We start from the raw sequence: 72,089 nt of genomic DNA on the forward strand, positions 1-72,089 counted from the left end.
CAGACCTGATATCTGCTATCTGTCACCCCACTGTTATTCTCCTTCTTGAGCAAGTCCTATCTGTGCTCCATTTCTCAGCAACTGGCTCCTTCCAAGTGACAGTGGGCTTGGCAGCCGGAATATCTCAGCCAAAGTTCTCAGTAGTGCTGACCAGAGTGTTGACTGCCCTGATTAAACACATGCACAGCTACATTGTTTTCCCCCAGGTGGAGGATTTGGCCATAGTGAAAGCTAACTTCTATGCAATGGGACACATCCCCAACATTATTGTGGCTATTGATGGTACACATATTGCATTGCCCCCCCCCCCCCGGAGGAATGAACAGGTGTTCAGAAATCGAAAGAGCTTTCACTATGAATGTGCAGATAGTGTGCTTGGCGGACCAGTTCATCTCCCATGTCAATGCTAAGCATCCTGGGTCTGTGCATGATGCCTATATCCTGAGGAATAGCAGCATCCCATATGTGATGGCTCAACTGCAGAGGCACCGGGTGTGGCTAATAGGTGAGCCCAGGGTTCCCACCCAGTTGGTGTTGGTGTATAGGTATGGTGTTGGCCATAACGGTTAGTGTTTGGCTAATAGGTATCCCTCGATATTTGCAGGGGATTCTGGTTACCCCAACCTCTCATGGCTAATGACCCCTGTGAGGAATCCCAGGACAAGGACAGAGGAACATTACAATGAGGCACATGGGCGAACAAGAACAATCATAGAAAGGACATTTGGCCTCCTGAAGGACAGGGTTTGTTGCCTCCATCTAACTGGTGGATCCCTGTACTACTCACCCGAGAAGGTCTGTCAGGTAATCGTGGCATGCTGCATGTTGCATAACCTTGCCTTGAGAAGCCAGGTGCTTTTTGTGCAGGAGGATGAGACTGGAGATGGGCGTGTGGCAGCAGTGGACCCTGTGGACAGTGAAGATGAGGAGGCAGAGGATGAGAATGAGGACAACAGAACAGCTATTACACAACAGTACTTCCAGTGACACACAGGTAAGACACTGTAACTTCACTTTGCATTGACAGTTTTGTATTTGACATTGTACATGGCAGGCAGATTCTCCCAATTCTATGGCCACTTACTGTACCCTTTGGTATCTCTATTTTCAGATATCTGTGCCCCACTCTGGCACCTAGTGCATTGACTGCAGGCAACTACAGGGCATTCCTATGTATTCACTACTGTACAGTTGTATTGCAGTGATTAAACCTTGTTAAACTAACACATAGTTAAATCGTTTGACATACTCCATACTTGTATTTTTTCAAATGGTGTTTATTTAAGTGCTAATAAGTAGAGGGGTATGTGGAATGGGCTGGGGTGATGGCGGAGGAAAGTCCAGGATAGAGTCCAGTCTATTTGTATCACAGTTGCATTGTCCAAGGGGGCATAGGAAGGGGAGCAATGGCAGTTCAAGGTGGACAGGGTGACATAAGGGTGAGAATCATGAGAGTCCTTTTTCCTGACAGGGGTCTTGACAATGTTGTCTGGCTTCTGCCTGGATCACAGGGACTGTTTGCAGGGTGGCTCTCCTTCTGCAGGGGAAGGGGTGCTGGTGACCTGTTATTCCTGTGGTGGGGCCTTCTGTCCACTAGCGGCAGCGGAGGTGGAGGTGGAGGGCTGTTCATCGGTGTAGCTAGTGTCAGGGGCCCGGTGGTGTGCCACTGCCTCCCTCATGGTGTTGATCATGTCTGCCAGCACCCCTGCAATGGTGACCAGGGTGGTGTGGATGTCCTTCAGGTCCTGCCTGATCCCCACGTACTGTCCCTCCTGCAGCCACTGGGTCTCCTGCAACTTGTCCAGTATCTGGCCCATCGTCTCCTGGGAATGGTGGTATGCTCCCAGGAAGTTGGTGAGTGCCTCCTGGAGAGTGGGTTCCCTGTCGCACAGCAGTCCTCCCAGCTTCCCTGTTGTCCTGTGCCTCTGTCCCCTGAACCGTGTGCCCACTGCCACTGACCCCAGGTCCCTGATCGCCCTGTGTTTGTGGGTTTGCCTGTGGTCCCTGTAGTGGTGGACACACTGCTGATTGACATGTCCTGGGGACAGAGGTATGGGCCTGCTGGGTGGGTGCTGTGCTGGTATTTCCTGAGGGTGGAGGCTCTGTGGCGGTATGGGACTGTGCCTGGGATCCGTGATGGGCCAGGTTGGCCATCCACAACCAGGTGTCCAGAGCTGCTTTCATCACTGTGGGCCTCTTCTGTGGGGGGGACTGGATGTTGCTGGCACCTCCGCTCCAGTGACGTTGGGTGAGGGACCTGTGGGGATGTAAATGCAGTGTTATTGTTTCAGCGTGTGACATCTTGTGAGTGGGTGTGTTGCCCTGTATGGTTGTGATTGCCCTGTCAGCTTTGTCTTGTGTGAGTAGTGATTTAGTGCATGCTTTAGTGATGGATGTCCATGCAGGGCTATGAGTGATGTCCATGCATTGGTGGTGCATGCAGGGTTTGGTATTGGGATGGGTGGGTTGTGATGGTGGGGTGTATGTGAGGTGGTGGAGTGATGGGGGTGAGGGTATGTGATGGCATGTAGGTGGGGGGGTGAAAGTAGTAAAGAGTTGACTTACCAAAGTCCGGTCCTCCTTCTACTCCTGCCAGGTCCTCAGGATGCAGTACTGCCAAGACTTGCTCCTCCCATGTTGTTAGTTGTGGGGGTCCACAGCCAGTCCTCTGTACAGCTATCTGGTGTCTTGCTACCACGGAATGTACCTTCCCCCGTAGGTCGTTCCACCTCTTCCTGATGTCATCCCTTATTCTGGGGTGCTATCCCACGGCATTGACTCTGTCCACGATTCTCCGCCATAGCTCCATCTTCCTAGAAATGGACGTCTGCTGCACCTGTGATCCGAATAGCTGTGGCTCTACCTGGATGATTTCCTCCACCATGACCCTTAGCTCCTCCTCAGAGAACCTGGGGTGTCTTTGTGGTGCCAATGGTGTAGTGTGTGTGGTGTGTGTGAGGGCGTATGGGGTGATGTATTGGGGTGTGTGCTGTAAGGTGCGTGGATGGTGTTCTGTGGCTCTGCTCCTGTAGGTGCTCTTGGTGTCTCTCTCTCTCTGTTGTCAATTGTTTTGACTCATAAAGAGTTGTGGGTAGTGTGTGTGTGTATGTTTTATAGTGGTGTGGGTGTGCTGTGTATATATTTGTCAGGTGTGTGTAGTTTGAATTGTCCAATGTAGTGATGTTTTGTATGTGTGTGTGTATTTTGAGCGTGTCAATATGTACCGCCAATGGTTTACCGCGGTTGAATGTCTGCCGCAGTGATTTGTGGGTCATAATGTTGTGGGTGTAGTTCTATTGGAGTAACGGTGTGGGTTTTGGTACCACCAGTTTATCACTGACATTTGGGATTGCGGACTTGTGTGTGTGGCTGTTTAGTGATGGATTGCTATGTGTGGGTCATAAGATGGGTAGCGGTAAACCGCCGCGGCGGCGTTATGTTGGTGGCAGTCGGCATGGCGGTAAGCGGAACTTACCGCTAATGTCATAATGAGGGCCATAATTCTCTAAGCAGCCATTTTATAAGCCGCCTAAGAAATGCAGCTTGACATGAGGCTGTGCAACTAGGCCAAGACCTCGCTAACGTTAAAGCCTACGATTAATAACTCTAATACAAAATACATAACCCTTATTATGACATACTACTACATTATTTAAACATGAGCTAAACATTTTACATGAATAAGCTGTTAACAAGTACCCTTCGTTAACATTGACGGCCACTCAAGTAGGCGCAATTTCAAATGCTTGCATTAATTTCTCTACGTTAACCTATTTTCTATGCAAATTCAACACTCAGAATACATTAGTAAAATTCTGCATTAACAGTGGTGTCCCTAGAATGGAGAGGGGCACCGCCAAAACCTTTGTTAATATTTTGGGGGACTGCAGCGTGAGTAGTCGCCTCCGGAATAAGTCTCCAGGGTGATTCAATGCATGACACATGGAGAACTTGCCATATTTTTTAAAGCACTCCTTTCTGGAGCTTTATGCTCCTCAGCTGGAGTGCAAGGCCCTCTTGTGATTTTATGGGCTGAAAAATGTTAAAAGGATACTCATAGTTATGCTGGTTTTATTTTACATATATATATATGTATATATGTGTGTGTGTGTGTGTGTGTGTAGTTTCTGAATCCTTCTTTTAACATTTTGCAGGCCACAAAATGCAGTAATGAAAAATATGATAAAAGAATGGCTCAGAGACATGTTTTTTCTGTTTAAAACGTTATTAAGCATTTTTTTAATAATCATTATTACTAAACATTACATTGAGCTTATTACTGAAATATACTTTAAATTACAAATATTGGTCATTTTAGAAGAAATATACCAATCCCCATTCTTTATATTGATATGCTCACCCCTTGATAAAATCAATAGGTTTACTTTTCATATTATAAGAGCTGCAAAGCTGCAAGTAGAGGTCATGGTCAAGGATGCCGCCAACGAGGAGTTCATAATGCGAAGTCCTGCATCGAGGATGCGTCACGCAGCAGGGGTTCCTGGTTGGTTGTGGGCGGCAATGTGAAATCCTCGCTTTGGGACAATTACGCACAGTAGAGGTGAGGCATCCGTTCTGCTCGGGGTTACGCCCCGCAGCAGAGGAGATGAGTTAAGTTCTACTGAAAACACAAAGCACCTTCAGGCCCACTTCCAAGCGTCCATTACTGGGGTGGCACAAATTGCCAGGGTAGGACTCACAGATGGCAGAGTCCAGGTGTTGGGTTTCAGGTTGTTGGAGCCCTCTGCTCCCTGGGGGTCTAGTCAGGAGGCAGCCAACTAGCACTTGGAGTTACTCTGAGGTCCTAGGTTCAACAGATGCAAGTTCAGTCCTTCTCCCCTAGGCAAGAGGGCAGCATGACAGCAGTCCTTCAGAGTAGCAGTCCAGCAGAGTGACAGTCCTTTCAGCAGCACAGACATCCTTCTTCATGGCAGACTCCACAAGTACAGAAGTGTACTAAATAGTTGGGATCTGAGGTCCAACATTTATGCCTGGTACCCTCTTTGAAGTGGAGGAAGCTTCTAGAGATTTTGAGAACCCCTGAGGTGTCATACATCTCCTTCCTCCCAGTTTGTCTGGGTTCACAATACACCAATGTCAAACCCCTTGTGAAAGCACTCTGACAGGTATTTTGTTATGTTTAAGTGTAGAGGTGGTAGATCCTCCCACTCATGAACTCAGATTGGCCCATCCTGCCAACACCTATCTTCCTTTTTTCCTACTGACTGGCAGCAATACACAAAGACCAACTGCCAGCTACACCTAATCATGTGACCCAAGGTCAGTCTACAAGTACCAAGTTGTTAGGACAAGAAAATGTCAACCTTCTGAAAGTACCAGTTTCAGAATTGTGATTAAAAACCCAAATTTACTGTTAAAGAGGGCTTTTAATTCCAATTTCTTAGGCAACTTGTCTACCTGCTCCCAATCGGTAGTTACAACTTATTAAATGTAATAAGGTAACACCAATGTTATCTTATGGGACAGGCAGGGCGTGCAGTAGTGAAAAATTACTTTAGAGGTTTTCACTACAACATGTTATACTTAAAAGTACATGCCTACCTTTTAAATACACTGCACCTTACCTTCTGGGTTGTTCGGGGTCTACCCTAAGGGCGGCTTATACACATTAAAAAGGAAGGTGTAGGCCTGGCAAAGAGGTTTATTTTTCCAGGTCAAAATGGCAGATTAAACTGCACACACAGGCTGCAACAACAGGCCAAAACATGTTTACATAACTACTTAAGTGGGTGTAACAACCAATGCTGGGAGTCTAGTAGCATTTAATTTACAGGCCCTGGGTACAGGTTGTACCACTTTGCTAAAGACTTACAGGTAAATTAAATGTGCAAGTGGGCTGTAAGCCATTTCTGCCACATTTTAAGGAGAGAACACAAGCACTTTAGACACTGGTTAGCAATATTAAATTGCACAAAGTCCTAAGGCCAGCACAAACTAAGGGCCTCATTACAAGTTTGGGGGTCTGTGGACCGCCATGGCAGCAGTGGTGGTCCGACCACCATCGGCTTGACAGTTGAATCACTGTATCATGAGTCATGCGGGCCTATGGAACAAAGACTGTGGCTGTCCCACCCGCATCTCCAGGCAGCACAGACTGCCATGGTCACGAGGTAGCACAAACAGGCTGGCAGAGCCTGTGTTTGTGCCAGACACATTATGAGGTTGCACACTGTCAATGTGACCATGGTGGTGCAACCACCATGTCTGAGCAGGCAGAAACAGAGAGTATAAAGGGAGGAACTCACTTGCAGGCAGAGTTACATGTGCGGTGCCGCCATGGAGCCCATCACACATATCCTGCTGATGCTGATCATCGAAGGAGCCCAAAATGCTGCCCTGGGAAACATTACACTTTGCACATACCCATAAAACATAATTTTCATTGGAATTGGTCCTTCAGGTATCTCAGGGCCAAACAATACTAAAGCCAAGTGACATGCCGATCTGCACAATGTGGAAGTGCAAGTCAAGAAAGCACATACAACTGTAACAGCATTGGACATCCATCCAGATGAAGAAGTTGCAAGGTACACACAGCAAAATGGACACATGCACAGTCAAATGCAAAAGAAGCTAGCACAAATAAACACCCTCCAAGTGGGCAGGCAGGCACCTCTGGGATCATTCTGGGGTTTTGGACGGGTGGACTCTTTCTTCGAAGGGGTGGGCTTCTTCTTGGGGGCAGGGATATGGGTTCTTACAGCGGGGGCAGGTGTGACAGGGAAGGACTTGGAGGTGGAAGGGATGGGTGGGATGTCGTTCGGGAGCCTCTTGGATTAGTGAGGGGGGTGGAGGGAACAGGGCAAAGGGCAAGTTAAAAAAAACGTTCCTTAGGAACACTGGGACGATCCTCAGAAGGGGTTTGGGATTTGGAGGTCGAGGGAGTGGTTGTCTGATGTGTTGGTGTTGATGTCTTGGGTGAGTGTGTGAGGAATGCTTCTCTTTGGGTGGTGTCTGTTGTGTCAGTAAATGTGGGTGTTTGTGTGTCTTGTGGGGCTGGAAGGTAGAGGTGCCAGGTGATAGAGTGGTGGATGTGTGTGTCTGTTGTGGTGGTGTCTGCAGGTATGCTTGTAGTGGTGAATGTGTGTGTGTCTGTTGGGGTGGTATCTCCAGTTATAGTGGATGTGGTGGATGTCTGTGTGTCTGTTGCGGTCCTATCTGTGGGTATGGTGTGTGTGGTGGGTCTGTCACTGACTGCTGTGGTGGTGCCTGTGGGTACGCGTGATGTGGTGTGAGGGCTGGTGGGAGTCTGGTGAGGTGGTGGCTGATGTTGTGTGTGTGGGGGTATGTTGAGTGCATGTGTGCGAGTGTGTTTTGTGGTGTTTGTCTATATGTGTGCTGCTTTTGTGTGTTGCATGTGGATCTGTCTGTGTGCTTGGGATAGGTAGGGGAATGGGAGATTTGGATTGGCAAGAGGGAGGCGGAGGGGGACGGAAGGTTGGGAAGGTGACTGGCTGCCATCAACAAGGAGGCCAGATCCTGAAAAGATCACTGTAGGCCAGGCATGGAACTATGAATGCCTTAGAGGAAAGCATTCATCTACTGAAGTTGGCAGGCTAATCCCTGGATGATATTCAAAATGGCAGTCTGGCCCACAGAGATACTCCTCAGGAGGTCAATAGACTCCTCACTCAGGGTAGCAGGAGTGTAGCTGCCTGCGGCAAAGGAGATGCCCACCCTCTTGGGTGAGCGGGCATGGTCAACTAGGTGGGGAGCAACAGAGAGGGTGGCAATAGAACTGGGAGTGGTGGATAAGGATGACACAGTAGTATGTCCCAATGGGTCTGCCATCATTAGTGAGTGACCACTGGAGGAAGAATATAATGATGATGATGTAGATCTGGTCTCCTCTGTGGCACTCCCCTCACCCTTCTGGCCACTGGGTCCCATGGCCAGATATTTCCCCACTTGGCTGTGCCCTGTCTCCTCGCTTGCCTGGGTAATGCTAAAAATACAAAGAGATATAGGGTCACTACATGTTCCTGATCACACTTGAACAACAGCTCTAATTAGCAAACATTACCATGATGTCTAGTAGGCCCCTGCAACAAATTCCACCTAAGTGGCCCCTACAGGTACCATACCATATGCATGCATGCCATCTGAACTTTCAGAGGTTGCCCATGGGAAAATCAGGATCTCAGACAACTACATTTGCATGGCTGAAGTTTTGCAATCACATGAACCATTGAACAAGAAGGAGACCACATCACCTTCAATGTTTAGCCTAATGGAGCACATATCACTTTCCTGTTTTCACACAATACTAGGCCAATGCCAACTCAATTCTCACAGATCCCACACAAGATCAGATAAACATTTATTTGTCAGAAACACAATACCATAACAATAAGAAATGATGCTCCCAGAACATGCCATGTTGCTGACAACAGTACAGTAGCCTAGAGAAGGTGACATGGAAATACTAATGTCACTCTGGAAACATATCCACAATGCACACTTCATCAAGTGAAATTTGTCCCAAGGAGTCAATGTTGCTCTGATAGGCCACACATTTGGCATGGAAATGTACACTGCAGACATCATGTGCGAATTCACAGAGAAATATGTCCCTAATAACAATAACAATAACACAATCAATAGGCAAGCCCCATGGTGATCACCGCTAATGTCCAGCACCCTTACAATTACATACTCTGATTGCATCAGTAGGAGCAATTAGTCCTTTGTATGACAGAGAGACATAAAGATTTGCAAGTACCTGTAGGAGGTCCTCAACATGTTGCCCAATGGGAAGCTACAGCACTGTCTCCATTTTGTCATGTAAACCCAGATGTCTGTAGATGAATGGTTGTACCCAAACACGTGTGATTTCAACATAACTGCAAGACATTCTATGATACATGCCAATAGTCAAGTAAAAAACCTTCCCCCTTACACATGTGCAGTGCATGTTGCTACATGATGCCACTTCAATGACCTGGAAAGACACATTTTGGCTAAAAAATCTAGTCAAACATGTCTTGTACCTCATTGCTACTGCAGTTGTACATGCCAAATGACATGCAATGATGGCTGAGTGAATGTGTGAGCCAGCAATCAGTGGTGACACACTCCTGACTGTGGTACCACATGGAATGTACTGTACTCCCATTGCAAATGTTCTATTGCAAACACAGGTTGGCATCCATGTTAGACCTGGCATCTTTTGCCGTGTTTCCCTTGTCTTTTTGACGTCTCACCTCCTGTTTTTATGGTATGCTGGTTTATTTGTCTCATCATACTTTACCACTGCTGATCAATGCTAAAGTGCAAGTGCTCTATATGTACTGTAAATTGTACTGGTTATTGGTTTATCCATGATTGGCATATTTGATTTGCCAATAAGTCCCTAGTAAAGTGCACGATGTGTGCACAGGGCCTGTAAGTCAAATGCGACTAGCGGGCCTGCAACACCCATTGTGCCACCCACATGAGTAACCCTGTAAATATGTCTCAGACCTTCCACTGCAGTGCCTGTGTGTGCAGTCATGTACTGCCAATTCGACCTGGCAACTGTACCCACTTACCAGGCCCAAACCTTCCCTTTTACTACATGTAAGGCGCCCCTAAGGTAGGCCCTAAGTAGCCCCATGGGCAGTGTACAGTTAAAGGTAGGACATGTACTGATGTGCTTTACATGTCCTGAAAGTGAAATACTGCAACATTCATTTTTCACTGTTACAAGGCATATCTCACTCATAAGTTAACATGGGGACTGCCTTTAAATATCCTTTTAGTGCAGTTTCCCATTGGGAGCTGATAGAGATGTGGAGTTTGTGGTCTCTGAACTCATAATTTAAAAATACTTATTTTGGTAAAGTCGGCTTTCAGATTGTCAGTTTGAAAATGCCACTTTTAGAAAGTGGGCATTTTCTTGTTTAAACCATTCTGTGCCTCTGCCTGCTTGTGATTTCCACATCTGGGTCAGACTGACAGTTGGACTGTGAATTCCTTCTAGACAGTGACACAAAGGGAGATGGGGTGTAGTCTGCATATCCTGATGAGTCTCCTGGGATAGAGTGGGGAGGCAGGAGCTGACACTTACACCTAAACGAGCTGCACCTGTCCTCACACAATGCAGTCTCTAATCCCCTGGTGTGTGTCTGGGGTCAGGCCTGGGCAAGGTAGGATCTTGTGACAAACAGACACTTTCCTTTGAAGTTTGCCTACTTCAAAGGCAGAAGGTAGTGGACCCAAAACCCAAGACTTTTAGAACACATCTAGATTAAGAGGAAGCTCTGCTAAGGAGTAGAGCTGAAGAGTTGGAGGAGGAGTACTGCCCCTTTGCTGTGTGTGCTTTGCTGTGTTGACCTACAGTTGCTGCTTCTGCCTGAAAGATGACAAAGACTGGACCTTGCTGTGTATCCTGCATGTAAAGTTTCTCCAAGGGCTTGAAGTAGAGCTAGCCTCCTGTTGGAAGTCTCAGAGATATCAAAGACTTCAGCTTCTTCTGCCTACAGCACTGGGAACTGTGTGTTTTTGTGCTGTAACAGAAGACAAAAACACCACAACGCCGTCAATGATTCCGTTGCCTGCACCATGACCTGACGAAGCCACATGAGCCATGCCCCACATCGCACAGTAACCCTGGTCTCACCGATGCTGCCACCTGATGCTGTCACCAAGTCGCTGCTTGCATCGTGACCTGTGGGCCCCACACTCCGCATCACCTTGCTCACACTGCAGCCTTGGCATCCCCAACGATGCCACTCCATGCTGACACAGATGCCGCTGCCTGCACCATTGCCTGAAGACACTGCTCATGAGGTACATGACGCACTGTTCTGTCCAACACCTCAGCCCTGGTCCACTGCTGCCACTGCCATTGACTCCAGTGTTATCAACAGATGCCCATGTCTGCACCGCGACCCGTGGGCACAGCACAGAGCCTGCCCCACGCCGCACTGCCGCCTTGGGCTTACTGATGACAGCACTTCAGCAACGACAATGCCGCTTCGTGCACCATGACCTGGAGACACCGCATGTTGCAACATCCCACTTCACACCACAGCCCTGGTCTCACCACCGCCGCAGGATGCAGTCACAGAGCCGCTGCCTGTACCTTGACCTGTGGGCACCACATGTCAGATTGTCCCGCTACCAACCGCAGCTCCGACACCATCAACGCCAGCGCTCCTGACGTCATCATCAGCCTGGAGTTCGATCTGCAATGCGTGTGACTTCAAGGCCTGACGACCCCCGCCCGGACATGTGGAACATGCACCTGCGATGTCAGAGACTCCGAGCTCCGGACCTCATCACGAGGATCACAATGCCCTGCATTCCCAAGCTACTGTTTGCAGGTCTTCCCAACACCTTAGTTGGCCTGCGACGCTGTGGCTGGTCTGAACTGCTGGATTTGTTGTTCACGATACCGTGATAGACCCAGGCGAAGCTACTGACTTCAAGGAACTGTATTTTTAAGTTAATCCTTGAAACATTCATATCTTTATCATTGTATGTTAGATTTTGCTCGTTTTGGTCTTGTTTTTACATAAATAAATATTGGCTAGTTTTCTAAAACTAGTGTGGTGTCCTTTTGTAGTGTTTTCACTGTATTAAGGTGTATTATGTGCAAATGCTTTACACATTGCTTCTGAGATAAGACTGACTGCTCATGCACAGCTACCAAGCGGGTGAGCAGGGGTTATTTGAGCTGGGTATCTTCCTTATCCTGACTAGAGTGAGGGTCCAAAATTTGACAGGGTGCAAATCGACTGCCAACTACAGACCCCATTTTAACAATCCACATATATGTGAGAGAATATATGAATCATCTCATGTACACAGGTAGACCATGCATTAAACAGCAGCATACGCATTTTATCAAAAGAGAAAGAGATAAATGCTAATATGTAGGCACAAGGAATATTGGCAACCGCGATGGCACACAAATCCTGTCCATGGACATTCCCTACTTACCAAGGGAAGGTATTGATCTGTAGCAGCACCCACAAATAAATGTATCTGTCACATGTATTATAGCCATCTTCACATTACAGACACTAGTGAGGCACCAGCACCCACCACACGTTAAAGATAAGTTGCCTTTGGGTGGCAGATGCCAATATACTCATTTAACCAGACACATGGTTGAGGACAGTAATCCATTACTTACTTTACTCATCTACTGTTTCACACATGACACATTCCTAATCGTCAGGGGATGATGTCAGAACAGATTAACATGGCAATGTGACAGGCAAGATTATGCCCAGTACTAACCCCTTTGTGGTTGCGGTGCTCCCCTCAAACACCCATCAAGGTCTGGGTATGCCATTTCTAGGATGCATGACATTAGGGGGGCATGATCCGATGTGCCTTCCCCCTGTGTTGGGAGGACAGCACCAGCTGGACCTACAAGATATTCTGTGCCCGGCATTTCAGGTCCTCTCACCTCTTGTGACAATAGCCACTCTGCCTGCTGTGGACCCACAGGCTCCGCACCTTCTGGGTGATGGCTCTCCATATCCCCTTCTTTTGATGGGCGTTGACCTGCATTGATTCAAGAGACAAATCAAGAGATTACAATCACAGGTTTTGGCACACATGATTGAGTCACACACATGTCAGAAAACTCTATCTAGAAAATTCAATTTGTTAATACGCCACAAGAGTAAAGCACACAAGCCAATAAGTACAGGACCATGACTACACACTTTTGTATCCATCTGCACTAACCACCTACCCTGCTCATGGCTTGTAATGAATAAGAAAACCTACTGACATCAGGTAGCCCATGCTTCAACAACATGTAGTGTGATGTTAGCCACAATGAAACACTACACACATTTGTGGCTTCTGAAGGGTAAACTCCTTAGGTCTGACTGAAGCAACACATTCACACTCTGTGAGATTGACTCACTGCATACAGTTCGTACATGCAACTACCATAGTAGAAAATTAAACATTACACTTGAGTGACACTGAAGGGGCTGGCATGGTGGGTACAGAACGTGTGCATGTGTGGACATGTGGCCTACCAAAGGCAGACCCATGAGAACATCAGGGGGTGGATCCTGTGGTATGTACCTGTACCACAGAACACTCATTTGGACATATGTGTATATCCCACAGAGATGGCATCCAACATACAAAGGTATGCATTGTATAATTTCTGCAAAGGTGACCAGGCTACTGACTCACATTTCATGGTCTAACAGGAATCAACATACTGTCTGGACTGTAGGACTGTCATCGGTGTACAGGACAAATATGACTATTGTGCTGGTGACAACAGAGCTGTGGGAGTAAATGACCTGTCATGAGTGAAAGACACACATAGATTCTGATGCAAAATGCACATAAGGACTAATGCAGGGATTTACCTTATTACCCATTCCTAATCTAGTCAATTGACTGAGCCATTCAGGGCAAGTGTTGCCACTAGATCATCATATTTGCCCACAAGACAGGATCTACTGGTGTATAGGGAGTGGGAACAGTGCAACAGTTGCATTGCCACAATGACTCAACCACAGCCTGGACTGTGTCCCATACTGGAAGATACATTTGACAGGCCCTGGTCTCTGCAGGCTGAGCATACAGAACCTACATGTAACTCAATTTCCATCACTTCGGTGCATGACAGTACATCGTGTGGGCATCAGCAATTTGGCATGTGGTGTGTGTGGCAACCTGAAGGGCAGAGTGAGTTAGGATATGCCTTCTAGACTACAGTTTGTTAAGGCCAGATGTGGGGGACAATCTGTGGTACTATACACATTGCTTACAAGATGCTCAAATGACTCATACAAAATGCATACACAGCTCATGCTGTCAAGTACATAACATTTACAAACATCGTAAGGAAACAGATGTCAGTCGATGGCAGTAAAGTCACCTTATCTAGTTATGTGCGTCCAACACAAGGAGGATCTAGGACCCCCAAAAACCTCACACAACACAATGTGATGAACTTAACATCTGTTACTGCCCACCAATACATGTAGCATGTACATCCCATTGATGCCACACAGACTGCAACAACAGGTACACAAGATGTCTAACTGGCATACAGGGGCACATTGTAGCCTATAAGGAGGGAAAGGATGATGCCCAACAGTATCAATTGTGCCTATGAGACTCTTACATGCTCCTCTGGTGAGGCATAGAGCTGTTTATACAGGGGTAGGACCTCGTCAACTAGCCTCTTCCCACTTTTCTGGAGAGGAGGGAGGGGCCCTATCACTTGCAATATGTGGCATGATTGCTCCCAGAGGTAATACACAGCAGCTCAGGCCATGGAAGTGTTGCTGGCAGCAGTGTCAGGTGTCAAGTAAGTGAATCTGCACAACATGGTGGTCACGCCCGTCACATATGCAGTTTTCACCGCCGGGGGACACAGCCATTGGCCCCCGACCGCCACAGGCAACCGCCTACCGCTCTGATGTCTTCTGCCGGCAGTCACAGCAGGTTCCTAAGGTCCAGTAGAGTAGGTCAGGCATCCACCATTTAAACAGGCTGAAATGCTGTATTTGGCTTTATAAACTGCATCACACCTACAATATATGTTTAGTTTCAGTACAAACATCCTTATTCTGTCTTGTCATATAGGTCCTTCTACTCAAACACCATTGGAGTTTGTTGCAAGGCATAGGTGGCATTTACCAGCTGTGCAGCAGCCACCACAGCCGATGGTCTTTTTGGCGGTCAGAATATGTAGTCACATTTCGAGGGGCAATTGTACAGCACATCTTTGAGTTTCGTCCATATCCATGTTGCGAACAGGTTTTGAACACCATGGGGGTCACATATGACCCTTGTGTAGTTCCCAGCTGGGCTGTGTAATGGGTGTCATGTCTATAAAGTCAGAAATCTTTTGTAATACAATATTGTTGGCATGCATCATGTATTTGCTGAGGACACACTGACTAATGTCACATATCATGTCTTGTTCCACAAAGGCACCTTGGGAGAAGGAGAATGATAAAATCTCCTGTTTACTCTACTGTCCACTGCCCGACCTTCAGACCATGAAAGAGCACCATGTCATCCAGCTCTATTGTTTCAATAGGCAAACAATAGTGGACTTATGGCATCAATTGGAGCCAGATCTGATGCCAGCCATTAGCTATCCAACTAGCTACCACCCATTGTACAAGTCATATCAGTTTTTCACTTCCTGTCCACAGGGTCCGTCCAACATACAGTGGCCCTAGCTGCCGGTATAAAGAGAAGAGTGGCTGTGTACAATGTTTGCACCTCCTATCTATGTACATATTATAGTTGAAAATAGCATTGTCATTATTTTACTGTTGGTAGTACAAAGGGTGTCCAACTGGTGAGCATCCAGCCACAAAGAATGCAAATAGTATCATATGAAAAACATATGGCGCTTTGTAAGTTCAAAAATAAACACCAGGGCACACCAAGTACATCCAATATGGTGTCATGTACGTCAATGATGATTCCAATTCGAAAAATGGTGTGTAGACACGTTTATTGTTCATCCAAAAGTGTTCCATATGGCAGTATCCATCATACATCACGAGGAAAAAAAGCCATGATAATGTCCATCATATATCCAAAGGAAAAACAGCCAACACGTGTTTCGTCAACATTACTTTTTCAAGGCTGTAGTGTGTATATATGAAGAAGAAGAAGGAAAAACAAGACATAAGGATTTTTTCTATCATTACAAATGTGTACATGTTATTGTACATGTAGAGCTAACACAAAAAAAGTGAAATCAAAGAGTATAATACAGAACCAGAGCAAAGAAGAAAAACCGCCAAAAGGCTCAGTGATGGTGAAAAGAAATGGTGTATACCCACAAAGATAGAAGAAGAGGTATATTTATAGCAGTGGTAATAGTTGCGTAGAATACAGCTGACTTTCCATGTTAATTAAACATAAACAAAGTTACAAAAATTGTGGAAATGTATTTTTCGAATAAGCATAACAATAAGTGAAAGAAAGAACTCCCAGGAACGCCCAAACCTATACAGTGCGAAAGAGGGGTAGTCCATAGGAAAAACCTACCAAAGCAAAATGGTACCAAATTTTAAGCGTGTCGAAGAAAAAAGTTCTGATGTACCAATACGGCTTGTTGAAGCAAATCTTAACACCCGTAAATAACCGTCGGGTGAGTATAAAGGAAAGCAGACACGACCATGATAAGCCTATAGAACTCAAGATAAAATGTAATGCTCAGGAGTAGTGTGAAAGAACAGTGTAAGTAGTCCTTCCCAGTAACTAAGCAGTAACAAAGGGAATTTATTAAAAAAATTAGGAATATTAAACTAAAGCTCTGAACCAGGACCCTGTAGGGTGTCAAATGTTTAGTTTTCTGATCGGAAAAACGGTAGAAAAGAAATTCTACTTGGCCTTCCAACGGTTTAGAAACCTTAGGGTGAGTGAATGACCCACTGAGAATGGGAGAGGAAGGTGAAAAAAATGAGTATGAAGTCTTATCTGGATTAGCTAGGTAATAATAGCGTGCGAGGAAACACATGGTGATAAGTTATAAAGAAACAGTGAAGCCTGTATGCTATGGTGGTGGTGATAAACGCGAAAAAAATATCTGACCTAACAAAATTACGGACGTGCATAGTTATAGATAAAGTACCCAAAAATAGATGCACAAGCAAGGTCCCTAACTCTACGAAAACGAACCGCAATTACTGTTGAGAATGGTCCACGTGTCCCAAAAAAAGCCGTTCTGGAAGGCCGAGGACCTGATAGTTCCATAAAAGAGGCCACGCAATATAAATACGGTGTGAGAATAACGCAAAGAAACAACAGTGAAAGGCAGTTCCAGTGCCAGAGTTACCTGTCAACGCAAAGCGAGCGGTTCTTTCGTCAGGTTTCGATGGCTACGGGTACCGCCATCTTTCTTTTGAAGTGAAAAATAATGGAAATAGAGAGCGGACTGTTTAAGATCAAAGAGATAGAAAGGAGGAGGGTACTATTGGGGCCCATTATCAAAAAGGACTATCCGTGTGAAGGAAAGGGTTGTAATCGCCCCATCCCGAAAGCCTTAATTGCCGCTATATTTGATTTAAGATCCTGTTAGTAGAGAAAGCGTTTTATAGAAAGTAAGAGAAGTACCCGCAAAGTGTGTTGCAAAATAGAAGACAAAAACAAAGCTATTTTACAAGAGAGAATAGACAGGAGAGATAGGCATTGTAATAAAATGGCAATTTGCAAATATAAATAGATGAAAAAAAGCTGCAAATAGAGTGTCATATTATACTGCGAAAGAGGGCAAGGTGAAACGATGAATGAAACATAACAAAATATATATTGAATATACACTGATTGCAAAATAATGGTATTGTGTACATAGTACCACATGGTAAAACAATGCATAAGTTATTACAAAAATACATGCAGATCCTTTTCAATATTCAGTCCTTGCATATATTACTCTTAGTACAAAGATCCATTTACTCTCCGAATGTCTAACTGTCAAGGTAGTGTTGCCACCTTGTAGACACATGCCTACGATATCCATACCAAGTACTGAGATGCCCAAAATTTCTCTTGTTCCATATGCGTAAAAATAATGAGTCACTGATTACAAAAAAATATGGTATCATTAACATAGTTCCCAATAGTAAACAATACATAAGTTATTACAGAAATACATGAAGATCCTTTTCAGTGTTCAGTCCTTGCTCTACTGCTCTTCGTTTAAGGATCCATTTACTCTCCAAACGTCTAAGCATCAAGGTGGTGTTACCACCTCGTGGACACATGTCTACTGTATCAATACCATGTACAGAAATGCCCAAAATTTCTCTTGTTCCGTGTGTGCGGTTGTAATGTGTAGCAAGCAGATAGTCTGGGTTGTTATTCTTAATGTCCCTAATATGTTCCTGTATTCTCTCCTTGAGAGGTCTAATAGTGCTTCCAATGTAGATGAGTTTGCAGGGGCATAAAATGCAGTACACAATATTTTTAGTGTTGTAGTTCATGAATTTGGAACTTTTGTGTGACACCCTGGCATTGTATTGAAAGGTAACTATTTTATCCATCACAAACCCACAGATATTACAGTGTCCACATTTATGAAAGCCTACTGGAGGACTGCCCAGCCACGTTCTATTGGTGGTTGATGGCAAGAAGCTGTGACAGAGTCGATCCGTAATGTCCTTCCTCTACTGTGTATCACCTTGGGTGTAACAGTGATACCTTTGTTCAATGTATTGTCCGCTAATTACAAAGGGCAGTTTCGTTGCATGATTTTATGAATTTGCAAACTTACGGTACTATATGGAAAGATAGGAGACAGATTGTTTAGTGGTGTACAGGATTTTTTGGCACTGGTAGTAAGGAGTGTGTGTCGTTTGATCTTGTGGATTCTTTTACCCGTATTCGTTAGTAGGGTTTTTTGTAGCTACGTGTCAATAGATGATGTTGTAAACATTGAAACTCATTTAAGAAGGTTGCATCTTGGCTACAATTACTTCTTATTCTGACAGCCTCCACATAAGGGATAGCCTACATTTGTGAATTTGGATGTGAACAGGTAGCAAGAAGAATGGAATTGCATGCAGTTGGTTTTCTGAAAAGCTTGGGGCATATTATGCCCTGTTCAATATACAGTGTGACATCCAGGAAATCAACACTGCTACTACTGTGAAAAACCGTAAAGTTAATTTTAAAGGTGTTAGTGTTGATATGTTGTATAAACAGATTAAGAGAGTTTACATCACCTGTCCAGAGCATCAAGATATCGTCTATTTAGCAACCCCAATATAACACATGTTGTATTAATTCAGGGGGACAATCCTGCCAAAGATGTTGTTTTTTCAAAGAATCCAATGTATAAATTAGCAAAAGATGGTGCCTATCTGCCGGTATGTCTCAACATATGTTCATTCTGGTGTTAAAGTATTTCCTCTCAGCAATGTTGAAACAGATTGACAGCTATATTAGGTTCCCCAGACGTGAGGATTTAGCCAATGTGAAAGCTTACTTTTATGGATTTTCCCGCCTCCCACACATGGTGGGGGGGCATTGATGGCACACATGTTAGCTTGGTGCCACTGCAGGACAATGAACAAGTCTATTGCAACAGAAAGAACTTTCATTCCATCAACATCCAAGTTATCTGTTGAAGGATCTCTACATATCACGTCTGTGCCCGTTATCCAGGTTCAGCCCATGATTCCTTCGTAGCAGCATCATACCACAACTGATGTCACAACTGCACCCAGAGAGGTCCTGCCTGGTTGGTAATTTACTTCTGCCCTGATTGTGTGTGTGCAATGTCAGGTGCTACAATCATGAAGCGAGGGAGTCATTGTTTTATCTTATGTCCTATTCCTTGATAGGAGACTCAATCATATCCAAGCCATCCTTGGTTGTTGACGCTGTTGAGAAATCCAACTATGCCAGGGGAAGTCCACTTCAATGAGGGCTATGGACGAACACAAAGGCCAGTGAGTTGGACTTCTGGGCTCCTGAAGGCCAAATTCTGCTGTCTGGACAAGACTGATGGAGTCCTCCTCTACTCACCCATGAAAGTGTGTCAGTTCACTGTGGCATGCTGCATGCTCCACAACATCATGCTGTGGAGGAATATCCTGTACATCCCAGAGGAGGGTGAGCCTGCAGTGCCACCAGGTGAGAATCCTGAATGCCAAGTGATGATGACAGTGGTGAAGAGGAGGCAGCTGACTTTTAGGAAGATCTCATCAACAGCTACTTTCCATGAGTGTAAGTATGTCATGTGATGTAATGACTGTGACTTTAGGGTGAATTGTAGTTGTGCGAATGTGTTGAGTTGAATGTTTTAGAAACAGCTAGGAAGCAGGTACTCTGCAATAATCAGCCAAAAGCTGCTTTAAAAGATAGCTTTTGACACATCCCCAGCTTGATGATGTTGCCTTGTTTGTCAGTTTCCTTGCAATGTACTTTATTTTCCATTTGCTTGCTGTGTAACTTGTATCACAGGTATGGTTTCAACTCTATACTCCTTGTTATGTTCTTTGTACAGGTACCTTCACCATGGCATCTTCATGAGGGCATTGAAGAGTTGTGACATTGGCAGGTATCTGATGCTGTTCTGACATAGAAAGAGGATATGGACTGTTCCAGGTAACATTGGTATTGGTTGCAGTGTTTGAATGTATGAGACCTGTAGCAAGATAGTTGGCACAGTATTTGGGTAGAGGTACAGAAGTGGATATTGCACTTGTTTTGTATCTTGTGGTGGACCTGATGCATCATTTGTGTCATCATGTGGTCTGAAAATATGTAGTCCTAGTTTTTGATCAAGTCATGTTTTCTTCACTTTGGCTGAACACTCTTTTGTATGTCCTATATCTAGCTGTAGATGTGTTTCATCATTGCGGGCCACAGTGTCTGTGCCACAACACTGACATATGTTTGTGTCACACCACCAGGTGCATAGAAATTGGATCATGATGGGACTGCTATACTGCCATCTGTCTATATCTTGGATTATGTGATGTTGGATTACTTTGGTGATAAGACTCAAGCTGCTTACATCAATAACTTTAATGTTTGCATATTCTACAGGACAATGTCTGACTAAGCCCTTCTTAATGTGGTCTGGGTGTCTGTGCCTTGACATATTTTATTTGATATAGTATGAGTCACATATTGTGACAGCCTTTGCGCTGTACACTGAAATAAAATGATTGATTTGACCTGACACTTGTACTATGTGTTGGTGTGTAATGTATGTAATCCTGAGTTGGACACTGTGTACCTGTAACATATCTCTATTTGCACAAGCAACTTGTGTCTACATCATATGGTTCACATGGTCTTATACCTCTACGTAGTAAAATGTGAAAATTAAGTAAACAGACAATGAGTTTGTGATGGGTGCCTTTATTAGAAAGCAAATTCTGACAATGAAGTTTGTACAGAAAAAAACAAAAGATGTAAAGTGAAGGGGTCAGTCATGGTGAATAAAATCATTGTAGTAGATGTCACACCATTAGGAGTCCAAATTCCAGAGTAGTTCTCCCATTGGAGCTGGTAGGTGGTTGTGGATCAGTCAACAGAGTGAATGTGTGACACACAAAGAATGTCCTTTGGGAAGAGGTCACTTTCTGGCAGTGGCGGGTGTCTTGCCATCTGCACCTCCTGGATTCCTTACTGGATGTCCCCGCTTGTGTGGGGAGGGGCTGCGCTGCTACAGAGGCAGGGGTGTCTGGTTCTTCTTCTGGCAGGGCCTCCCTTCCAGTGGCTGGCCTTGATGTTGGTGTGCCTGGTGTTGATGAGCCAAAGGAAGGGGTAGACAGATGTTGAAAATACCTTATCAGGGTGGTGTGAATGCCTCTCAGCCCCCTGTTGGGGAGGCCATGTTGGTATTGTGACCCTCCATCTGTTCCCGCACGTCTCTGAGCATGTCCCTCTGTAGCTGCTTGATTTACTGGAGTTCAGTCAAGACCTGGCCCATCATGCCTTGGAATCCCTGATAGACCCCCAAGACATGGCTGATGGTGTCCAGGCCAAGATCAGCCCCAGTGGCCTCACACTTCTTGCCCACAGCATCCCTCCCATGTACTCTACCCCCAAGTGTCTGTGCCCTTGCCACAGACTGCCCTCTCCAACTTGGTCCTGGACCCTCATTGTAAGAATTGTTGTGCTGCAACTCAGGATCCAGGACTGGCAAGGGGTACGAGATGATAGACACTGTGCTCAGAACACAGGTTGGGGGTGAATGGCTGCCTGTGATGTTGAAGCAACCGGGTGGGAAGTTATGTAGTAGACACAGTGAGGCTCACTGTTGCTGTCTGACCAGGTTGCCTAGATGGGCCAGAACTGTCCTCCACAACCAGACATCCAGGAGTCTCATTATCATGGAGGGCTTCCTTCAAGGGGGTTGTGGCAGTTTGTTCTGTGGCCTCTGTGTACCCAGCAGCAGCACCAGTGATGTAAAACATACAATGTTAATGGTGGTGTTGTGACATCTACCTCCAACGGTTTAGTGTTACAGTAAGTAAAGACCTTGTACAAAGTTAAGCTGCAGTAGATACAATTGTGCCAAGTACCCATGGTATTGGGTGTATTGACATGCCATGGGTGGAGCATGCCGAAATATTTTGACTCAAGACGCTGCTTAAATGTGCAAATCATTAGCAGTATGGGAGATTGCTTGAAAATGCCATATTGCCACTAGTGCAGGCAAACCAGTGGGTAGGCAAGATATGGCTTTGTCCTTTAGGAAGCCTAGTTGTGTATGATACAGGCAGACCCAGAACTTTGTTGTTTATGTGCCTGGAATTATAATGTGCCTACTGCAGTGTAAATGTGTCTACTGCCAATAACAATCTGGTGATGCATCTTAAGGCCTTATGAATACTTGTCATACACAGTCTTTAAGGTGTCATTCCTGTCCTCCAATATTTAATCTCGGGTTAGCAAATTAAAATGAGGCTGCATTGACAGCTACGTCTGTGATTTGGGCATGATCTGTGCTTGATCAGTCCCAGGTGAGTATGTGTCATTTGAGAGTTGACAAACAAAGGTATTTGTACAAGTGGCCACTGTGCTGATGTTTAGAGTTAGAGTTACAGGGTCTATTGGGCTTTGCACTCATGTCACTTACTCTATTTCCAAACACTTCACAAATGTTATCCTCCCCGGTGACTACACTTCAATTGAGACTTGCCAAACAGGGGTATGTAGACATGTAAACACTGGTCTGCTGTTTGGAGTCAGAGAAACAGTGTCTCCTGGGAGTTGCAGTCAGGTTATCCCTCTACTTCACACACTTGACAGATAGTATCCTCCCAGGTGAATACACTTCATTTGTGGGTCACCAAACAATGGTATTTGGACAAGAGGACATTATTCTGGTGAGTGGAGTAACAGTAACAGAGCCTCCTGGCCTTAGCAGTCGTCACTCCCTGTACTACACACACTATACAAATGTGATCTCCCCAAGTGAGTACACTTCATTTGTGGCTTACCAAACAATGATATTTGGACAAGAGAACACTGGACTGGTGAGTGGATTTACAGACACAGGGCAATCCTAGCCTTAACAGTCATGTCACTTCCTCTACTTCCCACACTTGACAGATGTTCTCCTCCCAGGTGAGTGAAGGTCATTTGTGATTTGCCAAACAGGGGTATGTGGACAAGTGACCATTGGGCTGATATTTTGAATTCATGAAACAGTACCTCCTGAGTTGCAGTCAGGTCACTCTCTCTAGTACACACACTTGACAAATGTTATTCCCCAGATGAGTAAACTTCATTTGAGAGTTCACAAACAGTTGTATTGGGGCAAGGGACCGCAGGGCTGGTGTTTGAAATTAGTGAAACAGTGCCTCCTGGGAGTTGCAGTCAGGTCACTCTCTCTACCACATGCACCATACAAATGTTCTCTCCCTTAGTGAGTAAACTTCATTTGAGAGTTCACTAACACATGTATTGGGGCAAGTGACCACTTGGCTGGTCTTTGGAATTAGTGAAGCAGTACCTCCTGGGAGTTGCAGTCAGGTAACTCTCTCTAATACACACACTTGACAAATGTTCTCCCCCGAGGTGAGTAAACTTCATTTGAGAATTCACTGACATATGTACTGGGGCAAGTGATCACTGGGCTGGTGTTTTGAATTAGTGAAACAGTACTTCCTGGGAGTTGCAGTCTGGTCACTCTCTCCAGTACACACCATACAAATGTTGTATATTACATATCAATATGCATACTTCTTTTAGGTTTGAGCATATATTTGTCTGTTGAGACATACCATGAGTTCTGGGAATTAAATTTCTATATTGAAAGACTTATAGGCCTCAGTTGAACATAAGGCATGTGATGGACCTTAGTAGTTGTGCTGTTGGGTTCAACAATACAGATTGACAGTGTTTACACTCAGATACTCTGGGTATTGAATGTTGGTGGGGTATCTGAACAAGACAGTTGTTAACGGTGCGCTGTTAGCATGCATGACTCGGCATTTTCGTGATATATTTGTGTGTTGTGACTTGCTAGACTGCACTCCCCCGGGTATTCCTGCCAAGCTCTCAGGGTGCAGGATGGCTAAGACTTTCTCCTTCCAGGGAAAAAGATGTAATGTGGCACTATGAGAGCCACCAGCAGTCTTCTTGGCCTGCGGCTGGTTCCTTGAGACCAGGGAACGGACCTTGCCCCTGAGGTCATTCCACTTCTTCCTAATGTCCTCCTTTGTGGCAGGGTGGTGCCTACAGCATTGACTCTCAGCAATCCTGCCCCACATTTTAAGTTTCCTATTGTGGCTCTACTCCTATGATTTCATTCACCATGACTTTTAACTCATCTGCTGAAAAACGTGGATTTTTCAACCGTATGGATGACGGGGACTTACTTTACATAGGAAGTGCAAAAGTGTGTGAGTGGGCAAAAGTGCGTGCAGTGCGTTCTATGGGATGGTGAAAAAAGGTGTGCCTAATGTATGCAGTGTTTTGGATATAAGGTGCCCTGGATGCTGTGTTTTTCCATTGAAAATGCAAAGATTTGTGATCTGTGAAGGGGTGTGTTTTATAGTGTGATTTGCATGTGTGTACACTGTGACAATGTGTGTCAGCTGTGCTGTTTTCAAAATCATCCAGTTACCCAGTTGTCCATTACCTTGCTGTCCCAGACCACTGTGTTTTGGATGCCATTGCCTGACCACCATGAGAGTCCGCCATGGCAAATATGTGACTGTAATATGCTCAGAGGTTGGTCGCAGTGCTGATGGTGCTGGAGGATGGACCACCTATTTTCAGACCGCCACGCCGCTGAAGGTCTGGGATTTTTGCTTGGCGGTCGGCGCTCCTGCCTGTGTAACTTCTAATAGGGTGGCCTGAAAGATGGCCAGCATGACGGTGTTTTCAGGAATGCCAATGAGGCGGTCTGGTAGTCTGACTGCAAAACTCGTAATCAGACCCTAAGTCAGCAAAACAGGAGTATTGAACCCCAAAAGTTAGGGTAGAGCCACACCAATCAAAAGATATACCGCTGTGCATGGATTAGTAAAAGGCTTTTGTCATTTTTCAGCTCACCGTGGATGGCACTAGATAATGCTATGTTTAAAAACTGTGCTATAATGACAAATATTTGAGGGGAGCAGATTCAGAGTATTGGTGGTGGTGTAGGGTGCTCTATATAAAGGAGCTGTTTTCCACCTAAAACTTTGGAACTACCCTATGTTCCGTTTCTTTTTTGGCATAATTTGTGCAGCACTCTAGGCCTGAAAGGGTATTGTCTTGACTTATACTCCTTTGTGTCTGGATTAATTTATAGCTCTTTGAAGAGCTCTAAAAAGAGAACATCACATATTTTAGGGGTTTCTTTTACTCATTCCAGGTTGGCTTGGATGGTATTTTACCAATCGAAAGCTGTAACACTGTGTGTGCAGTGGTAAAAGGTTTCTGTCATTTTTCATCGCAGCGTAGCTAATCATATGCTTGAGACTTAGCTATAAAAAAGGCAAAAGGCTTGGCCAGTTTTGAGCTCAGTGTGGATGGCCCTGTGCTGATCATATGCTTAAAAACTCTGCAAAAGTTATGGAAAAAACACACAAGTATGCCAGTTCTAACGCCAGTCCAAAGCTGTACAGCAGTGCCTGGATTGGTTAGAGGCTTTGGTCATTTTTCAACTCAGCGGGTATTGTACTAGGTAATCCTATGTTTAAAAACTCTACTAGAATAACAGATATTTTTGGTGAGAAGAGTCAGAGGGTTGGTGATGTTGTGGGGTTAGAGTGTGCCACATTAAGGAAATGATCTATATAATGCTAATGCTTTATATATTACCTACTGGCGTTCACCAGTAGATAGTCATAGTTAGGACCTATTTTCCATAGAAAAACCATTTTTGGTTTTCCCTAAATCTTTCGCACCATACGACGAATCTTCATGAAACTTTTTTTTAAAAGTGTCAAGTTAGATCTTGTTTTGCATAGAAAGTTTTGGGATGATCCATCAAGTGCGAAGAGAAAAAGAGGGGGTAAAGAAAAAGTGTGTTTCCCATGTTAGTTCCCATAGACTCTTTAAATATGCAAGCAGCCTGAACCCCTGGATAGATTACACCAAATTTGGCAAAAAAGGTATTTTTTGGTCCGCAGATCACCCATTTTGTATTTGTTGTAAATCCGTTCAGTGATTTTAGAGATATTAAAGGGAAATTAAATTTGTATATCCAGGGAGATCTCTTTCTGAGATCTGATTGGCTGCCAACACTTCAAACAAGAAGTGTTTGAAGACATTTTGAGACTCAGCTTCCGGCTCCTGCTATGTCCCGGGGTGCCCACCCACAGTACATAGCTGTTTGCTATGGCTTGGCTGCAGCTTTTATAGCTGCAGCCAAGTCACAGCAAACATTCCGCTTTCTGGCAGTGGGACCTGTCAAACAAAAAGCAGAGTTTTCATCTCTGTTCCCTGCATGCAGATATGCGTGCAGGGAACAGAGATGAAAGCTTTGCTCCAGCAAGCACAAAGCAGCTACTTAAAGCAGCTGCCCGCTCTCTGGATCAGCGCGGTCCCAGATAGTCTGTAAATGGTATAATATAAAATAAAGTTATTAAAATAATCAGGGGCTGCCGGTGAGGACTTGAGGCTTCTCCTGTGTTCCCTGACAGCCCAAAAAGAGCTATTTTTTTAAACTAACTAAATAGCTCAAGTCTGTTGGTCGCAGAGCATTGAAGGTTCTAATCCAGGTGTGCCCCTGGTTTTCCCTCCTTTGTTTTAATTCAAATGTTCAAGACTCATACTGAAAGATGATCTTACTGTTTTTTAATTACAAATACATTTCATGTTTCAAATTGTGCAGAAATATCCAATTCTAAGTATATCATACATTAAAGACTAAAAAGCTCTCTCTCTCCCTCTCTTTCTCTCTCTCTTTCATGCTCTTTCTCCCACTCACACACCCACTCAGAACTTACGCACCCACTCTCAGACTCACTGATGCACTCACACACCCACTCACAGAGCCACTTAGACCTTTGTGCACCCACTCACAGCCCCACTCAGAACCTCACTACCCACTCACAGCCCCACTCAGACAGTTACGCACCCACTCACAGCCCCACTCAGACTCTCACACACCCACTCACAGACCCACTGACACCCTAATGCACCCACTAAGACCCTCACACACACTGACGCACCCACTAAAACACTGATGTACGCACTCGCACACCCAGACAGACACTGTCACAGCCACTCTCACCCTCAGACACACCCTCTTACATGTAGTCTCACACCCAGAGGCTGCGGCCTAATCCCGCTGCGCACGGCCAAGGGCTGTGTACAGCATGGGGTCGGTGGTTAGGGGGGTTGGCAGCAGGGTCTGGCTGCAGGCCAGGTCTTGTGGGCAACCTGCACACGGGGGAAGGCCATGCACAGTGCAATGTTGAGTGCTTAAAGGGATCGGCCTGTGGCCAACTGCCACCTTGCACATGCGAGTCAGTGATTGGATTAACATATAGTAATGAAAACTACTATATGTTAAAAAAGACATATAAATTCACTGAAAAAAAACAAAGGTTACAGGGACGTTATAGTTAGGAAATAGAATTATAGGAAAACATAGAAATTCACTTAAAAAACCAAGGGTTACAGGGATGTTATAGTTAGGCCACCATTTTAAACGTACAAAACCATAGAAATTCATAAGTTATAGTTAGAGTTACCTCAATTAACTCATGCCCTAAGGTAACTATAGCTCACGCCCTCACCATGCACCGCTAATTACGCCACAAATTACGGCACTTATGACATCTTTGATAGCATTATTGAAAATAGCAATGTAATATTTGCAGTCAAATTTTTAACAAAAAAGCTGTGCATGGCAAGGGCCCCAGTTATAGTTACTTTAGGGCACAAGTGAATATATATATATTTATACATAACCTATTAGCAGTCGTCAGTAGGTAGTTATGGCTAGGACCTAGTTTCAACAGAAAAAGTGTTTTTTGACTTGCCTATATCTTTGGCCCCGTTTGATGAATCTTTACAATTTTTTGTTTTTTTAAAGTGTGCCCAAGAATCTTGTTGCAGATGAAAAGTTTCAGGATGATCCATCAAGCGGGGCCGAGAAAAAGGGGGGGGGTCATAAAAAGTGCATTTCCCATGTTGATTCCCATAGGAGTTTTGAACACAACTATAGCCCAAACCACTAAACGGAATTACACCAAATTTGTCAGAAAGGTAGCTTTTGGTACTCAGATGACGCTTTTACCTATTTGGTTAAATCCATTCAACAGGTCAGAATAAATTAAAGGAAAACCAAATTTGCATATCTAGAGGCTCGAAGGCTTCGCAAATCCTCCTGATCTTCTGAAGAGATCTGATTGGCTGCCAACACTTCAACCAGGAAGGGGTGTCAGGTATTTTGATACTCAGCTTCAGCCAAGCCTCAAAAACAAGCCTAACAAGCCTAAAACAAAAAAAAGCGGCAGAATACGTTTACCCTAAGCCCCTAGCCTTGGTCCAGGGGTCCCCCAGGGACCACCCCCCAGGATTTTTTTTAGTTCACAGCAAAATTCAAAATTCACAATTATTCACAAATATCTCGGCCCAGGGGACATTCACCATAATAATAGACTTTTGACTTCTTAGAGTGTTACATCAAATACACCAGCGATGATGTGTGAAATGCTGTGATGGATGGGTTGATTAATTAGATATGAGGTAGGTGCTTCATGTGCTTACAAGTGTATCTTCGTGTGCACTTCACACAAAATTAGTCATCTGGCTCTTCACTTGAATAGGACAAGTCAGCTTTTTGCCTATATTTGAGAAGATCATCTTTGCGACTGCCGCTCACGGATGCAGATACTGTTTACTTGATCTGTTTTTTAGAGTGTGGCTAATCTCATTCAGACACCAAGCTCTACATGCTGAAGACTGCAGTGCTTCTTGCTAAAAGCTACAAAGGTCAAATCCAGCTAACAGTTTTTTTCGTAATTGTTTGCTTTCACAGATTTCTTGTTTTTAAAATGAGCATTTTCAAGAACCAGATGAAAGATATTAAGTAACTGTACACTTCCGTGGTAGGTGGAGTGTTAATGAAGAGGAGGGCCTGGTTTTAGCACTGCTGTACAGAGTTTGTCATTTAAGAAGGCCTATGTTCCCTTCATTGAGTTCCACTGTAGCAAACAAGTTCTGCCTGCAACCCTTGTGTGTCCTTTTGGTTTATTTTCTTTCTCTGTGAACTGAGACTCTGCCCTCAGCTGGAAAGGATGGCCTCTAACAATAATTCTGCCTGCTGCTTATTCATATCATGAATGCAATCCACCTTCCTCCTACATCCAAATCACCGTACCCCAACCTCCTGCCACTCCAAATTTCTTCCCAAATTAAGAATTGCCGATACAGGTTAGGTGCAGATAAATATGTGTAAGACTTCCAGAAAGGTTGTGACCACCCATAAGGTTCCTCTTGTTCAGGGGCCGCTCCACTGCTAGGGCAGCCCCCCCCAGCAGAAGCTGCAAAACCTTTAACAAACGAAATGATAATAAACTGTGTTTATTATTGTTTCGTTTGTTAATGGGGCGGGCCACAGGGGTGACAAACAGTGAGGGGAGTGCACTGTGCACTCCTGTCAGTGGGCATGTATGTTTGGCCGACCATCTTGGACCAGTCAAACACATGTGCAGCAGAGCCTGCACAGTCTCCCAGTCCGCCTGGGAGCCTGTGCATGCCTGCAGCACCAGGAGCAAGAGGAGCAACTCGGCACAGAAGCGGAGCAGGTAAGTTTTCATTAAAAACAAAAAAAACAATAAATTTTACCCCCGCGTCCCACGCGTACCCCACCCCTTGTTACCGAAGAGAGCCACTTTAACATACACTGTACCCTGCCCATGGGGCTACCTAGGGCCTAACTTAGGGGTGTCATACATGTAAAGAAAGGGAAGGTTTAGGCCTGGCAAGAGGGTACACTTGCCAGGCTGAATTGGCAGTGCAAGACTGCACACACAGACACTGCAGTGGCAGGTCTGAGCTATGTTTTCAGGGCTACTCAGGTGGGTGGCACAACCAGTGCTGCAGGTCCACTAGTAGCATTTCATTTACAGGCCCTATGCACCTCTAGTGCACTTTACTAGGGACTTACTACTAAATCAAATATGCCAATCAGGAATAAGCCAATTACACATAACATTTACACAGGAGCAGTTGCACTTTTGTACTGGCCAACCGTGATAAAGTGCCCAGAGAACCAAAAACAGCAAAAACAGAGTCCAGCACACAGTCAAAACATGAGGAGCAGAGGCAAAAAAGACATGGGAGACCACACCAAGGATGCCAGGTCTAACATCATCTTTGATGACATCATTGGTAATATCAGTGTAATATTTGCAGTAAAATTATTGAGGAGTAAACTGTGCAAAGCGAAGGTGCAATTTCTATGGTTGCGTACAAGTAAATTCAGAACCTTATTATAGCCTCCCTGTAACATTTGGGTTTTTTCAATTGAATATATATACAGTATATATAAAACATATTTTAAACGAGACAAACATTATGGGCCCAATTCACAAAGGGCCCCTGTTGTTGTGGCGAGAGAGTCCGCACTCATGATGGTGGGGCCTGCACTTGTGGCAGGACCTTCACAATGGGGAATTGCAATACAAAGGTAAAATGCAGGGCCCCTGCCATGATTGTGCGCCCCCTGCCACAACTGTAGGGCCTCTGACACAAGCGAAGAAGCCCTTTGTGTATCAGGCCCTAAAAAGTCAACTGTTATAGATATAACTTGGTTTTATAACTTAGGCAACACATTTACATTCTTATAACTCCTTTACATCCATACACCCCTGCATTGACTGCTGTGATATTTTATTTTACAAACAACCTACAAATCAAAATCACTTGCACACCTTCCTACACACTGTTGTCATCTCACTTTGCAGACTACATTATCTATAACTCGCTACTCTACCATGAATTATGGTCTCACAAATCATTTTATTTCACATAACATAAGTGTTATAAATGATATAATTTCACAAGGTATAAGTCATGTGATATGGAAGTGTATTACCGGTGCATGGATTAGGCATGAGTTATAGTAAATGTAACCTTTGTTTTTTTCACTGGACTTTCACTGGTTTTTACACATATATGGATGATGATGTATTAGTGTTTAATTTTGTTATGTATTGAAAAGGTGTGACATTTCCGCAATTGTTTCAGTATATTGTGTAGAAAGTAAATTGAGTGTATTTTAATAATGTGTTATTGAGATGTATAGGGCATATGAAACAGCACACCTATAATAGACATAAGTAGTGTGGTTGATTAGACCACATATTTTCTCATTTTGGTAGGTTCTGGGCTATTTATGTAGCTGTCATAGAAAGAGAGTGTTAGTTTTATAACTGTGTTAATATTAGTATAGTGCAATGTTTTTAGAACCATTTATTTAGTTATAGTGATATATGAATGATTACAATGTGAAGTTTGAGTGTTAATATATATCTTAAAATTTTCAAAGGTACCACAGTCCTACCTGGAGTCCAAAGCAACAGTACTGCAGTACTTGCTGATTGTAAGAAGGGTTCTCATTGGCTATAAATACAAATGATGGGAGTAAAGTGGATTTTTTTCCTGATTTTATCATTTCTGTCCAGCGTACAGAAGATGAAAGATATTTCTTATTGCTGAGGTCCTGTGTTTTGCGATAATAGACAGTGGCTAAGCAGGTTCACGGAGCTGCTGAGGAGGGACAAGAGGACAGAGAGAAAGACAAGGGAGCCCTGGGTGGGGAGGAGGATGAAGCGGTGGCGACAACAAGGAGACTGCGTGAGTCAGTGGTATGGCAGGTTTGTACTTTTCCAGCAGGGGAAAAAAGATAGGTGGTCATTACAATCGGCGGTAAAAAATTTGCAATGACAACGTGGCGGAAACTGCCAACAAAGACAGCCACTTTAACACTCCGACCGCCACGGTGGTACAAACAAACAGCGCAGCGGTCACTGCCAACAGACAGGCGGAAGACAATGTACCGCCCACACTATTATGACAGGCCAATCCGCCACCTTTTCCGGGGCGGATTCACCGCGGATAAAAACACGGCGGAAAAAGGAATACCGAAGGGAAAACGCTCACCTCCACACACTCCACGAGGAACGAGGACGCAATGGAACCAGAGCTCCACATTTTCCCAGCCTTTATCTTCTTGCTCCTCTACCAAGAGCACGAGCGCCGGCGGCGAAGACCACGGTGAGTACTGCACCTACGACACAGGGGAGGGAGGAGGCAAAAAACAGGGACACACACACGCAACACCCCTACCCTCACCCACAACAACACACAAACAATGCCTATCAATACATCACAGTTACACCCCCCCAAACCCTCCGGAAGAATGCAAAGACAATAGAAAATTAGTGTAACCATTGTAATATATTAAAAGCAAGTAGGCAGAAATATATATATATACCATGTACATAATATATATCAAGCATAGTAGTGCAGGTAGTGTTCTAAGAAAGTCCGTGGAACACTGGGACCACACGGTGTGGGCAAGGCCCACACAAGATCCCCGACCATGATGGAGAGAACACTGCAGGGGCAACAGACAGCAACTAAACAGGCACCTCAGGGGGAGGGAAAGGGGGGGCACCTCAGCCGGATGAGTGCACAACGCCAAATCCACGAGGGGGCCACATGCCCACTATTCAATCCTGGGGAGTGTAAAGCCACAGTCTCTCAAGTCTCTACAGTGGGTGGTTTGCCCACTGTTCCATCCTGGGGAGTGCAAAGCCACAGTCTCTCAAGTCTCTACAGTGGGTGGGTTGCCCACTGTTCCATCCTGGGGAGTGCAAAGCCACAGTCTCTCAAGTCTCTACAGTTGGTGGTTTGCCCACTGTTCCATCCTGGGGAGTGCAAAGCCACAGTCTCTCAAGTCTCTACAGTGGGTGGTTTGCCCACTGTTACATCCTGGGGAGTGCAAAGCCACAGTCTCTCAAGTCTCTATAGTGGGTGGTTTGCCCACTGTTCCATCCTGGGGAGTGCAAAGCCACAGTCTCTCAAATCTCTACAGTGGGTGGGTTGGCCACTGTTCCATCCTCGGGAGTGCAAAGCCAAAGTCTCTCAAGTGGATGCCTTCTCCACTGGTTCTGGAGGGGGCTTTGTGCCCAGAGTGCTTCATCCTGCTAAGGACAGAGGGAGTGGATGTATCTCTCCACTGGTTCTGGAGGGGGCTTTGTGCCCAGAGTGCTTCATCCTGCTAAGGACAGAGGGAGTGGATGTATCTCTCCACTGGTTCTGGAGGGGGCTTTGTGCCCAGAGTGCTTCATTCACCCCGTGACGGACTCAGTTGCGTCAGTGCCCTTGCCGCTCATGGGCCAGTGGTACTTGAGATGGCGGTGCCCTGTGCAGCGGTGCTTGAGATGGCGGTGCCCTGTGCAGCGGTGCTTGAGATGGCGGTGCCCTGTGCAGCGGAGCTTGAGATGGCGGTGCCCTGTGCAGCGGTGCTTGAGTCCTTCATGGCCCAACGGGGCTTTTGCTGGCGGTCCTTCATGGCCCAACGGGGCCTTTGCTGGCTGTCCTTCATGGCCCAATGGGGCTTTTGCTGGCGGTCCTCCATGGCCCAACGGGGCTTGTGCTGGCGGTTCTTCATGGCCCAACGGGGCTTTTGCTGGCGATCCTTCATGGCCCAACGGGGCCTTTGCTGGCGGTCCTTCATGGCCCAATGGGGCTTTTGCTGGCGGTCCTTCATGGCCCAACGGGGCTTTTGCTGGCAGTCCTTCATGGCCCAACGGGGCCTTTGCTGGCTGTCCTTCATGGCCCAACGGGGCTTGTGCTGGTGGTCCTTCATCGACCAACGGGGCTTTTGCTGGCGGTCCTTCATGGCCCAACGGGGCCTTTGCTGGCGGTCCTTCATGGCCCAACGGGGCTTTTGCTGGTGGTCCTTCATGGCCCAACGGGGCCTTTGCTGGCTGTCCTTCATGGCCCAACGGGGCATGTGCTGGTGGTCCTTCATGGCCCAACGGGGCTTTTGCTGGCGGTCCTTCATGGCCCAACGGGGCCTTTGCTGGCGGGGCATGTGCTGGCGGTCCTTCATGGCCCAACGGGGCCTTTGCTGGCGGTCCTTCATGGCCCAACGGGGCTTTTGCTGGCGGTCCTTCATGGCCCAACGGGGCCTTTGCTGGCTGTCCTTCATGGCCCAACGGGGCTTGTGCTGGCGGTCCTTCATGGCCCAACGGGGCTTTTGCTGGCAGTCCTTCATGGCCCAATGGGGCCTTTGCTGGCGGTCCTTCATGGCCGAACGGGGCTTTTGCTGGCGGTCCTTCATGGCCCAACGGGGCTTTTGCTGGCGGTCCTTCATGGCCCAACGTGGCCTTTGCTGGCGGTCCTTCATGGCCCAACGGGGCTTGCGCTGGCAGTCCTTCATGGCCCAACGGGGCTTTTGCTGGCAGTCCTTCATGGCCCAACGGGGCTTGTGCTGGCGGTCTTGTCCTGGGCAACTGGGCTGGTGCTGGCGGTGGCCTCCTGGGCAGCTGGGCTTGTGCTGGCAGTCTTGTTCTTGGCAGCTGGGCTGGTTCTGGTGGTGGCCTCCTGGGCAGCTGGGCTGGTGCTGGTGGTGGCCTCCTGGGCAGCTGGGCTGCTGCTGGCCTCCTGGGCAGCGGGGATGATGGCGGTCTTCTCCGCCGTGCTGCTCTTCCCAGACTTGCTGGGTTTCTTGTGTCCCGTCCCCACCTTGGAAGGTGTCACAGCTGACTGCACAATCCCACCGGGACCCCTGGGAGCGGCTTTGGTGGCTGGAGTCTTCCCCCTCTCCCGCCGGGCAATGGCCAACTTCTGATGCTTCACAGGTGGGGGACTGTCTGTGCTGTGGCTCCGTGCCACACTGGCTGCCCAGGTGGCCGGTGCACTCCAGATTCCAGTGACTACAGGCACCACTGGTCCCGGAGAGGTTGTGGCTGAGGTGCTAGTTCAGGACCTATGAGACAGACGGGGTGGGGGAGGTGAGGGAAAGAGGTCAAGGCTGGCCAGGAAAAGGTTCTTAGGAACACTGGGACGGGTAGCTGGAGGGAGTTTGGGAGTGGAGGAAGAGGTGGTGGTTGTAGGAGGTGTACGTTTGGTGACTTTGGGTGAAAGTGCATGCGCTGGAGGCTGACCTGAGGTGGATGGCTGTTGGGTGGGTGTGTGCCTGCGTTTGTGTATCTTGGGAGGGGGCGTCACAGACACACTGGGAGAGGACACAGGGGACGTGTGAATGGTAGTGGGGTGGTGACTGCACGTGAGCAGGGTGTGGTGGTGGGTGTGCTGGAAAGGGACGTAGTGGCTGTAGATGTAGTGCATGCAGGTGTGAGTGTAGATGTCACTGGGAGGGAGGAGGGAGACGAGGAGGAGAGGGACACAGTGGAGGCAGTGGATGTTGGTGTGTCTGCATGTGTGTGATGCTTGTGTGAATGCCTGTGGATTGTGTGGTGCTTATGTTTGCCTGAGCTACCCTTGGGTGTAGAGGTGTGTGCATGTTGGTCTGTAGGTGTGCTTGGGATAGGCTGAGGTACAGGGGATTGGGTCAGGGTGGAGGAAGTTGGAGGGGGGAGGCTAGAGACAGGGACAATGGCTGCCATCAGTGCTGAGGCCAGAGTCTGAAAAGCTCGGTGAAGGGCCGCCTGACCAGAATGAATGCCCTCCAGGAATGCATTTGTTTGTTGCAACTGCCTCTCTACACCCTGGATGGCATTCAAAATGGTAGACTGCCCAACAGTGAGGGACCTGAGGAGGTCAATGGCCTCCTCACTGAGGGCAGCAGGGGTGACTGGGGCAGGGCCTGAGGTGCCTGGGGCGAAGGTGATGCCCACCCTCCTGGGTGAGCGGGCACGGGGCAAAGGCTGAGGGGCTGCTGGGAGGGTGGTGCTGGTAGGTGGAGTGGCGGCTGTACCTGTAGATGCGGGGGGCACAGATGTTGCCGCCACCACAAGGGAGCTCCCATCAGAGGACGAGTCCGTGTCGCTGGTCTCAGCTCCTGTCCCCGCTGTGGAGCTCCCCTCGCCCTCTGTCCCACTGGTGAATTCAGACTCCGTAGTGTCGCCCTCCAGGGCCATGTGGGATGCAGCTCCCTCGTGCTCCGGTGCCACTGCTCCTCCGCCTGATGATGCTAATGCACACAAGAACAGGGAGACCACAAAAGGGGGGGAAGACAGGAGAGAGACATGTTGAGTGCATGCATTACCGCTACCGTTAGCGGACACGACAGACACAGAAGCCTCCTGCACTACGCCGTGCTCTTGGGCTCCACTGTTCAATTCCTGGGAAATGCCCTACAAGGCCATGGACGACATCTGCACACATAAATGACACAGGGGCATGACTAGGTGTACTTGGCACTCTACAGAGGTGGGCTGGGGTGCCACATGGCCTGCCTTACGGAGGGGCCTTGCCTACGGAACTTGCCCTGGCCTAGGGAAACCCACAGCCCACCTCCCCACCCAGACACCTCCACTGCGCGCAAAGTCAGCAGAATGAGAGTGTACTCAAAACCTGGGGGCTGCTGTGATGCCCTCAAGCGCCCATCCAACTCCGGGTAGGCCACCGCCAGGATCCAGAACATCAGGGGGGTCATGGTGCGACGGGTACCCCTCCCACGTTGGGAGGCCATCCCCAGCTGAGCCTCCACCGTCTTCTTGCTCCAGCGGCGAATGTCCTCCCATCTTTTCCGGCAGTGGGTGCTCCGTCTGTGGTAGACCCCCAAGGTCCGGATGTCCTTGGCGATGGCACGCCAAATATATTTTTTCTGGTGGGCGCTGACCTACATGAAATGTACAGGGGAAAAAGATCAGTTACTACCAACTGCACCGTCAAAGTGATTGGCCCCCATCCCTAACCTTGCCATGTGGCACATGCATTCACCGTCTTTCATGCACACAGCACTCTCCCCCCTTTCTTCTTACATCCAGCCCTCTCCACACAGGCATAGGCCATACAACATGCTCCCTGTGTACATACCTGTTTGTCTGGAGGACCGTAGAGTAGCGTGTACTGGGGAAGGACCCTATCCACGAGCTTCTCCAACTCCTCCGATGTGAAGGCAGGGGCCATTTCCCCAGACACTCGGGCCATTGTCTCTTCCAGACTGAGGTCACAGCAGCACTTGCAGTGTAGGTCCTCTCCTGTCGAAGATCAGGTATCGAGTGATTGAACAGATAGAAAATGGCGGTCACATCCGCGGCGGTGCGTATCGTCACCGCCGGCGCACATCGTCATTGGCTCCTGGGACCCATAGGGTCCAATGTTAACCAATGCAGCATTGCGCTGCGGTCTTCGACCGCCTACTGCAACGGTGTACAACGCCAGCGCAGTTACCTCACATCCCATTGTCCCACTTTAGAGGTCAGGCAGGCGCCATTTCAGGGGCCCACATGGCTTCATTTCCAACTGCGTCACACATACCTAGGCCTAGACTCAACACACATACAGGCCACCTTTTGTGTATGATTGGTGTTCTGTGTAAACTGTGGGTACATACCTCTGAGTTGTTTGACTCTGTGCTCACTGTTGTCCTTCATAGGCACCGTCGGCTGGGACATGTGAGGAGATGCAGCATCCTCCGGTGTACCGACCGTTGGTGGACCTGTCGACAATGGAGGAGCGACATGTCATAATCACATACAGGCTTGACCGTGCCACAATCCAGGAACTGTGTACCCATTTGGAGCCAGACCACAGGAATCCCCCTTCAAGTGCAGGTGCTGTCAGTGCTCCATTTCCTTGCAAGTGGGTCATTTCAAACAACAGTGGCCATAGCATCAGGGATGTCCCAGCCTATGTTTTCCAACGTATTGTCCAGAGTGTTGTCTTCCCTTCTGAAACACATGTGGAGCTACATCGTTTTCCCTCAGGTGGAGGATTTGCCTACAGTGAAAGGTGATTTCTATGCCCTGGGACATATCCCCAACATCATAGGTCCCATTGATGGGACCATGTGGCTTTGGTCCCCCCGCAGGAGTGAACAGGTATACAGAAACCGGAAGAGTTATCATTCGATGAATGTACAGATGGTATGTTTGGCAGACCAGTACATCTCCCATGTGAATGCTAAGTTCCCTGGCTAAGTGCATGACGCCTACATCCTGCGGAATAGCAGCATCCCTTATGTGGTGGGTCAACTCCAGAGGCACCGTGTGTGGCTATTGGGTGAGCACCTGGAAGGAAGACAGTGGGAATGGTTGTCTGGGTCTGGGGTTACCCTACAGGTTAGTGTGTGTCTAATACTTGTCCCTCGTCATTTGCAGGTGACTCTGGTTACCCCAACCTGTCATGGCTACTGACCCCAGTGAGGAATCCCAGGACAAGGGCAGAGGAACGCTACAATGAGGCACATGGGCGAACTAGGAGGGTGATCGAGTGGACCTTCGGCCTCCTGAAGTCCAGGTTCTGGTGCCTCCATATGACAGGTAGATCCCTATTCTACTCACCAAAGAAGGTGTGCCAGATCATCGTGGCCTGCTGTATGCTTCATAACTTGGCATTGCGACGACAGGTGCCTTTTCTGCAGGAGGATGGTCCAGATGGTGGTGTTTTTGCAGCTGTGGAGCCTGTGGATAGTGAAGACGAGGAAGCAGAGGAAGAAGACATGAACAACAGGGACTCAGTGATCCAGCAATATTTCCAGTGAGACACAGGTAAGAGTACAGACCTGCCTACTACATGTACTTAAACACTGCTACCTCTCTACTGTCTGTCCTTTTCACCCAGTGTATGGTCACTGAGTTGTCACTTTCCCTTACGATTTCACAGATGTGGGTCCCACTGTGTGACATCTGCTTTGATTCCTCATGGACTTGAGCTGTGTGACATAGGTATGTTGACATTACTATTGAAAGAGCATTTTGTCACTGTAATTGCTAATACACTATTTCGAAATCACAGACAGACTGCAGATTGTTTTGTGGTTTAAGTGTATTTATTTAAGTGCTCAATATTGGAGGGGGTGGTGAAATGGTGAGGAGTGATGGCGGGGAAATGTCCATGGCAGAGTCCAGTTAGTCTCACAGGTGCATTGCCCAAATGGGCATAGGAAGTGGAGCTGGGGCAGTTTCAGTATGGACAGGGTGACAAAGTGGGACAGTAGGATGACAATCAGGGTGGTCTCATTTCTTGGCGGGGGTCTTGGCATCGTGCTCTGTCTTTGTCCTGGATCTCAGGGACCGTTTGCAGGGTGATTCTCCCTCTGCAGGGGGTGGGGTGCTGGTGTGGTGTTCCTGTGGCGGGCGTCCTGTCCACTAGCGCCGGCGGAGGTGGTGGGCAGTTCATCGTCCATGCTAGTGTCAGGGGCCCCTTGTAGTGCCACAGTGTCCCTCCTGGTGTTGAGTACTTCCTTCAGCACCCCTACAATGGTGCCCAGGGTGGAGCTGATGGTTCTGAGTTCCTCCCTGAAGCCCATATACTGTTCCTCCTGCAGGCGCTGGGTCTCCTGAAACTTGGCCAGTACCGTTGCCATCGTCTCCTGGGAGTGGTGGTAGGCTCCCATGATGGAGGAGAGGGCCTCGTGGAGAGTGGGTTCCCTTGGCCTGTCCGCCCCCTGTCGCATAGCAGCCCCCCTGTGTTCCTGGGCCTCCTTCCCCTGGACCGTGTGCCCACTGCCACTGCCCCCAGGTCCCTGTTGTTGTTTGGGTGGTGGGTTATCCTTGGTTCCCTGTAGTGGTGGACACACAGCTGATTGACGTGTCCTGGGGACGGAGGTATGGGCCCGCTGGGTGGGTGCTGTGCTGGTGTTTCCAGAGGGGGGAATGTCTGTGATGGCCTGTGCCAGTGTGAGGAGTACCGACTGTCCCGAGGTCCCCAATGGGCCGGGCTGGTCATCTAGATCCAGTTGGACAGAGGTGCTGTCATCACTGTGGGCCTCTTCTGTTGGTGGTGTGGACATGTGTGGACCCTCCTGTCCGGTGACGTTGGGTAGGGGTCCTGCAGGGGTAGAAAAGGATGGTTATTACATCTGTGTGTGTCATGGTGTGCAATGGGTGGGTGGCCGTGTACCCCAGTGCTTGCATTCCTGTGTGGGAGCTTGTGTGATGGTGGTTTAGGGGGTTGTATGGGTATGTGCAGTGGGCATGCTTTAGTGATGGGTGTCCATGCTCTGTTGTTGCATGCAGGGCTTGGTGTTGGGATGGGTGTTTTGTGATTTTGGGACATATGTGAGGAGTTGGGGTGCAGGGGGTGAGGGTGGGGGTGTGTGATAGCATGCAGGTAGGGTGGGGGATGTTATAGTTAAGATTTGACTTACCAGAGTCCATTCCTCCGCCTACTCCTGCAAGGCCCTCAGGATGCAGAATCTTCAAGACCTGCTCCTCCCATGTTGTTAGTTGTGGGTGAGGAGGTGGGGGTCCGCCGCCAGTCCGCTGAACTGCCAGGTGGTGTCTTAAGACCACGGAACGCACCTTCCCCCGTAGGTCGTTCCACCTCTTCCTGATGTCCTCCCGAATTCTTGGGTGCTGTCCCACTGCTTTGACCCTGTCCACTATTCTTCGCCATAGCTCCATCTTCCTTGCAATGGAGGTGTTCTGCACCTGTGCTCCAAATAGCTGTGGCTCTACCCGTACGATTTCCTCCACCATGACCCTGAGCTCCCCTCCGAGAACCTGGGGTGTCTTTGTCGTGCCATGGGGTGGTGTAGGTGATGTGTGGGGTGGATTGTGTGGTGATCAGTGTGCTGATATGTAGTGATGTGTTGTGTGAGGTGCGTGGAAGTTGTGTGGGTGATGGTATTGTGTGCCTGTGGATGCTGTTGGTCTTGCTGGTGGTGTCTCACTCCGGCCTTCTTTCTGCATTTTTTGGTCGTAGGGGTTTGTGGGTGATGTGGGTGTGTGTTTTATATTGTATTGGGTGTGTGGGAGTGGTGTGTGTATGTGTATCAGGTGTGTGTATTTGTAATTGTCCAATGTGGTAGTGTTTTGTAAATGTGGGTGTATTTTGAGCGCGGCGGTGTGTACCGTCAATGGAGTACCGCGGTTGAAAGACTGCCGCGTGGATTCGTGTGTCGTGATAGTGTGGGTGTGTTTCTGTTGGCGTGACGGTGTCGGTTTTGTTTTCGCCAGTTTATCACTGACCTTTGGTGTGGCGGACTTGTGTGGGTGTCTGAATTTTGGCGGATTCCGAAATGTGGGTCATAATAGCTGTGGCGGTTTTCCGCGGCCGCGGCGGTGTGTTGGCGGTCTTCTGCACGGCAGTAAGCAGCTTTTACCGCCAATGTTGTAATGACCGCCATAATGTCTCCCTAGCAACATGTAATCTTTCTAAAAAGGTTATATCTTGACGGTCCGGCAGCAATAATATTTTGGGACAACAGGAATGCAAAAGCACCTTATGCAGATGCGCTCAACACAATGGGTATGGGCCAAAAGAACAAAGTAAAGGGAGAAATAAGGAATTTGCTGTTCAAAACTCATCTAGTGCAGTTGACTGAGACTCATCATCAACATCAACATATACTGCTTTGAATCCTCCATCCTCCTCAGCTCCAGCTTCTGACCCACCTGTGGAAGTACCATCGCTGTACTTCATGTGACACAGGACATGGACTTAGTGGTGCAGTTTGGTAGTACTATTCTTACTGTCTCTTACTCCACAGGGTTATAGTTGCTGGAGACAGTAACATGAACATTCTGAGGCAGCTAGTAATTTCTCATGTTTGTCCTGCTCAAACCCTTTTGTCCTTCACTTTTCCCTTTGAGCCTTTAACATTGTGAAAACGTTTTTGTTTTTTGTTGTTCTTAATGGCCTGAGAAAATAGAATAGCAAAAGCACAAAAAAATAAAAACACATACAAGAAGAAAACAATTTATTTTCAGAACTGCACACAAACTTCTAATAATTAACAGCCAATAATAACTACTTTTACTTTATACAGGTCTGATATATATATATATATATATATATATATATATATATATATATATATATATATAATATATATATATATAACTGTAGAAGAAAATGTACACAAAGGTAAGTAAACAATAAGAGTTGGAATGCAGATCAAGTTGTGTTTTCATGTGCAAAGTAGTACAGACGTTTGTAGTAACTGGTGTCATTTTAATGTTCTGAGCTGCAATATAGGAGTATTAGGGTATATGACTATAATGTAATAGGTATACCAAAAAATGGGTTTTTGTGTTTAGCAGATAACACTAACAGTACTGTTACATAATATGTCATCACTTATTGAGATGAAGGTGTAGATACTATTGTAGTCATCAAGACACACTTGGAAAAGCACACATCTAATGGATAGTAAAAAAAAACATAAATGCTGAGCTTGTCCAGCTGTTTCTTTGTCCACTAATTGTTAAACGAAATGTTATGTAAACAGCCATAAAACAATCATCAGTAGATTTCATCAAAAGTCATTAACCATGCTAGGCTAAATAATAACATATCTACTGAATGATGTAGCTTCTACTGTACACAACCTTTCTACATCAGTGAAAAAGTCTGTCCGTGAAATAAACATTTTGGATCGAGAATTAGTATGATTCAGTTTTCCAAACTGTTGGGCAGTCTGTGTTAAAATGTTAAATTCATATCATCACATTCTGTTCATCTTGTGTTTTTTTTCAATATATTGTATAGTGAACTGAAACTGTTGTTTCTCCATGATGGGAAATCATTGTACAACAAGTAAAGATTCAACCAGAAACTGAAATTTGAGTGGCAGTGAACTTAGTAATCAATGTATGATTTTTTCCTTTTTCCAATATTCACAGAACTTCTTTGAATCACCAAATTGATATATTTTGTAACCATAGTTTAATGAAGTGAGGACACTACTTGTGATATATTGTTAGGACAACGTTTGAGTCCACAGTGTTACATATGAAACTTTTAAATGCTACTGGTTTGCAGTCAAGGATTGGTATGCAAACAAATCTTTGAAATTCAGTTGCAGTACATGTGAATTCAAGTAATGCAAACATACATGCTTCCAAAAGTAGCTTACACCAAAAAGGTCTATATTTGGATGAGTTTAATTAGCAATTAGAACATTCACACAGAATTCTTCAGCATCCTGCTATTGATTTATTGAGAACTAATTATTACCTGTACACACATCAACAATATCACTGACACTTGTAGAGTGACACACATGCTCTGTAGCTTGAAGTAGCCCATAAAGAGTACTTTAGGTTCTGCATAAGGGTTTATTGATGTGTTCTCTTATTACTTATTTTACAGACTGTAAATAGAGAAGTAGATACAATACAATAACATTAGTTTAACAGTTTATTTTGTTACGGTCTTTCCATTACTTTAAGGCCATTGCTTTCTCACTCTTTTTCCTTGTGACAAACATTTTAGGTTTAGAAACAGTATGATGTTGACAAACAGAAGGATTGTAAATTCTTTATAACCTATTGTATTCGCAAACACAGGAACTGTCAGCATTAATTTATTATGAGGTCAAAGTCTGTAATATATAATCCTTTTAATGTTTAACACCAGCTAAAACAATATATACCATATCCTCTTTGAAAACAGTAGGTCTAATGTTAATTAATGCATAATCCAAACTTAGTCCTTGAGATTTGTGAATTGTAACACCATAAGCTAAGTAAAGCGGAAACTGTTCTCTGTGAATATATTCATCTTTGATAAGCAAGAACCTTGCAAATCCAAAGCAAAGTTTTGTTGGTTGCTGTATATGGTCAGATTGTACAACAATAAATTAAATTGTTTCATTGTATTGCTATGTTACAAAACCAAGCACATGTCCCATAGCTTCATTAACAAGTCCCTGTTCTACATCTAAATTGCAACATTTAATAAACCGACAATTTTTACATGGATGTCAGTCTTTATCCAATCCTGCTATTTGTGACATTGATTTTTCAATGTTCAATAATTTAGTACATAACGCGTTATTAATAGGAATGTTTATTTCATGACTTTCCAAGGTATTGTAGCATTTACATATTTAATAAAGAACATTCTTTAAAAGCCGGTATCAAACAAACAATAAGCAATGCTTGTAATAGACGTTAATGCATCACCTGTGCAGAATCATAATGTTGGAAATAAAGCATTAATACTTAATTTTAAAAGGATATTTTTCACATCCTATTTTACAATGCCACAGTGAATATTTAGTAGTATTTTGGCATAATCTTCACCAATAGCTTGTCTCATATTTTGCGTCAGTCCACTATATGAGAAATGCAACCAAATGGTTACATACCCTATGCTTCCTACTGAGCTACGAGTTCATTTGTTTTGAAAATCAACTCACCTTTAACAAGAGTAAGATGTAACAAGTCTCCACAAACAATCTTGTTTTTCTCCAAAGAGAAGGTCATAGGATACCCATAGTACTTCTTGCATTCATAAGTGAACAAAAGCTATCAATAAGTTGGAAACCATGCTGACCTCATCTATAATCAAAACGTGTATTTTTTGTTTAGAACTCGACGCAGTTGTTGAAAAGTGTCACTATTTAATTTTAGGTGTTCAATTTTATTGAAATGCTCCACAGGTAGTAGTACTAGACTATGAGGGTCATTACAACCCTGGCAGATGGTGTTAAAGCTGCGGTAATACCGCAAACAGGCCGGCGGAAAAAAAAAGGGAATTATGAAACCGCCAACATAGTCAGCCACTTTAACACTCCGACTGCCACGCGGTACAGACAAGCAGCGGGGCGGTCACCGCCAACAGACAGGCGGAAGACAATGTACCGCCCACAGTATCACAACCCGCCAATCCGCCACCTTTTCCGGGGCGGATTCACTGTGGATAAAAACACGGCGGAAACAGCCATTTCAAAGGGAAAACGCTCACCTCTACACACTCCACGAGGAAGGAGGCCACCATGGAGCCGGAACTACAAATACTCCCTGCTCTTGTCTTCCTGCTCCTCTACGAACACCAGCAACGTAGGCACCGAAGACAACGGTGAGTACTGCACCTACGACATAGGGGAGGGGGGAGGCAAAAGTCACGGACACATACATGCAACACCCCCACCCCCAACCCGACCCACACCCACTACAACACACACACCAATGCATTTCCAAACAGCACAGTAACAACCCACAACCCCCCGGATGAATGCAAAGACAAAAGGAAATCTGTCCAACTTTGTAATGTATCAAAATACAGTAACTAATGATATACAGATATATATCAACATTATAAAAATCATACATAACGATTAGTACTGCAGGTATGCACATATCAATGTCCGTGGACAACTGGGCCCACAATGCATGGGCGGGGCCCACACTAGATACCTGTCCACAAACGGAGAGAACACTGCAGGGGCATCAGATAGAAATACAACAGGCACCTCAGGGGGAAGGGAAGGGGGGGGCACCTCAGGCGGATGACTGCACCACGCCAGATCCACGACGGGGCTCCATGCCCATTGATGTATCCTGGGGAGTGCAAAGACACAATCTCTCAAGTCTCTAAAGTGGGTGGGTTGCCCACTGTACTATCCTGGGGAGTGCAAAGCCACAGTCTCTCAAGTCTTTTCAGTGGGTGGTTTGCCCACTGCTTTATCCTGGGGAGTGCAAAGCCACAGTCTCCCAAGTCTCTACAGTGGGTGGGTTGCCCACTGTACCATCCTGGGGAGTGCAAAGCCACAGTCTCTCAAGTCTCTACAGTGGGTGGGTTGCCCACTGTACCATCCTGGGGAGTGCAAAGCCACAGTCTCACAAGTCTTTTTAGTGGGTGGTTTGCCCACTGCTTTATCCTGGGGAGTGCAAAGCCACAGTCTCTCAAGTCTCTACAGTGGGTGGGTTGCCCACTGTACCATCCTGGGGAGTGCGAAGCCACAGTCTCACAAGTCTTTTTAGTGGGTGGTTTTCCCACTGCTTTATCCTGGGGAGTGCAAAGCCACAGTCTCTCAAGTGGATCACAGTCTCCACTGGTTCAGGAGGGTGACTGGTGCCCAGAGTGCTTCATCCTGTGCAGGACAGACGGAGTGGATGCAGGTCTCCACTGGTTCTGGAGGGGGACTGGTGCCCAGAGTGCATCACGCTCCCCGTGACGGTCCCAGTTCCGTCACTGTCCCAGCTGCACATGGACTAACGATGCTTAATTTGGCGGTCTTTACCCTGTTCAGCGGTCTTCACCATGGCGGTCTTTGCCCTGTTCAGCGGTGCTTGCCTTTGCTGTCTCTGACCTGTTCAGCGATGCATTGCCATGGCGGTCTTTGCCCTGTTCAGCGGTCTTCACGATGGCGGTCTTTACCCTGTTCAGCGGTCTTCACCATGGTGGTCTTTTCCCTGTTCAGCGGTGCTTGACTTAGCTGTCTCTGACCTGTGCAGCGGTGTGTGGCATGACGGTCCCTCAGTCCCCAGTGGGGCTGTGGCTGCCGGGGCCCTCCAGGGCACTGACGCTGGCGGTGGTCTCCGGACCAGTGACGATACTGCTGCCCTCCACGGCACTGACTCTGGCGGTGGTCTCCGGACCAGTGACGATACTGCTAGCGGTGGCCTTCTCCGCCGTGCTGCTCTTACCAGACCTTGGAGACCTCTTCTGCCCCTTCACCACCTTGGGAGGAGTCACAGCTGACTCGGCACTCCCCCCGGGACCCTTGTGAGCTGTTTTGCCGGCAGGATTCTTCACCCTCTCCCGTCAGGCCCTTTCCAACTTAAGGTGCTTTATAGGGGGTGGACTGGCAGTGCTTTGGCTCCGTGTCACACTGGCTGCCCTGGTGGCCGGTGCACTCCACAGACCTTTAACACGCACCACTGGTACCGGACTTTTTTTTGCTGAGGTGCTACTATGGGTCCTATAAATTGGAGGGGGGGGTGTTGGGATAGAGGTCAACGTTGCTCAGGAAGAGTCTCTGACGAACACTGAGATGGGTAGCTGGAGGGGGTCTGGGAGTGGAGGAAGAGGAGGTGGTTGTAGGAGGTGTAACTTTAGGTGATTTGGGTGCAGGTGCATGTACTGGAGGCTGTAGTGAGGTGGATGGATGTTGGGTGTGTGGGTGCCCGCGTTTGTGTCCTTTGGGAGGGGGCGTCACAGACACACTGGGAGTGGACACAAGGGACATGTAAATGGTAGTGGGGGTGGTGAGTGCAGGTGAGCGGGGTGTGGTGCTGGGTGTCCTGGTGCGAGTCCTAGTGCCTGTAGATGTAGTGCATGAAGGTGAGAGTGTAGATGACACTGGGAGGGAGGAGGGAGATGACGAGGAGGGGGACACAGTGGAGGCAGCGGATGTTGCTGTGTCTGTATGTGGGTGATGCTTGTGTGAGTGCCTGTGGGATGTGTGGTGCCTATGTTTGCCAGAGCCATTTTTGTGTGTTGAGGTGTGTGCATGCTGGTCTGATGGTGTGCTTGGGATAGGCTGGGGTACAGGGGATTGGGCCTGGGTGGAGGAAGTTGGAGGGGGGAGGCAAGACACAGGGACAATGGCTGCCATCAGTGCTGAGGCCAGAGATTGCAGGGTTCGATGAAGGGCAGCCTGACCAGAATGAATGCCCTCCAGGAATGCATTACTGTGTTGCAACTCCCTTTCTACACCCTGGATGGCATTCACAATGGTAGACTGCCCAACAGTGAGTGACCTGAGGAGGTCAATGGCCTCCTCACTGAGGGCGGCAGGGGTGACTGGGGCAGGGTCTGAGGTGCCTGGGGCGAGGGTGATGCCCACCCTCCTGGGTGAGCGGGCACGGAGCGAAGGCTGAGGGGCTGCTGGGAGGGCGGTGCTGGTAGGGGGGGGTGGCAGCTGTACCTGTAGAAGTGGGGGGCACAGATGGTGCCACCACCACAAGGGAGCTCCCATCGGAGGACGAGTCGGTGTCGCTGGTTGCTGATCTGGTGACCGACGTGAAGCTCCCCTTGCCCTCCGTCCCACTGGTGTATTCGGAGTCCGTGGTTTGGCCCTCCATGGCCATGTGGGATGCAGCTCCCTCGTGCTCCGGTGCCACTGTACCTCCGCCTGATGATGCTGATGCACAGAAGAACAGGGAGAGCACAAAAAGGGGTGGGGAAACAGAAGAAAGACAAGTTGAGTGCATGGCTTACCGCTACCGTTGGCGGACAATACAGACACAGCAGCCCCCTGCACTACGCCGTGCTCTTGGCCTCTACAGATACAAATTCTGGGATATGGCCTACATGGCTATAAGTGTCATCTGTCCACATAGATGACACAGGGGCATGTATACCTGTACTTGGCACTCTACAGAGGTGGGGTGGGGGCCACAGGGCCATGCCTTATGAAGGGGCCTAGCCTACGGAACTCGCCGTGGCCTATGGAAACCCACAGCCCTCCTCCCCCACCCAGACCCCTCCACTGCGCGCTAAGTCCGCAGAATGAGAGTGTACTCACCCCCTTGTGTCTGCTGTGATGCCCTCAAGTGCCCATCCAACTCAGGGTAGGCCACCGCCAGGATCCGGAACATCAGGGAGGTCATGGTGCGACGGGCACTCCTCCCACGTTGGGAGGCCATCCCCAGCTGAGCCTCCGCCGTCTTCTTGCTCCAGCGGCGAATGTCCTCTTATCTTTTACGGCAGTGGGTGCCCCGTCTCTGGTGGACCCCAGGGTCCGGACGTCCTTGGCGATGGCACGCCAAATGTCCTTCTTCTGGTGGGCGCTGACCTACATGACATGTACAGGGGAAGAAGAGAAGTCATTACCCACTGCACCGTCGAAGTGACTGGCCCCCATCCCTACCCTTGCCAGGTGGCACATGCATTCACAGTCCTTAATGGTCGCAGAACTCTGCCCCCTTCCTACTGACATCCAGCCCTCTCCACCCAGCATAGCCCATACAACGTGTTCCCTGTGTACTTACCTGTTGGTCTGGAGGACCGTAGAGTAGCGTGTACTGGGGGAGGACCCCATCCACGAGCTTCTCCAACTCCTGAGCAGTGAGGGCAGGGGCCCTTTCCCCAGACGCAGCAGCCATTGTCTCTTCCAGACCGAGGTCACAGCAACACTTGCAGTGTAGGTCCTCTCCTGTCAAAGATCAGGTATCGAGTGATTGAACAGATAGAAAATGGCGGTCACGTCCGCGGCGGTGCGTATCATCACCGCCGGCGCAATTCACCATTGGCTCCTGGGACCCATAGGGTCCAATGTTAACCAATGCAGCATTGCGCCGCGGTCTACGACCGACTACCGCGACGGTGTACAACGCCAGCGCAGTTACCTCACATCCCATTGTCCCAGTTTAGAGGTCAGGCAGCCGCCATTTCAGGGGCCCACATGGCTTCATTTACTACTGCGTCACACATACCTAGGCCTACACTCAACACACATACAGGAGGAGTTTAGTAAGGTGTTGTGTTCTATGTAGCTGTGGTACATACCTGAGAATTTGTTGACTCTGTGGTCGCTGTTGTCCTTCTTAGGCACCGTCAGCTGGGACATTTGAGGAGATGGCGGAATCCTCCAGTGTACCGACCGCTGGTGGACCTGTTAACAATGGAGGAGCGACATTTGATCATCACCTACAGGTTTGACCGTGCAACAATCCAGGAACTGTGTACCCAGTTGGAGCCAGACCTGATCTCACCAATCTGCCATCCCACAGGAATACCCCCTGAAGTGCAGGTCCTATCAGTGCTCCATTTCCTTGCAAGTGGCTCATTTTAAACAACTGTGGCCATGGCATCAGGGATGTTGCAGCCTATGTTTTCCAACGTGTTGTCCAGAGTGTTGTCTGCCCTGCTGAAACACGTAAGGAGCTACATCGTTTTCCCTCAGGTGGAGGATTTGGCTACAGTGAAAGGTGACTTCTATGCCCTGGGACATATCCCCAACATCATAGGTGCTATTGATGGCACCCATGTAGCTCTGGTCCCCCCACGCAGGAGTGAACAGGTGTACAGGAACCGGAAGAGTTATCATTCCATGAATGTACAGATGTTATGTTTGGCAGGCCAGTACATCTCGCAGGTAAATGCAATGTTCCCTGGCTCAGTGCATGACGCCTACATCCTGCGGAATAGCAGCATCCCGTATGTGATGGGTCAACTCCAGAGGCACCGTGTGTGGCTATTAGGGGGCTCTGGTTACCCCAACCTGTCATGGCTACTGACCCCAGTGAGTAATCCCAGGACCAGGGCAGAGGAACGCTACAATGAGGCCCATGGGCGGACTAGGAGGGTGATCGAATGCACCTTCGGCCTCCTGAAGGCCAGGTTCAGGTGCCTCCATATGACAGGTGGTTCCCTATTCTACTCACCAAGGAAGGTGTGCCAGATCATCATCGCCTGCTCGATGCTTCACAATCTTGCTTTGCGACCCCAGGTGCCTTTTCTGCAGGAGGATGGTCCAGATGACGGTGTTGTGGCAGCTGTGGAGCCTGTGGAGCCTGTGGAGCCTGTGGACAGTGATGAGGAGGAAGCTGAGGAAGAAGACATAGACAACAGGGAGTCAGTCATACAGCAATATTTCCAGTGACACACAGGTGAGAACAATTGTTTTACTATTACATTCACTTTCACACTTCTACCTCTATCCTGTCTGTCGATTTCAACCAGTATATGGTAACTGAGTTGTACATTTCCATTACGGTTTCATAGGTGTGGTTACTAACGTGTGTCATCTGCTTGCATCCTTAATGGTCTTGTGATGTGTGACATAGGTATGTTGGCATTACATTTGAAAACGCATTTTGTCACTGTCATTGCTAATACACATTTTCAAAATCACAGACTGACTCCAGATTGTTTTGTGGTTCAAGGGTGTTTATTGAGGTGCTAATTATTGGAGGGGTTGGCAAAATGGTGATGGGTGATGGTGGAGGAATGTCCATGGCAGAGTCCAGTCACACAGGTGCACTGCCCATATGGGCATAGGAAGTGGAGCTGGGGCAGTTCCAATCTGGACAGGGTGACAAAGTGAGACAGTGGGAGGACAATCAGGGTGGTCTCATTTCCTGGCGGGTGTCTTGCCATCTTGCTCTGTCCTGTTCCTGGATCTCAGGGACCGCTTGCGGGGTGGTTGTCCGTCTGCAGGGGGTGGGGTGCTGGTGTGGTGGTCCTGTGGCGGGGCGTCCTGTCCACTAGCGCCGGCGAAGGTGGTGGGCAGTTCATCGTCCATGCTAGTGTCAGGGCCCCTTTGGAGCGCCACGGTGTCCCTCATGGTCTATTGTATGTCCTTCAGCACCCCTACGATGGTGCCCAGGGCGGAGCCGATGGTTCTGAGCTCCTCCCTGAACCCCAAATACTGTTCGTCCTGCAGGCGCTGGGTCTCCTGAAACTTGGCCAGGACCGTAGCCATCGTCTCCTGGGAGTGGTGGTATGCTCCCATGATGGAGGAGAAGGCCTCGTGGAGAGTGGGTTCCCTTGGCCTGTCCGCCCCCTGTCGCACAGCAGCCCTCCCAGTTCCCCTGTGTTCCTGTGCCTCCGTCCCCTGGACCGTGTGCCCACTACCACTGCCCCCTGGTCCCTGTTGTTGTTGGGGTGGTGGGTTACCCTGGGTTCCCTGTAGTGGTGGACACACCGCTGATTGACGTGTCCTGGGTACGGAGGTATGGGCACGCTGGGCGGGTGCTGTGCTGGTGTTACCAGAGGGTGGAAGGTCAGTGTTGGGCTGTGCATGTGCAAGGGGAACTGACTGTCCCGAGGCCCACGATAGTCCGGGCTGGTCATCTGGATCCAGTTGGCCAGAGCTGCTGTCGTCACTGTGGGCCTCTTCTGTGGGTGGGGTGGAGATGTCTGGACCCTCCTGTGTGGTGACGTTACGTAGTGGTCCTGCAGGGGTATAAGAGCATGATTATTGCATGTGTGTGTTTCATGGTGTGCAATGGGTGGGTGGGTGTGCGTGTACCCCAGTGCAAGCATTCCTGTGTGGGGGCTTGTATGATGATGGTTGGGGGGTTGTTATGGGTATGTGCAGTGAGCATGCTTTAGTGCTGGGTGTCCATGCTAAGTTATGTCATGTAGGGCTTGGTGTTGGGATGTGTGGTTTGTGTTATTAGTACATTAGTGAGGAGTTGGAGTGATAGGGGAGGGGGTGAGGGTGGGGGTGTGTGATTGCATGAAGGTAGGGTGGGGGATATGATAGTTAAGATTTGACTTACCAGTGTCCATTCCTCCACCAACTCCTCCGAGGCCCTCTGGATGCATGATGGTCAAGACCTGCTCCTCCCATGTTGTTAGTTGTGGGGGAGGAAGTGGGGGTCCGCTGCCAGTCCGCTGAATCGCGATGTTGTGCCTGGAGACCACTGAACGCACCTTCCCATGTAGGTCGTTCCACCTCTTCCTGATGTCCTCCTGATTTCTTGGGTGCTGTCCCACAGCGTTGACCCTGTCAACGATTCTTCGCCATAGCTCCATCTTCCTGGCTATGGAGGTGTGCTGCACCTGTGCTCCAAATAGCTGTGGCTCTACCCGTAGGATTTCCTCCACCATGACCCTGAGCTCCTCCTCGGAAAACCTGGGGTGTCTTTGGCGTGACATGGGGTGGTGTAGGTGATGTGTGGGGTGGTGTATGTGTTGATGAGTGTGGTGATGTGGGGTGTTTTGTGCGTGGATGTTGTATGGGTGATGGTGTTGTGTGCCTCTGTGTGGTGGGGTTGTCTATTGCTGTGCTATCTCTCTGTCGCCTTCGTCTCTAATTTTTGGTTGTAGTGGTTTGTGGGTAATGTGGGTGTGTGTTTTATATTGTATTGAGTGTGTGGGAGTGGTGTTTGTATGTGTCTCAGGTGTGTGTAATTCGAATTGTCCAATGTGGCGGTGTTTTGGAGATGTGTGTGTATTTTGAGCGCGGCGGTGTGTACCGCCAATGGAATACCGCGTGGATTTGTGGGTCGTGATAGCATGGGCGTGTTTCTGTTGGCGTGACGGTGGAGGTTTTGTTTTCGCCAGTTTATCACCGACCTTTGGTGTGGCGGACTTGTGTGGGTGTCTGAATTTCGGCAGGTTTCAAGCTGTGGGTCATCATAGCTGTGGCGGAATTCCGTGGCCGCGGCGGTGTATTGGCGGTCTTCTGCACGGCGGTAAGCGGCTTTTACCACCAATGTTGTAATGACCCCCTATATAATGTAATTCCTATGTCCTGCTAATCCTCTTGGTGCAGTAACCACACATGATAAGTTTGAATTCATAACTTTATGGATGTATGTAGTTATTACTTTTATTAGGAATCTTTTCCACATTCCAGCTTGAACTGAACTACATTACAGATCAGGATTATATTTACTACATTGACGTTCTCCAATATAGTATGCAAGCCTATGATCTACAAATTGTTTAATTCTTTGGTATATTTTAAGTTGTTCTGAGTTTAATTCTGGTATGAGGTCATTGAGATTTTGTATATCTTTCTGAACATTGTCTATAGCAAGTTCAACTTCATTCATAGCAACACTAGCCTCATTTTCAATTTTTGGTTGTCTAAGCGGGTCTGTAGGTGTGAAAGTATTATTACCTCTTCTACTATCACATAGTCGTTCTGCATTAATTTGCTTTTCTTCTGATATCTCTTATTCCAACATTTCTAAGTATGTCTGACATTGAAGAAGAGTAATTTCATTTTTATATGCATCAAAAGCAACTTCAGAGGACTCAAATGTTCCAGTAATATCTTTCCCTTTATTCCACAGTTTAAAAATCTGTAGAAGTGCCAAGCAGTAAAATTCTTTTTTAGCTGCATTCTGAGTTTGTGGTGATTAATTAGTGTTGATTTGAAACACTTGTTTGTGTGTTGTAAGCAAACATTTCCAGCATTGTTATCCTTAGCAATATTATTGTATTGTTGTGATGATGACAATCCTAAACTAAGCCATGTAATTCCTCAAGAAATATCATATAAACTAGAAGAGCTTAATCGATCACAGGCTGCACAGCTACGGACCTCTCAATGATAGAGCATTTGAAGGCTAAGGGTCTGATTATGAGTTTGGCGGTCGGACCACCAGACCTTCAAGGCAGCGGTCTCAAAAAAGACTGCTGCACTAGTGGTCTCCAGACATCCGTATTACGATGTATGCAGGCTAAACTGCCAACTGCCAAAACAAATGGCGGCTCGCTAGCTGAGCGGCAGCCTGCAATCTTGGTGGTACACACTCAATCACCGTCATGGCCGCATGGAAATGCCAAGCCCATTACAAAAAAACACTTGATGTGGCACATTCAGCTATGCATCAGAAAAGTGCCCATTGGATGTATTAAAAATCAACACAGCTGACCTACATTGGCCCAGTGGACACACCTGCAAATCAAACTATAAAACACACTCATTCCCAGACCATGATCCTTTGCCTCTCCACTGCAAGAAAGCGACTAGAGCCTACCATTTTTCTCATCATTGATAGGTACGGCACCCCTTTTTTCATCATCCCATTTAAACCTTTCATGCACTTTTGTCCATGTACTCCCTATATCATTTTTTAAAGTAAGAACCTGTCACCCACTTTAATTTACATCCATGTCACTCCCTGAAAATCCACGCTTTTCTGAAAATGCGTTGAGAGTCATAGTGGATGAAATCATAAGAGTAGAGCCACAATTGTTTGGAGCCCACGTCCAGCATACTCCTCTCAGTAGGAAAATGGAAATGTAGCAAAGGGTAGTCGACAGAGTGAATGCTGTAGGCACCACCTTGCACACAACAAAGGATATTAGGAAGAGGTGGAATGGCCTGGGGGGAAGGTGTGTTCCCTGACCTCCAGGCAACACATGGAGTCCCTGAAGGCTAATGGTGGTCCTCCCAGTGCCCCATTACAACTCTTTCCCTAGGACGAGAAGGTCTTGGCAATCCTGCATTCTGAGAGATTGACAGGAATAGCTGAAGGAGTGGAGTCTGGTAAGTTACAACACAGAAAACTGTCCCAAATCTTCAATGTCCAGTATGCTCACATCTCACTTTTTGTCACTGTGTTATTCAACTACTTTCCCAACATGCATTACTCACAGTTGCAGAGATGTAAGCTTGTCAATGTGCATTGTCATAATTTACATCACATGAATCAATCCCCATCACATGCCATATGTTGGAATGAGGTCTGCAAGTGTTTCATTATCAAAATATCATCCCAGGACCCATGGTATGTGTCACCATGTAAATGTATGGTCCAACCTAACTGCAGTGTGGCAACAGGTATGTAAGTCTAAACATTTGTCGAATGTTGGGAAATACAGAGAGTGACATGTCTACAACTAATTGGGGGCCCTGTTTCTGTACCTAAACCAACATGCCTTTATGCACTTTTACAAATACACCTGTGTGCCATTGCTCAAATTAGGTACCATCCCCTGGATTTTTAGCATGTGTGTAGTGTGGGGAGTCAGCAAGTGACATGACTGTAACTTTCAGGAGGCCCTGTTTTTGTACCTCAAACCAGCAGGCCTTTCTGCGCTTGTCCAAATACACCTGGGTGCTATCTCTCAAATGATGTACATTCTCCTGTGAGTTTAGCATTTGTATAGTGTGGGGAGTCAGCAAGTGACATGACTACAACTACCAGGAGTCCCTGTTTCTGTACCTAAAACCAACAGGCCTTTCTGCAGTTGTCCAAAAACACCTGTATGCCATCTCTCAAATGACATACCCTCCCTTTGGAGTTTAGCATATGTATAGTGTGGGGAGTCAGCAAGTGACATGACTACAACCACCTGGAGACCCTGTTTCTGTACCTCAATCCAACAGGACTTTCTGCACTTGTCCAAATACATCTGTGTGCCATCTCTCAAATGATGTTGACTTACATGGGTTTGAGCAATCTACATATCATGCTCAACTCAGAGACATGTCTTTCTACCTAGCTTGCTCTTGTCCTGGTGTCCCAAAATGAAACTATTGAGGATAAGAATGACACCACAGACAACGTGCCCCCCAATATGTGTACCTAGCACAGTTGCTAACATCTTGTGCCCCCGAATCCTGGATCCTGAGGTGCCAATCAACAATCCTGACACTGACGGTCCAGGACCCAGTTGGAGATGGCACATGTGCCAAAGGCACAGGCTCATGGGTGTAGGGTCCGCGGAAGGGATGCTGTGGGCCAGCAAAGTGAGGCCACTGGGGCCACTCACGAAATGGGTACTACCAGCCAAGACTTTGAGGTCTATCACGAGTCCCAAGGCACAATGGGCCAGGTGCTAAACAAACACCAGGAAATCAAGCAGCTGCAGAGGGACATGAACCAACATATGGAGTCCCATTACTCCAACATGGGTACCTTAACAGGGGAGTTGAGGGACATCCATACAACCCTGAGCATGGTTTTTCCACCATGATCTACCCCTTCCTGTGGGCCAACTACATCAAACCCAACTACATCTGCATCAGACACAGGAAGGGAAGCCCTGCCAGAGGACCAACCACTCTCAGACACTGCTGCCTCTGCAGCAGCTTAACATCCCCGCCCTTGCAAGCAGGGACATCCATGTAGAAATCCAGGAGGTGCGGATGGTAAGACACCCACCATAGACAGAGCGAAACCTCATCCTTAATGTTCTCCTTTGTGTGTCACACATTCACTCTGTAGACTGATCTTGAAACCCATTCCATTTCTGATGGAAGGAGTACTCTGGACATTGGACTTCCAATGGTGTGGCATCTACTCCTATGATTTCATTCACCATGATTGACCCCTTCACTTTTCATTTATGTTACTTTTTGCCAAAAGTTTGTTTTCACCCTTTGCACTATAATAAATTCGCCAGTCACAAACTCATTGTCTGTTATCTTAAATTTCATATTAAGCAATGTAGATATGTAAGAACATTTGAACCATACAATGAAAAAACATGTTACTTGTGGAAGCAGGGATATGTTGCATGTTTACAATGTTTAGCACAGAATCACAATCATGCCACACCAACACATACATACAAGTGTCTTGTCTAAGAAGATTATTACATTGTTCCAATCATAGGCTGTCACAATGTCAGAAACATTAAAAATCATGCATGTTTGATCATACTATGTAAGTGATCACATTTACAGTTACAGACCTCCAGAACATGGAAGGAAGGGAAGTATCAGACATTGTTCTGTAGAATAGGCAAAACTGAATTTGGTTGATGTCTTCAGCTGGAGCCATATTGATTACCTCACAAAAGGAATTCAACATCATATAAAGCAAGACTCAGACAGGTGGCAGTGCAACAGTTTCTGATCACAGGGTTTGTAAGAGGTTATGTTATAAGAAAGTGGAGCTACTAGTGTCTTTATGGGGTATTTAAGAATTGATTTTATTTCAGAGGTTTGAGATATAGACACAAAGGTTTCACTTGTGGTCTTTCTTTCTTTTTTTTAATCCCTTCAGGTCGGTCCTCACGAGCCCCTCGTCATGGAACAGGCAGCCTCCGTGTCAAGGCCCCGACCGATGCGCCTCCGGAGGAAGAAATACACAAGACTTGTCTCAGGTAAGTGTTTTTGTATAGGCGGGATAGGGTATTGGTCACTGGGGAGGTGTACATGGAGCATGTGAGGAAAGATGCACTTGTGGTGGGTTGTAACATGATTTTCATGCATAAGTGTTTACGAGCAGTCTCCCATCACCAACAGTCCCCTCAGGGTAATCGCCTTTGTCCCCCCCCAAAATGCCCTTTTTGTATTGTCCTTCCCTCCCATCATTTTCAATCACTAAGAGTTGGTTTACGTGCCAAAATCAGCCCGGACCTGGTTGAGCCAGGGTCCTCCAGGAATGTGGCATGGCTGTACCTCAGTCTGAGTCTCTCCGGATTTCTCTTCGTCCATCTCCGGCTGTGGTTTCCCTCCCTCCCCCTTACTCACCTTCTTACGCAGTTGCAGCGCTTCACAATTGGGTACCGCATCTTCTTGGTCAGCTTCAGCTCTCCTCTCGGCATCTCTCCATTCATTGTCTTCCTCCTCATCTCTTCTCTTCCCCACGTCTTGCTCTGCTACTCGAATCATCACTCCTCCCCTTTTTAGGGCATGACCCCAGAAGTATTCATCTTCTTGCGGATTTTCTGTCGTCGATGTACCCCCCAGAGCACTTTGCAGGGAAATCAGCCAAGTGCTAGCATTCAGGTGTCGCTGAATTTACCGCCAAGAGGGTCGCTGTACCAGGAACCTTGTTACAGGGTTATTACAATCCAGTGCTTCTTAATCTGGTGGTATAACACAAACAAATGTCTGTTATGTGTCGCAGGCACTTTGGCCTACAATGATGAAACACATTACCAGCTAAATACAGTTTAAAGAAAAATTGTATTTAGCCAATGTGAAGGTAAACTAACATGAATTAGGCCTACAAATACATATTGTCTCAGCATATAATGACACAGAAAATGCACCATAGGCACCACACAACAAGGAACAAGTCCAATGGAGTCTCCTTAACTTCCATCATATCGCTGTGCAAGCTGTCTTGGCACAGGTTTTGTACACCCAAAGTCTGTGACATGTATTCCCATTATCAATCCATGTCCACTTTGGATGTCCCAACAGCACCATAAACCTGCTAATGTCACAACTCAGAAATGTCCAAATGAAGATGCCATGGTGAAGGTACCTAAAACACAAAGAGTTTAGCTATGAAACCATACATCTGACACATTTCACATAGTAAACTTCTGAAGAACACAGACCATGACAAACATCTGACATAAAGCAACATCAACAAAATGAGACTGTCTCAAAACCTTCCTCACCAAATACCATTTGCCTGATATTGCCAGAGCTTCATCTTCCTAACATTTTCAACAAATAAGAGTTCATTGAACAGTCAAAGTCATGACATTTCATGACATACTTACACTCATGAGAAGGAGCTGTTGATAAGATCTTGTTGTAAGTCAGCTCCTTCCTCTTCACCACTATTATCTTCATTTTGCATTTCTGGATTGTTAACCTGTGGCATCCCAGACTCCCCTTCCTCTGAGACAAAGGAAAATTTCTTCGCAGGGTGATGTTATGGAGCATGCAGCATGCCACAGTGATTTGCCACACCCTCTGGGGTTAGCAGAGGAGGACTCCCCCAGTCTTGTCCATGCAGTGAAATCTGGCCTCCAGGAACACAAATGCCCTTTCAACTGGCTGTCATGTTCTCCCATGGGCCTCATTGAAGTGAACTTCCCCTGGTGTAGTATGATTCCTCAGTGGTGTTAACAGCCAGGTACGGTTGGGATATGCTGAGTATCCTGTTTTATAATGAGACATAAGTGCCACAATGAGTCACACACTTCCTGATTGTAGCACCTGATATTGCACACACAAGATCATGACAGATGGAACTTACCAATGAGCCAGACCCTCTCCTGTCCAGCTGTGATATCAGCTGGGATATGGTGCAGTTCTGCATAACAAAGGAATCATGGGCTGAACCTGGGAACCTGGCACAGACATTTGAAATGTACCGATCTGACAAGCAGACAACTTGCACGTTGATTGAAAGGAAGTGCTTCCAGTTGCAATAGACTTGTTCACTAGCATGCGGTAGCACCAATGCAATACGGGTGCCATCAATAGCTCCCACAATATGTGGGAGCCAACCAAATCCATAGACGTCAACCTTCACATTGGCTAAATCCTCACATCTTGGGAACCTAATATAGCTGTGTTTCGTCATTGCTGATAGCACATCTTTTAAAATACCACTGAACATAGGTTGCAACCTACCACCAGATATAGCGATTGTGTATTGAAAAGACCCTATGGCCAGGAAGTGTAATACTGCCATGTATCTCACAATGGGTGGTATGCATGTTGGATTATTGTTTTGAGGCATGAGATCTGTCTCCAGCTGACAACATAGATCTTGGATTGCTTGCCTATAGAGACAGAACTGCTTTATTACCTCACGTTCTTTTATGATCTGGAGGTCTGGAAATGGACAGTAGACTGGAGGTTGTCACATACTCCCTATCCCAGGGTACCTATTCATGGAATGTAATGAGTTGGAGCATTAGTTACTGGGTAAAGACCAACATATTTGATGAGTAAGACCAAAGTCATAAAACAAAACATTACTGACTGGATATACATTCCATCCATTACTCATCCAGACTGTCTACTCAAGGTCCAGCTATGATCTCTGTGGTTGTCTAGACATGTGTCTACAACATGTACATACACATAACACACTTATCTGCTCCTCTTGTGCCCCTTGATATTGTAAAGTATTTTCCAATCTCCACAAATACCGTCACCAGTGGGGGACAGTGTCCCGCAGTTATATGGCATCTGTGACCAGCAATGCTCTACACTGATGATTGTGTGGGAGAATCTGCATATCAAGAGAGCTTTACATATGTTGAGATGCTACGTCACATTAATAGATGCTGTGACACATTTAAAATTTGTCAAAACTGCAGTTTGAACTGCCAAAAGGGGGGATGCCTGACATTGTTTATTAAACTTTAGGAACCTCCCTCTGCCAGCGGAAGTTGACCACATGGTGGGCAGTTTCAATCATGCTGGACACAACATAAGCTAACGTTGCTGAGTGTGACGGTCGTTGCCCAATGTATGCCGTGGTTTGGAAAATAACTCACTTGCCTCTTGACACTGCTGCCTCCAACACCTCCACCATTTCAGCTGCTGTATGCTGCCTCTGAAAGCAATAAGGTCAGGCAGGTGAAAGGGCCCCTACCTTCTCTCCAGAGGAGCTGGAGAAACTTGTTGAAGAGTTCCTTCTCCTGTATTGTCAGCTCCATGGCTCACCAGAGGAACAAGTAACTATCTCATTTACATATTTGACTATGTTCAAAACCATCCTTTCTTTTCTTATAGACTAAAATGTACCTCTGAGTCCCAGTGAGTTATTTGGATGCCTGTTGTCACAATCTGTGATCCATACGTAGAATGTACAGGTTGTGAATTGTGGAGCCCTGTACTCTGAGTATTTCAAATGCCCATTTGTGTGATGTATGATAAGCCCTAGATCCTCCTTGTGTTGCATCCACATATCTATGCAAGTAAACTTTAAAGCCACACAGTGATATATCTGATTATCTGATGATGGTAAATACAACAGCAAATGTATTTTCATTACAGCATGAACTGTGCATGTATATTGTTTGAGTCAGTTGAGGATGTTAGCAATGTGTAAAGTCCCACAAATCACTCAGCCCAGATCAGGGCTTGGCAAACTGTGGTATAAGACCAATGTAAAACTCCCTGAGCCCTTCAGTGTGCTGCATAACATATAAGATGGCCAAAGGATGTATTGACATGCATAGAAGTGATGGAAATGTGCTGTTCATGTAGGTTATGTATGTGCAACCTGCAAAGAACAAGGTTATTCAAAGCCTTTTCACAGAATGGGACATTTGGCCGAATGTTTTTACATTGACTACATTAGGAATGGGGACTGAGGTAGCCACTTGACCTGGTACTTATTTCCATTGACCCTGATTGTCAATGTATGTCCCTTATTTCCACGCGTCTGTTGTCACCTTTCCAGAAGTCATGTTTATACAGTACAGGCCTATTGCACAAGGGACAAACCCACAGTACAGATAGTTGGTTAATGTAGGGTAGCGCATTACATGTGAATCACTGGCTTTGTTACATGCAACCAAACAGACCTTGGTAGGTTGAATGTCATCTCTGTAGTAGCAGTACATAGGGTAAGAGGCGTCTCCTGTGATACCAGTACATACCACACAAACCCACTCTGAAGTGGTATGAGATTCCATTATCTAGACCACATTCCCACACATACACAGAGAAGACAGTGACACCTGTGCCAGCCCCTCATTGTCACCTAAGTCTTACGTTGTAGTCTGTACCGTGGTGGTTGCCTGTATGGAGCATATGCAACAAGTCAATGTGCCTGGATGTAAAGGTGTCTGTACAGTCATGCACAAGTAGTTTACCCTTCAGAGGGTCACAATGGTGTGTTGCATTTCCTAGTGGCTCACATCACAGTACATGTTGCCTGACCCTGCGTAACATGATGTCAGTGGGCTTACTTAGTCAGTGTAGGCCATGACTAGTTTTCTGAATAGTCAGCAGATTAGTCAAAAAGTGTGTATTTATGTCCCTGTACTTATCACCATGTGTGCTTTACACATGTGTGTTGACGGTTACAAAATTTGTTAAACAACCGGTTATCTTAAAAAGTGCAATTGTGTGGCTTTCCTTTGCAACGTGGGTGGGACACACGCCTGACCTTGACCCTCCTGATGACCCGCATACTGACAGTGGCCTTTTCCAAGCTTGATGGGCATTTGAGGGGAGCACAACAGCTACAAGGGGGTGAGTCGTGGGCAGATCTATACCTGTTACATTGCCAGGTTGATGTATTAGAGGCAGCCATGTCCCATGAATATTGAAGATCGACAATATGCGATACACAAGATGAGTGATTGTGTAGGTATGGTAGTTAGTGCATGGCTATGTGCCTTGCCTGTTGTGCTAGTGGCCAGGGACATACTAGAGTACAGTCCACTAGCAATATACTCTCTTGGGCAGACGTATGGCTGAGTGCAGTGGTCAATCATCTATTGTTGTTTCATGTTGTGGGTGTCATTTGTACCCACCAGTCCAGTCTTCAGTGTGTCAGTCCCAACATCAATCAACATGAGGTAATAGATCACTGTACTAAGTCATGTGTCTGCTCAAGAGAGTATGCTGACATCTGTACCCAGGTCACTTGTCTTCAGTGTGTCAAGAGTGCTGGTGCCTCACTACCGTCTCTCATGTGGTGGTGGCCATCATACATGTGACATAGCATACATTGTCCTTTGTGTGAAGTCACTGAGCAATACTTTCCCTTGGTAAGTAGGTAATGCATAGATAAATTATTTGGTTAACATCACTGTTGGCATCAGTATTTGTTCCTACATGTTAGCATGTGTACCTTGCACTTTTGAAGCATCACTTCGACTACTGTTTCAAACATAATCTACTGGCCTTCATGGGATGATGTCTGGTTCCATTACATATGTGTGCCTGCCCAAATCACTTGGAAAATAATTTCATATGATGGGCATACAGCTAATGTGGTACCACGGACAGGGGTGTGTCAACATTGTTTGTTGGGTCACAGATACCTTAGCACTTTCCTCCATGTCATTCATCATGAACAATTGCAGAAGCAATGAAGGGCACACAGCAGGGAGACCTACAGGACTTACTCACAATGTGTATTTTCATGCCCTTGATGTTGAATAAGTACTTGGAGGTCCATTACCTGACTGTTGACATGCATCAGGGAGTGACATGCAGATGTTGGAATCATATGTGAGTATGCACACTCAGTAATCCAATGTAATCTGTGTCCGCATGACAAAAAGTTACCAGGATGGGCCTTCCCATTGAGAACCATGTTAAAGACCCTCATAAGATACTGGAGTTTCCCTGAGCCACAGCAACATTCAATGGACTATTGTCCTTTAGTTATGCAATGTTAGAAGGGTGTTCTCAGCAGTACCAATCAAAACAGGTGATTTCCCTTGGCCTAGCTGATTCATTGTGCGGTCGATATTTGTATATAAATCTACCAGGCATTTTGAGCAGATTGGCTTCAGTGTACTTTTCTTTGCAAAATGTGTTATCTAGCAAAGCAACATTAGTACAACCTCCATTATAATATTTAGACAATGTACATATTATGAAGTTACCATTGATGAGTTTTTACAGTGTGCCATGGGCGTTTCAATGTCACCTTCTTTGGGCTACTGTACTTCTTACTGCAACAGGGCTGGATTATTTGCCCATAATTTCAACATGATGTAGTATGGTGTATATGAACATTTGCTGATTTGTAGGACCTTGTGTGGAATCTGTGAAAATGGCCTTGGCATTGCCATTCTATTTGATGCCAACAGGGTAGTGAGGGTTGCTACAAAAGCCAATCCATTCAAGGTGACATGGTCTCCGATTTGATCCATTGGTATTATGATTGGACAAGGTAGCTCATACAATTGAAGTTGTTTGTGATTCTTATTTTCCTATGTGCAAATGTTTACAGTTCATGTAGCAGGCATGCATGTGGTTTTGCAAATGTTGGAAGCACTTTGGAGGACCTTCTGGCTGGTGGCTACTGTACATTATGGTGATGTTTTATAATCAAAGCTATTGTTCAAATGTGTTCAGGCACCTGGACTGACCCTATTTATATTTGTCATTTCAGCATCTTCACATACAAGCAGAGGAGACAGTGCCGACATCAGTGGGGAAGCATACCTGTGCAAAGCACTCTCACACATACGCATACACACACCTCAACAGCCACAAGCAGAACACATAAACACAAACAGCATAAGACATACAAAGCATGCAGGCACTCAACAGTCACTAACCCCACTCATAACCACCACCACATTCACTATACCCCCCGACAGCACCCCAACACCCACAGACACCGACACCAAATACACCACCCCAACACCCACAGACATAGCCACCACATCCACCATACCCCAGACACCACCCCAACACCCACAGACACAGCCACCAAATACACCATACCCCTAGACACCCCTCCAACACCCACAGACATAGCCACCACATCCACCATACCCCCAGACACCACCCCAACACCCACAGCCACTACATCCACCATACCCCAGACACTACTCCAACACCCACACTGTCACCACATCCACCATAACACCAGGTACAACTCCAATACCCACAGAAACAGCCACCACATCCATCATACCCCCAGAAATAACACCTACAGACACAGCCACCACTCACACTATACCTCTAGACACCATCCCACCCACATAGACACATCCACCCCTCTCATCTTACCCATCACATCTACATCAGAGTCCAACAAGAGACACAAATGCCCACATTCACACACACAACAGACACCAACAAAGCACAAACATACTTCAGACACACGCACACCAGCACCAACAACACCCAAAGCCACAGCTGACACAAGTATATCCTCAATCCCCAACCCCTAAGCCCTCCTGTACACACTCCCCATTTTCCAAAAGAAAGTTTCCTGTTTAGCCATGCCCTTCCTCCTGTGAACCCCCTTCCCAAAGCAAAAATGACCTCACCCATCCCTCCCACATCCAAGCCCTTCCCTGTGACATCCGCATCCCCCCTTGGACCTAGCCATACCCCACCCAAACCCAAAAAGAAGTCAACCTCCCCCATAGTGAAGCCCACCCCTCCCAAGACCAAACCCACCCATCCAAAACCTGACCTCTCCCCACCCAAGGGTGATCATTGAGGTGCCTGGAATGCCCACTAGATGCCCAATCCTGTGGAGGTTCCTGTGGCAGTTATTTGTGATGCAAGTTGTGGGGCACAGCAGTGTGCTCAGCACACTTTATTTTACCAAGGACTGGCCATTGCCTTTTCTCCATTTTTGGAGTGTTGTAAATAAAGTCTACTTGTTTAATTTGCTACATATTAGCGCTGCCATTACTTTTGTAACTTTTTGATGTTCATGAATAATTTGTGATGTATGACTACAGGGGTGCCTGTTTCACTCTGATTGATGATCGACTTGATGGCGTTGGTAAGATCTGACTTTGGAACCAGTGCTGGAATCACCCAGGACAAGGCGAAATGTTTGATAAATGGATGTGGGGGATGTAATCCAATTGGGGGGGAATTTCATTGGGTTACAATCCTCCCCCTGATGTAGATTGGACATGTGTTCAATGTTTGTTTGTCCTCGCATGGAGGGTGTTTAATTGTGCTACCTTGTTATACATTTGAATGGTCATGAGTCAGTTTTAATGTGTATACCTTACACTTACTTTATCTAAATGTGTGACCCATACTGTTACTCGTGTATTTCCTTTCTAGACTTGCACTTACACATTTGCCACATGGGCATGACACTTGGTTATACTGTTGGTTGTCCCAGACATTCATCAGGCCACAGTCCTTGTGCAAACTTTTGGAGGCATATGCAAAGTTAAATGTGTCCCAGGGGAGCAGCCTTCCTGGGGTAACCCTGATGTAGCCATACTTATTCTGCAGGCATTGTTTACATTGTGTACTTTGAATGTTTGTCACACAATTTTTCTGCATCCCATTTACCTTACATTCACTTGCAATGTTGGTGATATGTGTAAGTCCATTACAAGGATTTTGCAGGGAAGGTGTGTTTGGGTTCAATTACACATCCATGCAGATGCATATGTTTATGTTCTGACACGACAGGCCATGACATGTGAACAATGTGAGGGTGTCACTTCAATTTGTAGGTGTGATGTTGATCAGGATTTGCTATTGTGTGACACACTGTTAGGAACACATCACTATCACTGAAACTGGGAAGTGCACACAAATCAAATTTAGTAGATTGTGGCATTGCAGTGTCAGCGACCTGGCCAAAGAGAGCACCATGGGGCTGTGTTTGGGAGATACGTTGTATACACATCTGAACCTGGGCACATGACATATATTTAGGCCCTGGAGCACAACCTACATACCAGGTCAATGGCACTCATCGATTTGCTGTGGAGTTGGAGGGAATGAGTAGGTGTTTGGCTTACCGTCAATTGCATCCACAACATCTATTTTGTGTGCCATCGAGCAGCACAAGCAGCAGCAGGATGTGTAGGATGGGCTCCATGGTGGCACAGGAATTGTAGTGCTTGCCTACATGTGAGTTTTGTCCTTGTATCCATCCGTTTCTGCCTTCTTAAGTGTGGTGTGGTGGTTGGACCACCACAGTCACATCAGTGGAAAGCAACATTGTGATTGGAACAGCGGTTGAACTGGTGGCCCACCCTTTGACAGATTTGTTGACCTATCTCGCCAACACAGTGGTCTAGATTTGCTGGTGGTGTGGGCAGGACAGAACCGGTCTTCCTTCTATGTAACCACATGTATCATATGCAGCGCCATAATACAGTAGGACCACCAATACTGCAGCAGTCAGAATGCCGTCCCCCTGACTCTCAAACTCATAATCAGGCCCTAAATCTGTATAGTCTTTTGGTGAAAGATTCTTCTGCAAAAATGTCTTTCCACATCATATCATATCATGACTTCATATCAGTTTTTTCTGCCCTTGTAATGTAGGAAGTAATATAAGGTGCTACTGCTGTAGATTTACCAACAACAAATTGCATATCCATGTTAGCATTCCACATATGTAGTATTAAAGGGTTATAGTCATTAATCCACTCTGATGCTTGCACTATTTTTGAATTCTATGTATTTTTGGTGACTTTCCTATAACAGCATGTTTAACAAATGGCACCACATTGTTTACTCTTCCTTTTTTAGACTAGGGGGGTCATTACGACATAGACCGCCGAGGCCGCGGGAGACAGAATACCGCCATTGCCGGCGGTATTCCTGTCTCCCTATTATGACATTTCCGCTGGGCCAGCGGACGGTAACAGTGTTACCGTCCGCTGGCCCAGCGGAAATGTCACATCAACATTGCAGCCGGCTCGTAATGGAGCCGGCGGCAATGCTGATGTGCAGCGGGTGCAGTAGCACCCGTCGCACATTTAACTGCCTGAAATTCGGGCAGTGAAATGCGCGACAGGGCTACGCCTGGGGGCCCCTGCACTGCCCTTGCCAAGTGCATGGGCAGTGCAGGGGCCCCCAGCGGCACCCCAAGTCCCCTTACCGCCAGCCTTTCAATGGCGGTGTTTACCGCCACGGCCAGGCTGGTGGTCGAGGACTCATAGGGGGTCATTCCAACCCTGGCGGTCGGTGTTAAAGCGGACAAACAAACAGCGCGGCGGTGACCGCCAACAGACAGGCGGGAGACAATGTACCGCCCACCCTATCACAACTCAACAATCCGCCACCTTTTCCGGGGCGGGAGCCCCGCCGATAAAAACACGGCGGAAACAGACTAAGAACGGGAAAACGCTCACCTCTACACACTCCACAAGGAATCTGGACAGCATGGAACCAGAACTACACATCCTACCAGCTATTGTCTACCTGCTCCTCTACCAGGAGCACAAACGCCGGCGCAGAAGACAACGGTGAGTACTGCACCTACGACACAGGGGAGGGGGGAGGAGAAAAGATTACGGGCACACACATACGCGACACACCCACCCTCACCCACAACTACCTACACATCAATGCAGAGCAACAACTCAGAGTGACACCCCCAAACCCCCCGGAAGAATGGCAAGACAAAATAAAATGATCATGAAATTCAAATATATTGTAAGGCTAAGTAAAAAATTATTTCCAACATCTATAACTATATACACATATGTAAATTGTCCTGTCCAAATTGGGTTTCAGTCATTGTACGTGGGCCAATGGGCCTCAACACATGGGCAAAGCCCACACTGGAGACCCGAATCCATTGGAGAGAACACTGCAGGGGCATCAGATAGAAAAACTACAGGCACCTCAGGGGGAAGGGAAGGGGAGGCACCTCAGCCACATGAGTCCATGACGCCAGATCCACGAGGGGCCTCCATGGCCATTGTCCCATCCTGGGGAGTGCAAAGCCACAGTCTCTCAAGTCTCTACAGTGGGTGGCTTGCCCACTGTGCCATCCTGGGGAGTGCAAAGCCACAGTCTCACAAGTCTCTACAGTGGGTGGCTTGCCCACTGTTACATCCTGGGGAGTGCAAAGCCACAGTCTCTCAAGTGGATTACAGACTTCTCTGGTACTGAAGGAGGCATGGTGCCCAGAGTGCATCGTGCAGCCCTGCCCGACACAGATCCGGGCCTGCCCCTTCTGCCAATGGGCCAGCGGTGCTTGACTTGAAGGGCCCAGCGGAGCGGTGCTTGAGATGAAGGGCCCAGCAGAGAGGTGCTTGAGATGAAGGGCCCAGCGGAGCGGTGCTTGAGACAGCGGTGCCCAGCGGAGCGGTGCAGAGATGAAGGGCCCAGCGGAGCGGTGCTTGAGACGGCGGTGCCCAGCAGAGCGGTGCTTGAGATGAAGGGCCCAGAGGAGCGGTGCTTGAGATGAAGGGCCCAGCGGAGCGGTGCTTGAGATGAAGGGCCAGCGGAGCGGTGCTTGAGACGGTGGTGCCCAGCGGAGCGGTGCTTGAGGTGAAGGGCCCAGCGGAGCGGTGCTTGTCTTGAAGGGCCCTGTTCAGCGGTTCTTGAGACGGCGGTGCCCTGTTCAGCGGTGCTTGTCTTGAAGGGCCCTGTTCAGCGGTGCTTGTCTTGAAGGGCCCTGTTCAGTGGTGCTTGTTTTGAAGGGCCCTGTTCAGCGGTTCTTGACATGTGTCTCCAGGGCACCATATCCGGCCAATATATGGAGTTCACTCGCCATCCGACTTCTCGCTTGCGGGGCCCTCCTGTGCTGGAGTCCCGGGCCCGTGGGTGTCCTCCTTCACACCCGGAATGGGGCTGGTGGGGCCCTCCTGGGCAGCTCACCTGCTGCCGGACTTGTCGGCCGTGCTGCCCTTGCCATCCTTCCGTGATTCTCTGTGGCCCTTGCCTCCCTTTGTAGATGTGCCAGGTGGCACCCCACTTCCTGACGATGCCAGGGTAGTGCCTTTGGAGGCTGCCGTCTCTGGCCTCTCGCGCCGGGCCTTGTCTTTCTTGGATTTTTTCCCAGGGGGTGGGCTGGCTGTCCCTTTACTGCTGGTAGATGTAGCTGCCCTTGAAGGTGGTGGACTCCAATATCCTTGTACTATGGTCCTTGTAGGTCCAGGGGTTGTGGTGGCTGAGGTGCTGATTGGACTCTTACGAGATGGAGGGGGTGGGTCAGGTGATGGAAAGAGGTTAATTTTGGACAGGAAAAACTTTTTAGGAGCAGTGGGAAGGGTAGGTGCAGTGGGTATGGGAGTGGAGGAAGAGGATGTGGTTGTAGAAGAGTCAAGTGTGGTGTCTTTGGGTGCAGGTGCTTGTGACGGAGGCTGTCGTGAGGTGGATGGCTGTTGGGTGGGTGGCTGCCTGCGTTTGTGTGGTTTGGAAGAGGGGGTGACAGACACACTAGGAGAGGACACAGGGGACGTGTAAATGGCAGTGGGGGTGGTGACTGCACGTGTGCGGAGTGTTCTGGTGGGTGTGCTGGTGATGGACGTAGTGGCTGATGATGTTGTGCATGCAAGTGTGAGTGGAGACGTCACAGGGAGGGAGGAGGGAGACGAGGAGGAGGGGGACACAGAGGAGGCAGTGGCTGTTGGTATGTCTGCATGTGGCTGTTGCTTGTGTGAATGCTTGTGTGATGTGTGGTGCTGATGTCTGGATGAGCTGCCCTTGGGTGTTGAGGTGTGTGCAGGCTGGTCTGTAGGTGTGTCTGGGATAGGCAGAGGAACAGGGGAGTGGGACTGGGTGGAGGAAGTTGGAGGAGGGAGGCAGGAGACAGGGACAATGGCTGCCGTCAGTGCTGAGGCCAGAGCGTTGAACGATCGCTGATGGGCAGCCTGACCTGAATGAATGCCCTCCAGGTATGCATTGCTCCGGTGCACCTCCCTTTCTACCCCCTGGATGGCATTCAAAAGGGTAGACTGCCCAACAATGAGCGTCCTGAGGAGGTCAATGACCTCCTCACTGAGGGCAGCAGGGGTAACTGGGGCAGGTTCTGAGGAGCCTGGGGCGAAGGAGATGCCCGCCTTCGTGTGCGAGCGGGCACGGGGTGAGCGCTGAGGGGCTGCTTGGAGGGCGGAGCTGGTGCGCTGGGTGGCGGCTGTACCTGTTGTTGCGGTGGGCACGGATGTTGCCGCCACCACAAGGGAGCTCCCTTCCGAGGACGTGTCTGTGTCGCTGATGTCTCCACGTGTCCCCGTTGTGGAGCTCCCCTCGCCCTCCGTCTCACTGGTGAACTCCGAGTCGGTTGCATGGCCCTACAGGGCCATGTGAGATGCAGCTCCCTCATGCTCCGATGCCACTTCTCCTCCGCCTGATGATGCTAATGCACACATGAACAGGAAGAGCAGCAAAAAAGGGGGGGGGGATAAAGACATGTTGAGTGCATGCATTGGCAACACAGTTGGCGGAGAGGACAGACACATAAGCCCCCTGCACTACGCCACGCACTTGGGGTACACTACTCAATCATTGGGACTTGGCCTACAAGCCTATGGACGACAACTGCACACATAGGTGACACAGGGCCATGGATAGCTGTACTTGGCACCCTACAGAGGTGGGGGGCGGGGGCACAGGGCCATGCCTTACGGAGGGGCCTAGCCTACAGAAATCGCCCTGGCCTAGGGATACCCACAGCCCTCCTCCCCCACCCAGACACCTCCACTGCGCGCTAAGATAGCAGAATGTGCTGGTACTCACCCTCTTGTGTCTGCTGTGATGTCCTCACGCGCCCATCCAAATCTGGGTAGGCCACTGCCAGGATCCGAGACATCAGGTGGGTCAATTGACGAGTGGCACCCCTCCTACGTTCAGAGGCCATCCCCAGCAGAGCCTCCGCGGCTTCCTGCTCCCGCGGCGGATGTCCTCCCACCTCTTGCGGCAGTGGGTGCCCCGTCTGTTGTGGACCCCCAGGGTCCGGACGTCCTTGGCGATGGCACACCAAATGTCAACTTTCTGATGGGCGCTGACCTATGTCACATGTACAGGGGGAGAAATAACATTGTCATAATTTTCTGCATGCTCGATGTGAGTGGCCCCCCATCCCCACCCTTGCCATGTGGCACATGCTCTCATCCGTCGTTTGATGCATGCCTCAATCGCTCCCCTCCCCACCATCTTTCATCCACCCGACTCAACACAGGCATTGCCCCCAAAGCATGCTCCCAGTGTACTTACCTGTTGGTCTGGAGGACCGTAGAGTAGCGCATACTGGGGGAGGACCCCATCCACGAGTTTCTCCAATTCTTCAGAAGTGAAGGCAGGGGCCCTTTCCCCAGTCGCAGCAGCCATTGTATCTTCCAGACCGAGGTCACAGCAGCACTTGCAGTATAGGTCCTCTCCTGTGGATGATCAGGTCTCGAGTGATTAAGCAGATAGAAAATGGCAGTCACGTCCGCGGCGGTGCGTACCGCGGCGGTGCGTACCGCGACCGCCGGCGCACTTCGTCATTGGCTCCTGAAACCCATAGGGTTCAATGTTAACCAATGCGGATTTGCGCCGCGGTCTTCGACCGCCTACCGCAATGGTGTGCCACGCCAGCGCATTGACCTCACATCCCATTGTCGCACTTCACAGGTCAGGCAGCCGCCATTTCAAGGGCCCACATGGCTTAATTTCTACTGCGTCACACATGCCTAAGCCTTGCATCGACACTCATACCAGCCATTCAATGCATAGAGAATCGTGTACTGTGCAAGCTGTGGGAACGTACCTGTGGGTTGATTGACTCTGTGCTCGCTGTTGTCCTTCCTAGGCACCGTCCGCTGGGACTTGCGAGGAGATGGAGGAATGTTCCCGTGTACAGACCGCTAGTGGACCTGTCGACAATGGAGGAACGACATGTCATTCTGACATACAGGCT

Source organism: Pleurodeles waltl, chromosome 2_1 (genome assembly GCF_031143425.1).
Source record: "Pleurodeles waltl isolate 20211129_DDA chromosome 2_1, aPleWal1.hap1.20221129, whole genome shotgun sequence".
NCBI classification, from domain to species: Eukaryota; Metazoa; Chordata; class Amphibia; order Caudata; family Salamandridae; genus Pleurodeles; species Pleurodeles waltl.